Consider the following 72,089-nt stretch of genomic DNA (forward strand, 5'->3'; position numbering starts at 1 on the left):
CACGCGTCTTCATCTGGCCCCTGGCCTCTTCATCTGGGAGTCACATGTAACGCCCTCGATGCGGCTATATCTCCCATGTGTCGAAGCACGACTTAGAGGCATAACCGCATTGAAAGCAATGTCGCAAGTGAGGTAATCTTCACACAACCCATGTAATACATAAGGGAAAAAGGATACATAGTTGGCTTACAATCGCCACTTCACACAATTACATCAATAAAGCCTTACATCATCCAGATACACACAAGGTCCGACTACGGAACCAAAACAAAAGAAGACTACCCCAAATGCTACACAGATCCCCGACCGACCCCAACTGGGCTCCACTACTGATCAACTAGAACAAAACAACACAAAGGACAAGATCTTCATCGAGCTCCTCCTGAGCTTGGTTGCGTCACCTGCTCGGTAACATCGCCACCTGCAAACTGGTTCTGGAAGTATCTATGAGTCACGAGGACTCAGCAATCTCACACCCTCGCGATCAAGACTATTTAAGCTTATGGGTAAGGTAAAGGTATGAGGTGGAGCTGCAGCAAGCGACTAGCATATATGGTGGCTAACGGCAAATGAGAGTGAGAAGAGAAGGCAAAGCACGGACGAGAAACTATGATCAAGAAGTGATCCTAGAACAACCTATGTCAAACATAACTCCAACACCGTTTTCACTTCCCGGACTCCGCCGAGAAGAGACCATCACGGTTACACACGCGGTTGATGCATTTTAATTAAGGTCAACTCAGGTTTTCTACAACCGGACATTAACAAATTCCCATCTGCCCATAACCGCGGGCACGACTTTCGAAAGTTCAAATCCCTGCAGGGGTGTCCCATCTTAGCCCATCACAAGCTCTCACGGTCAACGAAGGATATTCCTTCTAGCGGGAAGACCCGATCAGACTCGGAATCCCGGTTACAAGACATTTCGACAATGGTAAAACAAGACCAGCAAAGCCACCCAGATGTGCCGACAAATCCCGATAGGAGCTGCACATATCTCATTCTCAGGGCACAGCGGATGAGCCAGACATCGGGTAAGCCAGCCCAGAGTTGCCCCTGGTAGCCTCGGACATCGCTCAGTTGGACCAACACTTAGAGAAGCACTGGCCCGGGGGGGGGGTTAAAATAAAGATGACCCTTGAGCCGGCCGACCCAAGGGAAAGAAAAGGCTAGGTGGCAAATGGTAAAACTAATGTTGGGCCTTGCTGGAAGAGTTTTATTCAAGGCAAATTGTCAAGGGGTTCCCATTATAACCCAACCGTGTAAGGAACGCAAAATCCGGGAACATAACACCGATATGACGGAAACTAGGGCGGCAAGAGTGGAACAAAACACCAGGCATAATGCCGAGCCTTCCACCCTTTACCAAGTATATACATGCATTAATTAAATAAGAGATATTGTGATATCCCAACAAAATATCCATGTTCCAACATGGAACAAGCTCCAATCTTCACCTGCAACTAACAATGCTATAAGAGGGGCTGAGCAAAGCAGTAACATATCCAAACAACGGTTTGCTAGGACAAGGTGGATTAGAGGCTTAGTTCAACAATATGGGAGGCATGATAAGCAAGTGGTAGGTATCGCAGCATAGGCATAGCAAAAGAGCGAGCAACTAGCAAGCAAAGATAGAGGTGATTTTGAGGGTATGGTCATCTTGCCTGAAATCCCGCAAGGAAGAAGAATGAGTCCATGAAGAAGACAAACGGACGTAGTCGGACGGGTCCTCACAAACGCGACGTTATTGGAACCAACCCGAAGAAGCAACACCGGAAAGAAGAACACAACATAGTAAACAACCAACACCCGAACATGGTATGATATGCGGGATGTGGTATGCGGTGCATATGCACGATTTGGAAAGGAATGATTGAACCTGGCCTCAACTTGGAAATCCAGGAGTGCCACTCAAGATATGGTGAGGTGATTTCGGCTGAAATCGATATAAAGATCACCAGAATCGGATGCACGGTTTGGAAATGGCAAGCAAAAACAAATATGGCACCGATCTGCGATAATCAGCAAGTAGCCATTTAAATGCATCAAGATAAATATGCTACAACACTCAAACATGGCAACAAAATACATGGCAGGGATCCACTCAAGAAGCTTAACAAAAGATGGACACTGAGCTACGGCTAATTCACTCAAAAACAGGTTCAAACAAGCATGGCAAAAGTGAAAATGATAACAGGTTTCAGACTTAGTGAAATTAACACAAGTCTGGAATTTATCATCACGAAGCACACTTTAGAGCATGAAAACTACATGCTACAGGAACTTAACATGGCAAAGCAAGTCATGGAATGAAGCTACTCAAAGCACTTAACAAAAGTCCCTTAGTGACCTTGAGCCAAAAGGGATGAGAAAATACAATTGCAAGCATGTGAACATGGCAAAAAGATAAACAGATCTCAGACTTAGTGAAAAACTGGAGCATGCAAATCAGTTAACGAGTAGGCATGTTTACGAGCTCGATGCACTCACTACAGAGCATGGCATGACAAACTAAGCATAGACCCATCAAGAATACATGGCATAGAAGCTAGACATGGCAAGAACAACATCATAACATGCACGGATCAATAACAACAAGCCCGGCAAAATCGCTAAACATGTTAACAATCTGCCAGGAACATTTTATAGCAAAAGTAGAGCTTGATTGACTCAAGCTAGGGTGCTCCATAAATGCAAACAAAGACATGGATGGATATATCACCAAAATGTTAACAAAACATCCTTACTGATCATCCTCAAAAGAGGCATGGATCACTAGGAAACAACATGAACATATGGCATAACGACAAAAACAGGACAAGGACTTAGTGAAATTCTAAGTCCCTGAAATCAGCATTACCGATTACGCTACTTTGCAAGCTTATGCCAGTCATCACAAAGATCACAAAAATACATGGCATACACCCCTGTAAAGATGGCATGGCATATAACAAAATACATGTAGATCTCACGATCATATCACACACACATTAATCATGGCAAAAATGACAAAATGCCATTTGCTGAAACAGATCTGACAAATTTCTCACATAGCCCTCTTCCGACAGCATTTCGGGCATCAAGATGAGCTCAACTTAAAATGATGCAATGAGATGAAATGATGTACTCGTTGAGATGAACATTTTGATATGCTACACACATGAATCGGAGCCACGAGGGCAGAGTTATGATGCGATGAATAATGCTAAAAATACTGGGGACTTGGCAGTTACCAGAAAGAAAAAAAACAGAGATGAGTGCAAGATACTAAATAGCGCACGGTGCGAGGGATGGAGGGGCTCGCTCACCATGGGCCTTGGGCCAGTACGAGGGCGAGGAGGCAGATTGGGCCGGCTCTGACTGGGTCGTATGCGGGGCCCACGTGAGGTGGTGCCGGTCGTCGTCCTCCTCGATCCAGAGGGGATCGAGGGAAAGCAGGGGCGACGGCGCATCTCCTGCGAGGTGGGGCAGTGCTCCAGCGGTGGCCTCCGGCGGACGGCAGGAACGGACCGCGGCGGCTCGGATCCGGCGGATCCCGCCCGCGGCGAGGGTTGCAGCGGCTCGGATCCGGCGGCGCAGATGCGGGCTAGCGGCGGAGCTCGGTTTGGGCGGCAGAGCTACGCAGCAACGGGAGGAGATGCGGGTGCGGAGCAGAACGGCGGCGGGCGCGGTCGAACGGGCGTCGGTCGGCGGCGCGAGGCGGCCCAGGGCTGCGGCTGGCGAAGAGCCCCGGCGAAGGAGGCGTGCGAAGTGGAGGGAGGACGAGCGGCGGTGTGCTCCGGTCGCCGGAGTTGGTTGCCGGCGACGGCGTGAAGACGACGCGAAGATCCGGCGAGGTGAGGGCTCTCTCGGGCCCGGCGCGGCCCGGGGCGGGTCCGATCTGGGCTTCCCGGGCCCGGCGGCGAAGTGGGCGCAGGTGGACACATGGCAGCTCTGGATTGCCTACGGGGTTGGCTGGACGTGTCCAGTCACCGGGCGAACATGTCCGGCGGCGTGGGGAAGATGGATCTAGGGTTTGCACCGCGAATTTTGGAGGGGGGTGTTTATATAGGTAGAGGGAGCTAGGAGAGTCCAAATGAGGTACGGTTTTCGGCCACGCGATCGTGATCGAACGACCGAGATGATAGAGGAGGTTTAGGTGGGTTTTGGGCCAAATTGGAAGGGTGTTGGGCTGCAACACACACGAGGCCTTTTCGGTCCCTCGGTCAACCGTTGGAGTATCAAACGAAGTCCAAATGACACGAAACTTGACAGGCGGTCTACCGGTAGTAAACCAAGGCCGCATGACAAGTCTCGGTCCAATCCGGAAACGTTTAACACCCGCACACAAAAAGAGGTAGAAAGGGACACCGGGTGACATAGGAGCGCCGGATTGCAAAACGGACAATGGGGAAAATGCTCGGATGCATGAGACAAACATGTATGCAAATGAAATGCACATGATGACATGATATGCAATGCATGACACGCAAGCAATGACAAGGCAACAACAGCTTATAACTAGAGGACACCTGGCACATCGGTCTCGGGGCGTTACATCACACACTCAAATTATTGAAATATATCGAGTGCAGTGCTTTGATGTGTCGCGTCAACTCGTACATCAACGAGAAGTTTGATTATCCTCTCCCTCGCGGACTTAACTGCACCTGCCTGTGGCTGTATGACAGGTTGGCCACACACCTGTAGGGCCCACCTGTCATACACGCAAAGGCAGGAGCGTCCCTTCCTCGCCCATGAGCGCGGTGGCTGGCAAGACTAGGAGAAGCTTTCGCTACACGCTCTCCCTCCCGCACACGGTGGACTTGCAGCAGTTCAATCGGTGTCAGATGGCCAGAAGCGTACTATAGTACTCCTCCAGTGCATTAGTATTCCATCATTGTTCGACTTCCCGAAGAGGCGAAGAGCCAAGCGCAGCCCGGATTCTCGTGTAGCAGTTTCATGTGTATAGTAGTCTAGGATAGCGTGTACCGTGCCTATAAGCTCAAAATCGTTGGGGTCGGCTCCATGCTATGTGGCCGTCTCGAAGATTTTTTTTTAAAAAAATTAGTCTTCTGGCCCTACCCAAAAACTGCCGTGTGAACTGCACGGGAAAAGTCCCGCCCTCAACTTTTAACTAGGCGAAAATAGTTCGAGCTTGTTCGTTCTATATAAATACAGTACTTACTGTATGTTTATTCACCCGTGGGGTTGTTCAATGAAAGGAGGGGCGGGGAGCACAAGTGAACAATACTGTAGTACTACTAGTAGTAAGTAGGAGTCATATAGTAGTCGCCTTAAATAGAGAGTTTCTTTTCTTTAATGCCACGTACACAAATTGAAACTCTTGTTGTGGAGAGAAAAAAGATAACCACTCCACTATATATGGACGCAGGGGCCTGAGCGCTTGCTTTACTAGGGTTGATCTCTTCATTCTCTCATCCTCTCTAGATATAAACAAGACAGTGGTAGCGACATTTTCTCTCTGATCACCGCTGGTCACAGATCCGGCCGGATCCCTTCGGCCGGTGTGTATAGAGGACTAAAAGGTGTATCGTTCAAGCGGTCATCACCGCCGAGGGAGTAAACCCACAGCTGCCGGAGAGGCCCGATCCTCTGCCCGTGTCATTCTCTCCGACACATGGCCGGCTCGGGAGGTCCTCCGACCCTTCTTCCTCCCTGTCGTATTGTCCGCAGATCCGACCTGCCACCGCCGACATCCCGGCGACCCTCAGGTATAAGTTCTTCGAAAGCGGCCTTGCTCTACTACCCCAGCTCCTCACGTGTCTGCATGTGCATCTTTTTCTACTCCAATCAGCTCTTCCAAAGCCACCTAAATTTTTAGTATTATTAGAGGTAAAGCTACTTCATGCATTCGAATCGAGGGATTTTTTCAAACAATGAAGAAAGGGGGAAAAGGTGTAGCATGAATCTAGGACTTGATTCAAAGAGGAAATAATATGGTGAAAGTAGTAGAGACCGGATACCCAACCGGTCTCTTGGTTCAAAAGGGAAATAATGGGAAAACGCAGTACAAACTGGATAAGGAACATATCTATTATTGGTTCAAAAAAGGATAGAAAGTGGTGGCTGGTGGACAAGTCAACAGAGTATGTCCAGGATTAGATTTGCTGCCATCGCATAGTAAAAGGTCTCCATGATTAGATTTGCTGCCCTCACATAGTAAAAGGTCCCAGGATTAGATTTGCTGGCCTCACATAGTAAAAGGTCTCCAGGATTAGATTTGCTGCCCTCACATAGTAAAAGGTCTCCAGGATTAGATTTGCTGCCCTCACATAGTACGATGGCACTCCTGCTGTTTTCCCCAGTATGATAAGTAAGTTGCTCCTTTACGCTGCTGAGTGTCCTGGTGTCCCCATGGTCCCATGCCCTTAAACCGACTCTTTAGCTGCTGTTGATTTACTGTGTCTGGTAAACAAGCAATGCCACCATTAAAGTAATCCCATATTTTGGGAATCTCATTGTTGATCGTAATGCTTCTGGTAACATGAACATAATTAAGATGCTTCTTTTCATTTTGTATATGTTTCATATATTCTTATTGACCAGCAACTGTTTACTTTCTATCTTTTTGTGCAGATAGGGATATCCATTTCACCTTGGTGCTATTGTGACCTTTTGGTGAACTGCACAAAACACTTTTTTTTGGAATGAGTGTCTCGTGCAGTTCAACTAAAATGTCACGTGGGCAACATCTCTCAATTTTGGTGGAACTACACAAAATGGTGATGGGACTTTCCAAAATCTCCGTCAAGTTCTGCTGGTAATCTCGTGCAACATTTTATTAGCCTTTGCAAGATGGAGCCGTCACTGTCACCACAATGGCACTTTATTTTAGTGGAACTGCACAAAAGGATATGAAAATTATAGTTGCACCTTACATGAGCCAGACAACCAACCTTAATGTTCCTCAATTTTAGTGCAACTACTAAAGAAGAACCTGCCAGCTCACAAGAGAAAGTACTTCTTGGTAGCTGAATGATACAATCTTTGCTTCATTTCAGGTGAACTGCAAAAAAAGCGCATGAATTGAATCATTGAACTCCAGGTAGACCTCATCCAAGTAAAGCTGGAGGTTGAGTTCAAGGAGGCCCCTATTAAAGAGAAATCATGCTCTCCTGTCTCCTTGTTTGTGTTGTGCAAACATGCTGTGCAAACAGGAATACTCAACTACTGATGTTGTGACGGTCAAGAGCATTCGCCAAGTTCTTCGATTGTATGAGATGGCTAGCCAAGATGGATTTAATCCCGATATTCACTTTATCAAAAGGCTCTAATGGGATGGTTCTGAATCTTGCAAGCTGGGAATCAGTGAGATGTGTAGGCATCTTTGTTGTACTTATTATTTGGATCTTATTTGTTGGTTCTGAATCATGCAAGTTGGGAATCAATAAGATGTGTAGGCATCTTTGTTGTACTTATTATTTGGATCTTATTTGTTGGTTCTGAATCTTGCAAGCTTGGAAACACAACATGATGATGCAGAGGACAACAACCACAACAAATAGTTCAAACTTGGTAGTATTATCTTTGTGAAAGTGCGACAAATGTGTTGATCATGTGCGTCCTGAGAATAATAATTCTAATTGTTGTGCATGTTGATCCTGTGGCACTGATAGAACGAGCGAATGCATTGCTTGTTTTAAGTACAAATTTCTATTAAAGCTAATTAAATTCAAGTAAAGTGACCACTAACTCCTGTTATTACAGTACCAATACAGACCCGCTCGTGAACCGACGTGTGGCCGAGGGTGCATGTTTTGCCGGGTGTGCAGCAGACGAGGGAGGGGTAGTAACTATTGTCGCCTGTACACACTCAGCTTACTGTTGAATCCAGTTCCCCAAGAGCTGAAAAACAAACTGCTGCCGCCGCTTACAGACTCGTTCACTTGAAGAGACTCCAATGGCGATCCAAGGGGTGAGCCTGCTGGATATGGACTTCAGCAAGGAGTTCCCCTTTGAGTTCGCCGTTCAGTCCTATGGCTGCACCAAGTTGAATGTGATGTACACCAAAGATACGGACTCAGTGAAGCTCTACCTCGCCTCAATCCGATGGCTGCACCAGGTTCTGGAGCATTCGCCCGTTTCGTCGGCAGCGCCGACTGCACCTTCACTATGGTGGAGAGAAGGAAGAACACGATGATTCGGCCATCTGGTGCAACAAGCTTGTCGACATCCAGAAGCAATACAAGGTCACCAGCAACGGGCAGGAGAAGGACCCTGTGGTTGACCTCGCTCAGACCATCATCGACCTCTGATACGCCAACATGAAAGAAGACGACCTGAACACGTTCGAGGTACCTCTGAATCTAGCCTACATAACCTACGCGGCCAAGGACGCATACGCATGCTACGACATGTACAAGCAGATCTTGGACATGAGGGCGTGTCTGCTTCCCGTAACCGACGAGTACACGGACAGCCACATCGTCATGATCAAGCATGCCAAGAAGGTCTAGATGTTGTACTTTATTTGTTTATAAGAACCTTTATCATCGGAGTGTTTCATGCATTAGCCTATGTGTCGTAATTATCTGTTTTGTACGAAATATTTCTTTTAAGAACCCATTAACCTGATTGCTTTTTAGTGGCTATTTGCGTATGTATGTAAACTAGTTCACTTGTCCATAAAAAAACTAGTTCACTCGACTGCCGTGCTTTGAATCTCCTTCCTCCCAACATATTCCCCTCCTCAGGTGGACCCAGCAGGTCTCTGAATTTTCTCCCACTTTCTTTTTGATGTAAACTGAGTTTTCTCCCAGTACTTTCCCCTAGAACCAACTCCACTGTCCCACGTCTAGCCTAAAAGATAATAATACCCCACGTACTATTAACTCATCAAATTAAAATGATATTTTATTTCATAAGTTGAAATTTCTTAAAAAATTATAATAATAATTGTTTATATATAACTTGGCAAGTTAACATCTAGTGATTGCGTACATAAGCTTGCAAAGATTTTACTGACGTGCAATCTTGTGTTTATGTTTTTATAACATTTCTCCGTCTAGCCCAACATGATATTTTCACCCAGCCCAGCAAGTCTGCGGATTTCGCGAAAAATGCAAATGGGATTTAGACGGGCTGCATAGATGCTACATCGTTGTTTCACGCAGCCCACCAAATGGACTAAAAAACAAATGGACTGATAGCTGGGTCCACGGCCACAACCCAGTTTTTTTGTGATTTGGCAAGTAAGTCGCTTTGTTAGGCCTGTTGGGCTGCAAATCATTCAAGACGAGGAGAGCTTTCATTCGGCTGGCCAAGAAAATGGCCCATCGGTAATGAGAAATGGGTTGTACATTTTTAAAACACATCAAACCAGCAATTAGTTTCAAATATCTTTTTTTTTCATTTTGAGATTTTAAATTACATTAATTTTTATGCGTGGAGAATTTGTTGGACTTTATATTGATATACATTTATTTTTAAAATCAGTTTGAATGTGAGTCGAAATTTCGGGATTAAAAACAGTTCGGACCGCACCGAAATATGCAAATTTTCATATAATTTTTTAACCGTGGCCACAATATGGGCTGTAATGCTAAAAAAAGAATATGGGCTCCAAAAAACCTTAATAATTAGCAAATGGGTTGTAAATTATTAGAAAAAATGGCAGATGGGATGTATGCTGTTTTCCACTGATTTGAGGCTTTCCTAAAAAAAGTTGACGCACAAGCAGTGCGTGTTGGATGGCCATCCAACGACCGTCATGCTTCTTCAATCTCTGCTCTTCCTGCTCCAGCCGCTCAAACAAGCACTGGCGGGACTCCCTGCTCTCTCCTCTCCGTGGCCGACTCTGCTGCCGCGCAGGTCTCACCGCCCCACCGCACTCCCATCGCTGGCCTAGCCATCCCTCTACTCACCCACACCTGCTGTTATTCTCTGGCGACGGCAGACGAACCAGTAAACCCTCGTACAGTCGTACTCCCCTCTGCGTGGGAAATAATTGCCGAGTCTTCCCTGCCTCCGTGTCGTTCCCTTCCTAGGCCTCGCCGTCGTCCACCGCCCTGGTGCTCTCGGCGCAGCCTGGTCAACGTGGTCAACGACTGACATGCATCTGAAGTGGATTGTACGTGGAGAGGCCAACAGCTGGGTCCCCGGCCGCATGCAAGGAAATGCCTCCTTATTACGCGCAAAATAATGATTCCTCCACCTAACATCAGGGACCCACCGAAAGGGCCTCTGTATTTCGTGAAAAAACGTTTCTGCCGCTGACAGCTCGGACCCACCAACTATATCTTCGCACGCAAGGAAGTGCCTCCTTATTATGCACAAAAAAATGAATACTCCCCTTGTTAGCTGGGACCCAGTATAGTGGCAGGCTGACTTGTGGGCCTACTAAGTTGACGGGGACGGAGGGCGTTGTCAACTTAGTCAATATGCACGATTCTAGCTCCAGTGACCGTATGATGTCCATCCAATGGCTGTAGTGCTTCTTCAACCTCTGGTCTTCTTGCTCCAGCCGCCCAAACAAGCGCCGGTCGTTCCTCATGCTCCTGCCTCCCGCGGCCGGCTGCGATGCGGCGGAGGCCTCACCGCCCCCTAGTACTCCCACCGCTGGCCAGGCCATCCCTCTAGTCACCCACACCCCCTGTTATTCTGCAGCGACGGCAGCCTCACACCGCAGCGAAACAGTGAACCCTCGTACTCCTCTACGCATGGGCATCCACTCTCGTGTCTTCCCCAGCTCCACGTCGTCCCCTTCCTAGGCCTCGTCGTCGTCCACCGCCCTAGTGCTCTCGGCGCGGCGTGGTCAACGTGGTCAAGGAACGGCTTCCATCAGACGTGGAATGTACGTGGAGAGGCTGACAGCTGGGTCCACGGCCGCATCAAGGAAGTGTCCTCCTTATTATGTGCAAAATAATTATTCCTCCACCTGACAGCGGGGACCCACTGGACGGGCCACCGTATTTCAGGAAAAAACGTTTGCCCATGACTGCTGGGACCCACCAACTACATCTTCGCACGCAAGGAAGTCCGTCCGGGAAAAAAACGATTTGCCCCCCTGACTGCTGGGACCCACCAGCTACTTCTTCGCAGGCAAGGAAGTGCCTGACAGTCGGGACCCACCTGGTCGAAGCGTACATAGCGTTCTCATTCTGGTCGCGAACGTGTGCGTACATATATACTGGTGGATGTAGAGGCACGCACGTGTCGTAGTAGAGGTGCGTATGTGTCGTAGTAGAGGTGCGCACGTAGCATGTGCACGTACGTACAGCGGCCACGGTGCAAGAAAGAAAATACGGCCATGTATGTGTACATACGGGCGGGGTCTCGAACGCCTACTCGCGCATACGTACGGCCAGGGCTCGTGTACATGGCTGGGTCTGAACAGAGAAACTGCGTCGTCATCGTGTTCATGGGGAGGTAGCGTCATCGTCGTGTTCATGGGGAGGCAACGGAATGCGTCGTGCTCATGGGGAGGCAACATAATGTGTCGTGTTCATCGGGAGGCAATGGAACCCGTGGGAGCCAACCGTGGTCGTGTTCATCGGGAGGGCTTGGACGGAAGAGGCGATGGAAACGAGGCCTGAATGGGGTCCTATTGATCGGGAGGGGTCTGGCGTACCGCAAAATGGAGGAAATTGACCTCCTACGGTCGAAACGGGGGTCATGTTGATCGGGAGGGGTGTGGCGTACCGCAAAACAGACGAAATGGACCTCCTACGGTTGAAACAGGGGTCCTGTTGATCGGGAGGGGTGTGTCGTACCGCAAACCGGACGAAACGGACCTCCTACAGTCGAAACGTGGGTCCTGTTCATCGGGAGGGGTGTGGTGTACCGCAAAACGGGACTCCACGGGATACTGTTCATCTCCACCGTCGACCTCCTCCAGCCTCCACGGTCTCCTGTTCATCCAGCCTCCACCGCGCGCTGCTCCACCGGCTACTATTCAACCACCCCTCCACCATCTATTGTTCATCCAGCCCTCCACACCACGGGGTCCTGTTCATCCACCCCTCCACCATCTACTGTTCATCCAGCCCTCCACCACACCACGGGGTCCTGTTCATCCAGAGGCAACGCCACCGCTCACTGTTCATCCAAACACCCCGCAACGCTCACTGTTCATCCCAGAGGCAGCATCGATCGGCTTCAGTTAGTAGCAGTAGAGAAGGAATCTCTCGATCGGGTTCAGTTAACAGCCATTGATCGATCGCTCGGGTTCAGTAACGTGTAGCCTGCAGTGCAATCGCTCAGGTTCAGTTAGAGCCCACCGCCTCGCTCGGGTTCAGTTAGAGCCAACGACTCGCACACACGCGTGTACGTGTACGAGAGAAGCGCGCATCGCTCGGCCCCCGACATCCCACCGTAACCGGGAACTCCCTGAAATTTTCCTCCCCCTCGCTTCTACCATGGTTTTTTCCGTCATGGACGGCCCAAAGAATCTTATGCAGCTGCGTCTCTGACCCGCCCAGGACGAAAAGCCCATTTTCTGTCATGATTTTTTGTCATAGAAGTAGGATCCCACCACACCTATGATGATACCGGGTTTTCTCACAATTATCGTCATAGAAGTGTCATATGTATGACAGAAAAAAATTCGTTCGGCCCAAAATGTCACGAATGTGTCTTTTTTTTTGTAGTGTCGCCTTGCAGCTCGCCTCGCCCAACTACCAGTCCGCGCACGCCCGTCACCCACTGCCGTGCCTCGCCTAGCCACGCCCCCGCCGTCTGCATGACTGCACCGCGCCGACCGCACCTCACGTCGGCCTCGCCCATTGCTCCCCTATGGCCTGAGCCGCTGCTGCTGGCCCCGCCATGACCGGCCGCACCCGTCTCCGGCCGTCGCTACCGCGCTGCTCTGCTGCGTCGGACCGCCCGCTCGCGCCCCACTCCCCCAGCGCCGCTCCTCTTCTCGTGTGCCCCGCCGTCGCTCCCTGCTTTCCTGCCGCCCACTCGCCCCGCTTTGGCCTTCCCCGCGCATGCCCGCAGGCCCCTCCCCCTGCTACCACTTGAGCACTGCGTTGATTTTCCCCGAAGAGGAAGGGATGATGCAGCAAAGTAGCATAAGTATTTCCCTTAGTTTTTGAGAACCAAGGTATCAATCCAGTAGGAGGCTACGCGCGAGTCCCTCGCACCTGCACAAAACAAATAAATCCTCCCAACCAACGCGATAAGGGTTTGTCAATCCCTACACGGCCACTTACGAGAGTGAGATCTGATAGATATGATAAGATAATTTTTTGGGTATTTTTATGATAAAGATGCAAAGTAAAATAAAAATAAAGTAAAAGCAAATGAAATAACTAAGTATTGGAAGATTAATGTGATGAAGATAGACCCGGGGGCCATAGGTTTTTCTAGTGGCTTCTCTCAAGAGCATAGGTATTTTACGGTGGGAGAACAAATTACTGTTGAGAAATTGACATAATTGATCATAGTTTTGAGAATATCTAGGTATGATCATGTATATAGGCATCATGTCCGAGACAAGTAGACCAGTCATGCCTGCATCTACTACTATTACTCCACTCATCGACCGATATCCAGCATGCATATAGAGTATTAAGTTCAGGAAAACAGAGTAACGCCTTAAGCAAGATGACATGATGTAGAGGGATAAACTCATGCAATATGATGAAAACCCCATCTTGTTATCCTCGATGGCAACAATACAATACGTGCCTTGTTGCCCCTACTGTCACTGGGAAAGGACACCCCAAGATTGAACCCAAAGCTAAGCACCTCTCCCATTGCAAGAAAGATCAATCTAGTAGGCCAAACCAAACTGATAATTTGAAGAGACTTGCAAAGATAACCAATCATACATAAAAGAATTCAGAGAAGATTCAAATATTGTTCATAAATAGACTTGATCATAAACCCACAATTCATCAGTATCAACAAACACACCGCAAAAAGAAGATTACATCAAATAGATCTATACAAGAGAGGGGGAGAACATTGTATTGAGACCCCAAAAGAGAGAAGAAGCCATCTAGCTAATAACTATGGACCCGTAGGTCTGAGGTAAACTACTCACACTTCATCGGAGAGGCTATGGTGTTGATGTAGAAGCCCTCCGTGATAGATGCCCCCTCCAGCGGAGCTCCGGAACTGGCCCCAAGATGGGATCTCGTGGATACAGGAAGTTACGGCGGTGGAATTAGGGTTTTGGCTCCGTATATGATGGTTTGAGGGTACGTAGGTATATATAGGAGGAAGGAGTACGTCGGTGAAGCAACAGGGGGCCCACGAGGGTGGAGGGCGCGCTTTGGGGGGTAGGCGCGCCCCCTACCTCGTGGGGTCCTCCTTTGTTTCTCGACGTAGGGTCCAAGTCTCCTGGATCATGTTCGGTGAGAAAATCACCTTCCCGAAGGTTTCATTCCGTTTCGACTCCGTTTGATATTCCTTTTGTACGAAACCCTAAAATAGGCAAAAACAGCAATTCTAGGTTGGGCGTCCGGTTAATAGGTTAGTCCCAAAAATAATATAAAAGTGTATAATAAAGTCCAATAATGTCCAAAACAGTAGATAATATAGCATGGAGCAATCAAAAATTGTAGATACGTTGGAGACGTATCAAGCATCCCCAAGCTTAATTCCTTCTCGTCCTCGAGTAGGTAAATGATAAAAGCAGAATTTTTGATGCAGAGTGCTACTTGGCATAATTTTAATGTAATTCTTCTTAATTGTGGTTTGAATATTCAGATCCGACAGATTCAAGATAAAAGTTTAATATTGACATAGAAGTAATAATACTTCAAGCATACTAACAAAGCAATCATGTCTTCTCAAAATAACATGGCTAAAGAAAGTTATCCCTACAAAATCATATAGTCTAGCTATGATCTATCTTCATCACACAAAGTATTTAAATCATGCACAACCCCGATGACAAGCCAAGCAATTGTTTCATACTTTTGACATTCTCAAACTTTTTCAATCTACACACAATACATGAGCGTGAGCCATGGATATAGCACTATAAGTGGAATAGAATGGTGGTTGTGGAGAAGACAAAAAGGGAGAAGATAGTCTCACATCAACTAGGCGTATCAACGTGCTATGGAGATGCCCATCAATACATATCAATGTGAGTGAGTAGGGATTGCCATGCAACAGATGCACTAGAGCTATAAGTATATGAAAGCTCAACAAAACAAACTAAGTGGGTGTGCATCCAACTTGCATGCTCATGAAGACCTATTGCATTTTGAGGAAGCCCATCATTGGAATATGCAAGCCAATTTCTATAATGAAAATTCCCACTAGTATATGAAAGTGATAACATAGGATACTCTCTATCATGAATATCATGGTGCTACTTTGAAGCACAAGTGTGGTAAAAGGATAGTAAAATTGTCCCTTCTCTCTTTTTCTCTCTTTTTTTATTTGGGCCTTTTCTCCTTTTTTATGGCCTCTTTTTTTTGTCCGGTGTCTCATCCCGACTTGTGGGGGAATCATAATCTCCATTATCCTTTCCTCACTGGGACAATGCTCTAATAATGACGATCATCACACTTCTATTTTCTTACAACTCAACAATTACAACTCAATACTTAGAACAAAAGATGACTCTACATGAATGCCTCCGGCGGTGTGCCAGGATATGCAATGAATCAAGAGTGACATGTATGAAAGAATTATGAATGTTGGCTTTGCCACAAATACAATGTGAACTACATGATCATGCTAAGCAATATGACAATGATGGAGTGTGTCATAATAAACGGAATGGTGGAAAGTTGCATGGAAATATATCTCGGAATGGCTATGGAAATGCCATAATAGGTACGTATGGTGGCTATTTTGAGGAAGGTATATGGTGGGTGTATGATACCGGCGAAAGGTGTGCGGTATTAGAGAGGCTAGAAATGGTGGAAGGAAGAAAAGTGCATATAATCCATGGACTCAACATTAGTCATAAAGAACTCATATACTTATTGCAAAAATCTACAAGTTATCAAAGCAAAGTATTACGCGCATGCTCCTAGGGGGATAGATTGGTAGGAAAACACCATCGCTCGTCCCCGACCGCCACTCATAAGGAAGACAATCAAAAAATAAATCATGCTCCGACTTCATCACATAATGGTTCACCATACGTGCATGCTACGGGAATCACAAACCTTAACACAAGTATTTCTCAAATTCACAACTACTCAACTAGCATAACTTTAATATCACCATCTTCATATCTCAAAACTATTATCAAGCATCAAACTTCTCATAGCATTCAGCACACTCATAAGAAAGTTTTTACTATTCTTGAATACCAAGCATATTAGGATTATTGAAGAAAATTACCATGCTATTTAAGACTCTCAAAATAATCTAAGTGAAGCATGAGAGATCAATAGTTTCTATAAAACAAATCCACCACCGTGCTCTAAAAGATATAAGTGAAGTACTAGAGCAAAACTATATAACTCAAAAGATATAAGTGAAGCACATAGAGTATTCTAACAAATTCCAAATCATGTATGGCTCTCTCAAAAGGTGTGTACAGCAAGGATGATTGTGGTAAACTAAAAAGCAAAGACTCAAATCATACAAGACGCTCCAAGCAAAACACATATCATGTGGTCAATAAAAATATAGCTCCAAGTAAAGTTACTGGTAAAAGTAGATGAAAAGAGGGGATGCCTTCCGGGGCATCCCCAAGCTTTGGCTTTTAGGTGTCCTTAGATTATCTTGGGGGTGCCATGGGCATCCCCAAGCTTAGGCTCTTGCCAGTCCTTGTTCCATAATCCATCAAATATTTACCCAAAACTTGAAATCTTCACAACACAAAACTTAAAGTAGAAAATCTCGTGAGCTCCGTTAGCGAAAAAAACTAAACACCAGTTCAAGGTACTGTAATGAACTCATTATTTATTTATATTGGTTTTATACCTACTTTATTCCAACTTCTCTATAGTTTATAAACTATTTTACTAGCCATAGATTCATCAAAATAAGCAAACAACACATGAAAAACAGAATCTGTCAAAAACAGAACAGTCTGTAGTAATCTGTAGCTAGCGCAAGATCTGGAACCCAAAAAATTCTAAAATAAATTGATGGACGTGAGGTATTTATCTATTAATCATATTAAAAAATAATTAACTAAATAGAACTTTCCTAATAAAAATGGCAGCAGTTCTCGTGAGTGCTAAAGTTTCTGTTTTTTACAGCAAGATTAACAAGACTTTCCCCAAGTCTTCCCAACGGTTCTACTTGGCACAAACACTAATTAAACACAAAAAACACAACCAAAACAGAGGCTAGATAAATAATTTATTACTAAATAGGAGCAAAAAGAAAGGAATAAAAATAAAATTGGGTTGCCTCCCAACAAGCGCTATCGTTTAACGCCCCTAGCTAGGCATAAAAAGCAAGGATAGATCTAGGTATTGCCATCTTTGGTATGCAATCCATAAGTGGATCTCATAATAGATTCATAAGGTAATTTAATTGTATTTCTAGGAAAGTGGTCCTTGCCTTTCCTTAATAGAAATTGGAATCTAATATTTCCTTCCTTCGTATCAATAATTGCACCAATCATTCTAAGGAAAGTTCTACCAAGAATAATAGGACATGAAGGATTGCAATCTATGTCAAGAACAATAAATCAATGGGTACATAGTTCCTATTTGAAACAATAAGAATATCGTTAATTCTTCCCATAGGTTTCTTAATAGTGGAATCCGCAAGGTGCAAGTTTAGAGAGCAATCATCAAAATCACGGAAACCTAACAAATCACACAAAGTCTTTGGAATCATGGAAACACTAGCACCCAAATCACATAAAGCATAGAACTCTGTTCTTTAATCTAAATTTTAATAGTTGGTTCCCACTCATCATAAAGTTTTCTAGGGATAGAAACTTCCATTTTAGGTTTTTCTTCATAATATTTCATCAAGGCATCAACGATATGTTTAGTGAACGCTTTATTTTGACTATAAGCGTGAGGAGAATTTAGCACGGATTTCAACAAGGAAATACAATCAATCAAAGAGCAATTTTCATAATTAAATTCCTTTAAATCCAAAATAGTGGGTTTAGCAACATCTAGGGTTTTAATTTCTTCGATCCCACTTTCATCAATTTTAGCATCAAGATCTAAAAACACCAAATTCTTGGAACACCTTCTAGGTAAAGGTGGATCATATTCAGTTCCATCATTATTAAGATTCATATTGCCAAACAAAGATTTAATAGGGGACACATCAATAACTTTTAGATCTTCATCTTTATTTTCATAGGAACTAGAAGAACACGCTCTTATAAAGGCATCTTTCTTAGCACGCATTCTAGCGGTTCTTTCTTTGCACTCATCAATGGAAATTCTCATGGCTTTGAGAGACTCATTGATATCATGCTTAGGTGGAATAGATCTAAGTTTCAAAGAATCAACATCAAGAGAAATTCTATCAACGTTCCTTGCCAACTCATCAATCTTAAGCAATTTTTCTTCAATCAAAGCATTGAAATTCTTTTGCGAAGTAATAAATTCTTTAATATTAGATTCAAAATGAGAGGGCATCTTATTATAATTTCCTTCAGAATTGTTGTAGGAATTACCATAATTATTAGAGGGATTACTAGGATAAGGCCTAGGATTAAAATTTCCTCTTTACGCGTTGTTACCAAAATTGTTCCTACCAACAAAATTCACATCCATAGATTCATTATTATTCTCAATCAAAGTAGACAAGGGCATATCAGTAGGATTAGAAGAAACATTCTTACTAGCAAATAATTTCATAAGTTCATCCATCTTTCCACTCAAAACATTAATTTCTTCTATCGCATGCACCTTTTTATTAGTAGATCTTTCAATATGCCATTGAGAATAATTAACCTTATATTATCTAGGAGTTTAGTAGCTTCTCCTAAAGTGATTTCCAAAAAAGTGCCTCCCGCGGCCGAATTTAAAAGATTTCTAGAAGAAAAATTCAATCCGGCATAATTTTTTTATAATCATCCACAAATTCAAACCATGAGTAGGGAAATTACGTATCATTAATTTCATCCTCTCCCAAGCTTGTGCAACATGTTCATGATCAAGTTGCTTAAAATTCATAATATCGTTTCTATGGGAGATGATATTAGCGGGAGGAAAATACTTAGAGATAAAAGCATCTTTGCACTTACTGCATGAATCAATACTATTTTTAGGCAAAGATGAAAACCAAGCTTTAGCACGATCTCTAAGCGAAAAAGGAAATAGCTTAAATTTAACAATATCATTATCCACATCTTTCTTCTTTTTCTTATCACACAAATAAACGAAGCTATTTAGATGGGTAGCGGCATCTTCACTAGGAAGGCCGGAAAACGGATCTTTCATGACAAGATTCAGCAAGGCAACATTAATTTCACAAGATTCAGCATCGGTAAGAGGAGCAATCGGAGTGCTAATAAAATCAATGTTGTTGGTATTGGTAAAGTCACACAATTTAGTGTTATCTTAAGACATCGTGACAAGCAAGCAATCCAACACACAAGCAAACAAAAAACAAGCGGGCAAAAAGAGGCAAATAGAGAAAGAGAGGGAGGATAGAGAGAGAGGGGGCGAATAAAATGGCAAGGGTGAAGTGGGGGAGAGTAAAACGAGAGGCAAATGGCAAATAATGTAATGCGGGAGATAAGGATTGTGATGGGTACTTGGTATATTGACTTTTGCGTAGACTCCCCGGCAACAGCGCCAGAAATCCTTCTTGCTACCTCTTGAGCACTGTGTTGGTTTTCCCAGAAGAGGAAGGGATGATGCAACAAAGTAGCGTAAGTATTTCCCTCAGTTTTTGAGAGCCAAGGTATCAATCCAGTAGGAGGATACGCGCGAGTCCCTCGCACCTGCACAAAACAAATAAATCCTCCCAACCAACGCGATAAGGGGTTGTCATTCCCTACACGGCCACTTACGAGAGTGAGATCTGATAGATATGATAAGATAATAATTTTGGTATTTTTATGATAAGGATGCAAACTAAAATAAAAGAAAAGTAAAATCAAATGAAATAACTAAGTATTGGAAGATTAATATAAGGAAGAGAGACTCGGGGGCCATAGGTTTCACTAGTGGCTTCTCTCAAGAGCATAGGTATTTTACGGTGGGTGAACAAATTACAATTGAGCAATTGACAGAATTGAGCATAGTTATGAGAATATCTAGGTATGATCATGTATATAGGCATCACGTCCGAGACAAGTAGACCGAATCCTTCCTGCATCTACTACTATTACTCCACTCATCGACCGCTATCCAGCATGCATCTAGAGTATTAAATTCATGAAAACAGAGTAACGCCTTAAGCAAGATGACATGATCTAGAGGGATAAACTCATGCAATATGATGAAAACCCCATCTTGTTATCCTCGATGGCAACAATACAATACGTGCTTTGCTACCCCTACTGTCACTGGGAAAGGAGACCACAATATTGGACCCAAAGCTAAGCACTTCTCCCATTGCAAGAAAGATCAATCTAGTAGGCCAAACCAAACTGATAATTCAAAGAGACTTGCAAAGATAACCAATCATACATAAAAGAATTCAGGGAAGATTCAAATATTGTTCATAGATAGACTTGATCATAAACCCACAATTCATCGGTCTCAACAAACACACCGCAAAAAGAAGATTACATCGAATAGATCTCCACAAGAGAGGGGGAGAACATCATATTGAGATCCAAAAAGAGAGAAGAAGCCATCTAGCTAATAACTATGGACCCGTAGGTCTGAGGTAAACTACTCACACTTCATCGGAGAGGCTATGGTGTTGATATAGAAGCCCTCCGTGATAGATACCCCCTCCGGCGGAGCTCCGGAACAGGCCCCAAGATGGGATCTTGTGGATACAGAAAGTTACGGCGGTGGAATTAGGGTTTTGGCTCCGTATGTGGTAGTTTGGGGGTACGTAGGTATATATAGGAGGAAGGAGTACGTCGGTGAAGGAACAGGGGGCCCACGAGGGTGGAGGGCGCGCTTGGGGAGTAGGCGCGCCCCCTACCTCGTGGCCTCCTCCTTTGTTTCTTGACGTAGGTTCCAAGTCTCCTGGATCATGTTCGGTGAGAAAATCACGTTCCTGAAAGTTTCATTCCGTTTGGACTCCGTTTGATATTCCTTTTCTTTGGAACCCTAATATAGGCAAAAAAAATAGCAATTCTGGGTTGTGCCTCTGGTTAATAGGTTGGTCCTAAAAATAATATAAAAGTGGATAATAAATCCCAATAATGTCCAAAACAGTAGATAATATAGCACAGAGCAATCAAAAATTATAGATACATTGGAGACGTATCACCCCCTCTCGCGCATTCCGTTGCTTGTGCCGCCCACTGCAGCCAGCCGCCTCGCCGACCGCCCCCGCCACTGCTGCCCCACGCCGCTCCTCCCCCGCTTGGCCTCACCAGCTGGCCGCCGGCGCCCAACCACCCGCGGCCCCTGCTACCTTTGCCGCGGCCGGCGCCCTCCCCTGTCCGGTGCCGATTGGGTTCGGCCACGCCCAGGCACCCGCACCCATGTGCCCACCCCGATATGCCCCCTGGGCCTATGACACGGGGGGCCCATGCCCCTTCAAAAAAGAGAATTAAAATAATAATAATTAATTAAATTAATTAAATCTGTTAATTTAACCTAATTAATTAATTAAACTAACTAATCTTGTTTAGTTAGCTGAGTCAATGACAAACGGGCCCATATGTCAGTTTGACTGGTCAACGGTCAAAGTTGACCGCTAGTGTCATACTAACGTCATGCTGATACATTAATACTATTTTTGGATTAATTTAAAATTAATAATTTAAAAATTGATTAAATCTTTAAAAAATAATATAAAATAAAGCGTAGCTCGGTTGGAAAAACTTTGTACTTGAAAGTTTTTCAGAACGACGAGACGAATCCGAATACGTAGCCCATTCGTCCACAACACATCCCTAGCATAGTGAACACGCAATTTTCCACCTCCGGTTCGACTGTCTGAAAATGCCTAACACCGGGAATACTTTCCCGGATGTTTTCCCCCTTCGCCGATTTCACCTATCCCTGCGTTAGCTCACCCCTGACACCGTATATTGCCATGTTATGCTTTGTGATGCTTTGATTGCTCTGTTATTTATTGTGTTCCCCCTCCATTACTTCTTTCCGGTAGACCCCGAGACTGTCGGCGATCCCCAGTTTGACTACGGTGTTGACGACCCTTCCTTCTTGCTAGAGCAACCAGGCAAGCCCCCCCTTGATCACCAGTTTTCGGTTAATCCTATTTTGTTGCATAGCCTATCATTGTTGCTACAGTTGTTACCCTTACCTACAATCTAAATGCTTAGTATAGGATGCTAGTATTCCATTAGTGGCTCTACATTCTTGTCCATCTGTCATGCTATACTATCGGGCCGTGATCACTTGGGAGGTGATCACGTGTATACACTTATATACATCATATGTGATACTTGTGGTGACTAAAGTCGGTTCGGCTCTTAGAGTAACTGCAAGTGATTCCGATGTGGGGGCTGAAGGGGCAGGTGGTTCCATCCAGGTAGTGGCGGCCCTGGGTTCCCGACGGCCCCCGATTGTTACTTTGTGGCGGAGCGACAGGGCAGGTTGAGACCGCCTAGGTGAGAAGTGGGCCTGGCCCTGGTCGGCGTCCGCAATTGCTCCAAAATAACACGCAAAACGATATCCTAGTATTTGATCTAAGTCTGGCCACTGGCCTATACGCACTAACCAACTACGCGGGAACAGTTATCGGCACTCGACGTCGTGGTATCAGCCGAAGCCTTCTTGATGTCAGTGACTGAGCGGCGTGCGCCGGATTGGACTGGAACGCCTACCCTTGTATAAGGGAGGGTAGGTCTGCTCACCGGCCGTGTTCGCTACGTGCAGGTGTGCAATGGGTGATGGGCCCATACCCCTGCGCATAGGATTTAGACCGGCGTGCTGACCTCTCTGTTGTGCCTAGGTGGGGCTGCGATGTGTTGATCATCCAAGGCCGGGCATGACCTAGGAAAGTGTGTCCAGCCAAAGGGGATCCAGCATGTTGGGAAATGTGGTGCACCCCTGCAGGGAAGTTTATCTATTCGAATAGTCATGTCCCTCAGTAAAAGGACGACCAGGAGTTGTACCTTGACCTTATGAAAACTAGAACTGGATACTTTATAAAACACACCCTTTCAAGTGCCAGATACAACCCGGTGATTGCTCTCTAACAGGGCGACGAAGAGAGGATCACCGGGTAGGTTTATGCTATAGGATGATACTTGGTTAACTGACCATGTACTCTCTTCTACTGCTCCAAGAAGGAGGCTGCCAAAAGCATAGTCTTCGATAGGACTAGCTATTCCCCTCTTATTCTGGCATTATGCAGTTCAGTCCACAGATAATATCCATTTCATTGATACCAATGCATATGTAGCGTAGATCCTTGCTTGCGAGTACTCTGGATGAGTACTCACGGTTGCTTTATATTTTATTTGTCCCCTTTCCCGGGTTATTGCAATCATATGATGGAGTCTAGGAGATAGAGGATCCCTAGGATGATTTTCTACATGGAGTTCGGCTTCGAGGAGTAGTTAGCAGGTCCCAGGCAGGAGGCCTTGCCTTTTCGATTTGTATCCCTGTTTGTGTTAGCCATCTTATGGCAACTTGTTTTAACTAATGTCTGTACTCAGATATTGTTGCTTCCGCTGACTCTTGTGTATTCGAGCCCTCGAGGCCCCTGGGTTTTAATATAAAGCTTTATTATTTTAATTTGTATCTAGAGTTGTGTTTGATATCTTCCTGTGAGTCCTCGATCTTGATCGTACACATTTGCGTGTATGATTAGTGTACGGTCAAATCGGGGGCATCACAAGTTGGTATCAGAGCCGACTGCCTGTAGGAATCCCCCTTCCAAACAACTTGGCCGAAGTTGAGTCTAGTCATTGCAAAACTTTTACTAACATTGCTCTGTGGCTTATGGGCCCAAGTCGCCATTGGGTGGTATTAGGATCTTTTACTCCTCGTCTATACTCTAGGACTCTAATATCTCTTATATTCGGGTTAAATGATTTTACTAAATCTGACTCTAGGTTCTCGTAACTACTTTCTCCAAGAGAGCCCCTTATCACAGATGATGGCCTGCTTCACCAGAAGATTCTGAAGATACTCTCCGTTATTCTCTCAAGACTTTGTGCCCACCACTTTTGCTATTCCCAACCACCGACAAATCCTTATGGTTAACTGCTTACAGTTGTCGTTCATACCATCGTTCCAGTTGCCCCTGTTATTACTTGATACCCTGAAAAATTCTCTGATATTCCGAGAATACCTTGTCCCCACTACTTTCTAGCTATGTTCCGCATTAATACCCCTACGGATAATTCCTCGCACATAACGAGTATCCGCTCATCACTAGTTGTTCATGTGTTTCACACGGATCTTCAAAAATACTATTCGATCTCCCGAAAGTCCTTAGCAGCTTGTTGCTCTTGAAATTCTTACTTGCTTGCATTATGGTTAATCCCATAAGTATAGTAATCTTATTGACAACCTTTATCATTGACATTGCGGGTCCGTTGATTCAATATGTTGCGAACGCTTGCAATCCTCATCTGAATCCTTATATTCATCCTTCCAGCTCAGACGTCATTTTAAAAATGAGCTGGATCTCGGCCAATCAAATTGCCATCGATTGTACCCCTAAGGCTATTCAACTTATCCATCCCTAATCAGAGCATTGCTTCTGATCCCTTGATTTGGAAATCATAATTCCTTTGCATTTGAGCTTTGAGTTAGTCAGTTGTTTCTATAATATGATCTCCTTGCATTCTTTCTTCCTCTGGTTGAGTACCGATGCTCACATCAGATCCCTTGTGGACCACCACATCCTTTGTTGGATTTTATCCAATAGCGTCCTTAATATTCTATAAGCTTGTGAGCCTTTCCTCGGATACATAATACCTTTGGTAAATTGTATCCTCTGCATTCTCAAGCATGCTCTACTATCGAGCTTGTGTTATTTATTCCTGCAATTTGTGGTATATGCTCCTAAGAAGCCCCGATGGGTTGAACCTATGCCTTCCCCAAACCGTATGAACCCAAAAGTTTTCGCGAGTCCTACTCTTCTGTTAGTTCGCTAGATAAAATTTCTAAACTACAACTTCATCAAAAGCGAGAAGTAAAATGAAAGGTTATGCATTGAAGAAGTGGGAGTCGACCTTGAGCCTTTGCGTTCATGCCCATGGACTCGATGTGGAACTTTTCATCGAAGATTCTTGTAAATGATAATAATCCCCTTGTTATAAGTTCGTCCTGTATCTATTTTTGGTCCTTTGCAATCGTGGTCTCGACCATATTTTCTCCTTAATACCATTTCTTGGACAAGTTGAAGTACTTGTCTTCTACAGATCATTGCACCTGTCCAACCTTTACTTTGATCTACCGTCGAGTATTACACTATGATATATTGAGAATATCATGGAACTGCATAACTTCTTATGGGTTCTTCATCAACTGTTATTTCTCACGGGTTCCAATTCTTCTGGGTTCTGGGTTGTCGTCAACCGAGAACACCGATATGTTAACCGATTCCGCATTCTGATTTGATAACCCTAAGTAATTTTCATTGCTTATGAGTTTAATAATCTTTCAAGTCATTCGTAGTCCGATCAGCTATACCATTTATCATGCTGATTTTAACTGTGCTACCTGGTCCTTATTTTCGGAGCACCTCATTCGGCGATGAGCTAAGCTTACGCCGATCTTCCTTGTCTTATTGTTTCACCTCGAACAACAAGCTTGATTCCATGTTGGTGTCGTATCCGTGGTTCCAATAATCTTTCGCTACATTAGTCCTATTGCTTGATGTAGCCGCTGTTCAATTGCTTCTTCATGGAGCCTCTCGACAAAATTTGTCATGATCATCCGCAGCATTCTGAGCTCTTCCAGGATATCAATTGAATTCATGATGAGAAATAACATCCTTGCCCTAGATGATTTGTGTTATCATCGACCACTTTATTGCCTTTCATTCAACACAAACTTGTTCGTGTTTTGTATTATACCTTGAGATCCTTACTATCCAGCATTGTTTCTTCTTTATCTTGGAGTATTACCATCTTTTATGCCAAGAAGGTCGTGAGAATTTCACCACATCATAAGAATTCTTGATACAAGTGATACTTCTTGCCATATCCGTTCATTCCTTGATCCCCGTGTTGTTTCTAACCAAAAAACAGACAATTGAACTATGATGTGCGATTCAAAACTTCTAGTAACCCTATTACTGTGAAGTTAATGGTCGATATTTCATTCTTAGACTATTGGTTATCGAATCACCATTCTAATATTGATCAAGCTACCTAAGCCCATATTTCAGGTGCGCCTTTCAACCATTGTTTCATTATGTATGCTTTCCTCGAGCATACACCATTATATCATTTGATCTAACAATTGTTATCTCCTTGTTCACAAAATTGTGGAAATCCATCTTTTGGAAATCTTGGTGAGTTGACACTGAGTTCATCTGCTACCTCCTCATCCTCTCCTTGGTTTAATGATGAACTCTTCTTTCGGAACTCGCTTCCATAGTTCTTTTCCCAAGAATCTTACAATGTCATCTCGTCAAATTGTGTTGCACCTTTTCTTCTCACACATCCCGAGTCTAAGGTATCCTTGCACTAATCAGATCTGAATCTCAATCAGATATGATGGTTGGGACATATTTCCAAAAGCTATAACGTTGGTATTTATATGTCACGGCAAGGTGATGTCATGCCTAGCACACCTGGCGGGAGGAACTATTCTTATAGTTCCCTTATTAACAAGGTTAGCGATTCTTCCATGAGGAAATCGTAAGACTTATTCTATAAGTTGTTCCTGATGGATCCTTTCTGTGTCCAAAGTCTGATCTTTACCCAGTGACCATGTCAATGCTATCTCGAAGCATGCCTGTGCTACTCCAATATTCAATGAGATCAATTGAATCACAATGCTATATTTTCTTTATCAATTATCCTAACACCGTTGTTGGGTAATGTCATGAAATTCCTCTCCCTTTACCTAAGTGATTTTCTACTTCTATCCTGTCATGGATGTCATGCTCTGTTTGTCCTTGGGAAGGATATACCCCTAAAATATGTGTTTAAAATCATTTTCCTTTCCATTGTTCTGTTTAATTCCATATTCATCTTATCCTTTCCATTGTTTGGGTTGGCCTTTCTTGAGATCTATATGATCTAAGCAGTAATATTCTCCTGCTTATGTAAACACCTCGGTATACAATTCTGTCAAGCAAGACCTTGTTACTATTGTTGATGACATTCCGGTAGCCACCGATGGACGAGAACTTTGCCTAATGGTCTGTCTGGTTCAACGAGCAGGAAAATGGTTCTCTTCGTCCCTCGCCCTTGGTACCGACATTGTTGCCAACATAACTGATAGGATACCCTCTGACATGTGTTGCTATCATGACCGTGCAAGATGTCAACGCCCTTCCTAGTTTTAACTAGATGGTGGCCCATAACCCATAGTTCCACAGGATCAAAACCTGACTCTCCTGTACAACCATATTGCCAAAGTTATTCCTCGTGCTTGATTTTGTATGTAATTCATGAGTCATCTTCCTAGAAATCTACTTGGTACTAGACGCAATACTTATTCTCGTTGCTCTGGACCCCTCTCCCACTTTGTTCACGCATCGAACGATTTCCTACCCACTTAACCTTCTCATGGTAACTTCTTAATTTGCTCTCGAAATTTTCTTAAATTTTAGTTCGAGAGTTACTTTCCGCCACCTTCCCCGATGTTAGCTACCAGGTAGTCAACCTTGCAGAGGTCCGTTCTTCTGGGAATAACCACCCTTCATTCTTTCGTAACTACGATGGAGTTCCCGAAGAAAGGATGTCGACTTCATCATGATGACCTGAAGCAGAGAAATAAAGACATCAACAAAGAGGATCAACTACTTTAGGAAGAGCAACCAAGACCAACAACACTCGTTAGAATTCATAACCAATTCTATCCCCTTAACTCTACCTCTTAAATCTCGGGACGAGATTTCTTGTAGTGGAGGAGATTTGTGTGCAACACCCCGTATGTAACTTGCCATATTTGTATTCCAAATCTTGCCATTTTCGGCTCTAAGTTATGAGATTCGTGGTTGGGTTCTTTTCTTTGTTTTGCATTTTGCTCATGTCATGCATTTCATATCATGTCATAATGTGCATCGCATGGGCATACGTGTTCGTCTCATGCATCCTAGCATTTTCCCCGTTGTCTATTTTGCAATCCGACAGTCCTACGTCCTCCTGCGCCCCCTTTTGCCTCTTTTCGGGTGCGGGTGTTAAACGTCCTCGGATAGGACCGAGATTTGCCAAGCGGCCTTGGTAGACCACCGGTAGACCACCTACCTTGTTTCGTGCCATTTGAAGTCCGTTTGATACCCCAACAGCTAACCGGGGAACCGTAAAGGCCTCGTATGTGTTGCAGCCCAACACCCCTCCAAAGTGGCCCAATAACCCATCCAAACCTATCCCATGTCCTCCTCCATCGGATCATGATCGCATGGTCGAAAACTGCACTCCATTTGGACACTCCCACCTCCTTCTATGTATAAATAGGTGCCCCTCCTCCAAATTCGCGGTCAAAACCCTAAAAAAACCTTCCCCGGCGCCGCCCGGACCAACCGCCGGCCGCCACGTGTTGCCGTCGCTTCCACCCACCGCGCGGCCCGCCGAGGCCCGGCGCCGGCCCCCGCAGGCTCGAGCTGCCAGCGCGCCGCCTGTCTCTCTGCGGCCACACGCACTGCGCCGCCCGCGCCTCCTCCCGCCTAGCGCCGCCCGCTCCCCACCGGTGCGCCGCCGCGCGCCTCCGACGCCGCGGGTCGCCACCGCCTTCGCACGCGCCGCCCACCGCCTGCGGCTCCCCGTTGTCGCCTGGCCCCGGATCTGGCCCCGCCGGACCGGATCCGGCCGTCCACGTCTACTCCGGCCGCCGTCCCCTCCATCTCCAGCGAGGTTCAGGTGAACCTCAGTTCGTGCACCGCCCAGATCCAGATCTGGAAACCGAGGTTGACCCCAATTTTCGCCTTCATCTGCTATATTTTCAAGAACTATTCAACATGCCATAAGTCCTCATCCGTAGCTCCGTTTTGTGCGTGCCATATATCAAAATGTTCATCATGATGTGCTCTTCACTTTGTTCCATTGTGCCATGCTTGTTTGAGTACATCTTGGTGCCCAGATAGTTGATGCGAGAGTGCTATAAAATGTTAGGTGCTGATTCTTATCAGATTATGAGCATTTGTCATTTTTGCCATAATAGATGTGTGCTGCATATGGACTTGAGCTCTACATGTGTTTTCGGCTATGACATGCCATATTTACAGGGGTGTATGCCATGTATTGTTGTGATCAATGTGGTGACTAGCACAAGCATGCAAAGTAGCTCTTGTAATATTGCTGATTTCAGGGACTTAGAATTTCACTAAGTCATTTCCCTGCTGTTATTTTTATACCATGTATTCATGTTGCTACAGTGAGATCCATGCTTCTTTTGGGTATGTTCAGCAAGGATGATTTGGGCATATGGTTATGCTATATCCATCTATGCCCCTGTGTGCATTTATGGAGTACACTAGCATGTATTAATCTTGCTCTACTTTTGTTATAAAATGTTCCTGACAGATTGTTTACGTGTTAATCAATTTTGCCAAGGTTGTTGTAGTTGATCCATGCATGCTATGAGCTGGTTCTTGCTTTTGTTAGCTTCATTATCATGTCTTCTTGCTGATGCTATGCTTATATTGTCATGCAATGCCTTGTGTTGAGTGAATCGAGCTCGCAAAGAGGCCTTCATAACTCTGTTTATGCCATGCTCATAAGTCTGAATCTGTTAACGAAACTTGCTATGTTTACATGGGTGCCATCATATCTTCTGTGCCTTTTTGTCTTATGGTCAGTAAGGGACTTTTGTTCCATGCTTTGAGTAGATTCATGCCATGCCTTTGTTTGCTATGTTCTGTTCCTATAGCATGTTTTTATCTTGATCCAAACATTGCTTCCTGGTGTTAATTCCTGACATGTTAGTATTTTCACAAAGTCTGTGATGCTGATATCTTTTGCACTTTTGCCATGCTTGATTGAACCTACTCTTGTGTGATTTAGCCGTAGCTCAGTGTTCATCTTTTGTCAAGCATGTTGAGTAGATCACTGCCATTTTCTTTGTTGCTACATTGGGGTGTAGTAACTTAGTTTCTTGTTGCATTCTAGATGGCATCCTGCTGTTAATCACATAATTCTGCCATTATTATTTTGCTTGCCATTTGCAAACCATGCATCCGATTCCGGTGATCTTTATATCGATTTCGACCGAAATCAACTCATCTTTCTAGCGGCACACTTGGTTTGCCAAGTTGAGGACTGGTTCATTCTTTTCCTTCCGAAGCACAGATATGCATTGCATATCACATCCCGCATGTCATGCCATGTTTTGCATCATGTTGCTTGCGCATTGCACCGTGATTGATTGTTGGTCCTTTGCTTGTGTTTTTGATTTGGATAGAGCCGAGAAATGATTACGTGATCGAGGAACCCATTGAGTACGCTTACAAGGATCAAGATTTTGTCAACTCGGAGAACTTTGCAGGCAACATGACCATACCCTTGAAATCACTTCTATCTTTGCTTGCTAGTTGTTCGTTCTTTTGCTATGCCGCGATACCTACCACATGCTATATCATGCCTCCCATATTGCCATGTAAAGACTCTAAACCACCTTTCCTAACAAACCGTTGCTAGTTGCAGGTGAAGATGGAGTTTGTTCCTTGTTGGAACATGATTATTGTTGGGATATCATTCTTATATCTTGTTTACTTTAATGCATCTATATACTTCGTAAAGGGTGGAAGGCTCGGCCTTATGCCTGGTGTTTTGTTCCACTCTTGCTGCCCTAGTTTTCGTCATACCGGTGTTATGTTCCTTGATTTTGCGTTCCTTATGCGGTTGGGTTATAATGGGAACCCCTTGACAGTTCGCCTTGAATAAGACTCCTCCAGCAAGGCCCAACCTTGGTTTTACCATTTGCCACCTAAGACTTTTTCCCTTGGGTTCCGCGGAGTGTTGGTCCAAACTAGAGTCCTTTGCAGCGCCACCTCGGGGAAACTCGAGGTTGGTTTTAGTTGTACGGAGCGCTCATCCGGTGTGCCCTGAGAACGAGATACGTGCGACTCCTATTGGGATTTTTCGGCACATCGGGCGGCTTTGCTGGTCTTGTTTTACCATTGTCAAAATGTCTTGTAACCGGGATTCCGAGTCTGATCGGGTCGTCCTGGGAGAAGGAATATCCTTCGTTGACCGTGAGAGCTTGTGATGGGCTAAGTTGGGACATCCCTGCATGGTTCTGAACTTTCGATTATGGGCAGATGGGAATTTGTTAATATCCGGTTGTAGAAAACCTGAAACTTAACTTAATTAAAATGAATCAACCGCGTGTGTAACCGTGATGGTCTATTTTCGGCGGAGCCCGGGAAGAGAACACGGTCTCGTGTTATGCTTGAAAGTAAGTAGTTTCAAGATCACTTCTTGATCTTTATAGCTTCTCGACCGAGTTTTGCTTCTCTTCTCGCTCTCTTTTGCGTAAGTTAGCCACCATGTATGCTAGTGCTTGCTGCAGATCCACCTCACTACCTTTTTCTACCCATAAGCTTAAATAGTCTTGATCGCGAGGGTGTGACATTGATGAGTCCTGTGACTCACAGATTACTTCCAAAACCAGATGCAGGTGCCAATGATGCCAGTGCAGGGGACGCTACCGAACTCAAGTGGGAGTTCGACGAGGATTCAAGACGTTACTTTGTGTCTTTTCCGGATGATCAGTAGAGGAGCCCAGTTGGGGCGATCGAGGATCTATGCATTTCGGGTTGTCTTTATTTATGTTGCTTCCATAGTCGGACATTGATTGTATTCTGGATGATGTAATGCTATATTTATGTATTGTGTGAAGTGGCGATTGTAAGCCAACTCTTTATCCCTTTCTTATTTAGTACATGGGATGTGTAAAGATTACCCCTCTTGCGACATGCCTACTATGCGGTTATGCCTCTAAGTCGTGCTCCGACACGTGGGGGATATAGCTGCATCGTGGGTGTTACATTGTGACACCCTGATAGTTAAGCTAAAATAAACGCTTGCTAATCATGCCAGTTCATCATAATTAAACTTTTTCTAAACCTCACTTGTTTCAAACTGAGATCAAATTCAAATTCAAATAACAAGTCAAATTATAATTTCATAAAAACAGTGGATTAAATAAAATGTTCGACAGGTTGTAAGTATTCACTAACAAATTAACAAACATCAAACAACATTTCAGTAATGTTCATATGCCTCTAAGATAATTAAAATAGGAACAAAAAACACTTAAATCAACCTTTTAAAAGTAAACAAATATTAATCCTTTTCAAAATGACTTGAAACATTGTGTGCAACTCAATTATATGACCCATTATTTATGTGCCAAGTTTCATGTTCACCAAAATTCATTCTCTACATAAACTAAATGCAAAACAGAGGAAAAATAATTAAAACAAAAAAAGTAAAAGACCTCAACTACTAGTGGACTGGGCTCTAGGTCAGCAGTGGGAGCCCAACCCACCTCGCCACCTCCTCCTTCCAACTGCTCAACAGGAGCGCCGTGGACGCGCGAGCCCCGTCCATGGACGCAGATGGACACATGGCATCCATCCCGTGGCTCGCCGATGCAAATAAGGTCTCCCCCGAGCCCCAAACGAACCCTAGCTGCCCCAGATCTCACCTCCCCTTCCCCATCGCTCTCTCCCTCGCTCTCCCCTCTCTCCTGAGCACCACAATGGGCGATCCCCGCTGAAGCTCATGGCCACTATCATCCCCATGCCCCCCCGTCGTGCCCAGCTGCTCCGCCAGGCGCTCCCTCGTCAACCACGCCTCCGGATCGAGGCGGGGATACCTCATCGTCGTGGCCCTCAACCTCTTCTTCCCGGTGTCGCCCGTCGTTGTCGGCATCGATCCACGGATGTCGCTGCATCGCCGGCCTGTCCCAGCTCATCCTCCGCCTCACTGTGAGCTCCGCCACTCCCCTGGTTATTCCCGAGCTCGGTTTCAAGCTCGCGCGTGCTCACCTCCTTGTCCGAAGCCATCACCGCCCGCGCCTCCGGATCCAGCCGCTGTCGCGCCCCTGGCCGTTACCTCCTCGCCTCGCAGCTCGCCTCGCCCCGCTCCCAATCTGCGCACGTTCGTCGCCCGCTGTCGTGCCTCGCCTTGCCATGCCCCCGCCGTCCGCATGCCTGCACCGCGCCGATCGCACCTCATGTCAGCCTCGCCCGTTGCTCCCCTGTGGCCCGAGTCGTTGTTGCTGGCCTCGAGGCGACAGGCCGCACCCGTCTCTGGCTGTCGCTCCGACGCTGCTCTGTTGCGTCGGACCACCCGCTCGCGCCCCACTCCCCCCGGCACCGTTGCTCCTCTCCTGCGCCCTGCCGTGGCCCCCTGCTCGCCTGCAGCCCGCTCGCCCCACTCCGGCCATCGCCGAGCATGCCCGCAGGTGCCTCCCCCTCTCACGCCTGCCATTGCTGGCACGTCCCGCTGCAGCCAGCCGCACCGACCACCCCCGCCACTGCTGCCCCGCGCCGCTCCTCCCCCGCTTGGCCTCGCTCGCTGGTCGACGGCGCCCAGCTACTCACGGCCCCTGGTACCTTCTCGCGGCCGGCGCCCTCCCCTGTCTGGCGCTGGTTGCGTTCGGCCACGCCCAGGCACCCGCACCCGTGTGCCCGCCCCGATATGCCCCCTGGGCCTATGACACGGGGACCCCATGCTCCTTCAAAAAAAAGAAATTAAAAAAATAATTAAATAATTAGATAATTAATTAACTTAGTTAAATCTGTTAATTTAACCCAATGACTTAATTAAACTAACTAATCTTGTTTAGTTAGCTGAGTCAATGACATACCGGCCCATCTGTCAATTTGACTGGTCAACGTTCAAAGTTGACCGCTGACGTCATACTGATGTCATGCTGATACAATAATACTATTTTTGAATTAATTTAAAATTAATAATTTAAAAATTTATTAAATCTTTAAAAAATAATATAAAATAAACCGTAGCTCGGTTGGGAAAACTTTGTATATGAAAGTTGCTCAGAAGGACGAGACGACGAATACGCAGCCCGTTCGTCCGCCACACATCCCTAGCATAGCGAACACGCAATTTTCGCCCTTCGGATCGACTGTCTGAAAATGCCAAACACTGGGAATACTTTCCCGGATGTTTTCCCCCATCGCCGATATCACCTATCCATGTGTTAGCTCACCCCTGACACCGCGTATTGCCATGTTATGCTTTGTGATTCTTTGATTGCTCTGTTATTTATTGTGTTCCCCCTTCGTTACTTCTTTCCTTTAGACCCCGAGACTTCTGGCGACCCACAGTTCGACTACGGTGTTGACGACCATTCCTTCTTGCTAGAGCAACCAGGCAAGCCCCCCCCCCCTTGATCACCAGATATCGCCTATTCCTTTTCTCTACTTCTTGCATTAGAGTACTGTAGCATGTTACTGTTTTCGGTTAATCCTATTCTGTTGCATAGCATGTCTTTGTTGCTAAAGCTGTCACCCTTACCAACTATCCTAAATGCTCAGTATAGGATGCTAGTATTCCATTAGTGGCCCTACATTCTTGTCCATCTGCCATGCTATACTATCGGGCCGTGACCACTTGGGAGGTGATCAAGGGTATACACTTATATACATCATATATGATACTTGTGGTGACTAAAGTCGGGTTGGCTCGTAGAGTACCCGCAAGTGATTCCGATGTGGGAGCTGAAGGGGCAGGTGGTTCCATCCAGGTAGTGGTGGGCCTGGGTTCCCGATGGCCCCCGACTGTTACTTTGTGGCGGAGCGACATGGCAGGTTGAGACCACCTAGGTGAGAGGTGGGCCTGGCCCTGGTCGGTGTACGCAATTGCTTCAAAATAACACGCATAACGAGATCTTGGTATTTGATCTGAGTCTCGCCACTGGCCTATAAGCACTAGCCTTCTTGACGTCAGAGACTGAGTGGCACGCGCCGGGTTGGACTAGAACACCTGCTCTTGTATGAGGGAGGCTAGGTCTGCTTACCGGCCGCGTTCGCAACATGCAGGTGTGCAATGGGTGATGGGCACAGACCCCTGCGCATAGGATTTAGACCGGTGTGCTGACCTCTCTGTTGTGCCTAGGTGGGGCTGTGACGTGTTGATCTTCTGAGGCCGGGCATGATCCAGGAAAGTGTGTCCGGACAAAGGGGATCAAGCGTGTTGGGAAATGTGGTGCACCCCTGCAGGGAAGTTTATCTATTCGAATAGCCGTGTCCCGCGGTAAAAGGACGACCTGGAGTTGTACCTTATCCTTATGACGACTAGAACCGGATACTTAATAATACACACCCTTTCAAGTGCCAGATACAACCCGGTGATCGCTCTCTAATAGGGCGACGAGGAGAGGATCGCCGGATAGGTTTATGCTATACGATGATACTTGGTTAACTTACCATCTACTCTCTTCTGCTGCTTCAAGATGGAGGCTGCCAGAAGCATAGTGTTTGATAGGACTAGATATCCCCCTCTTATTCTGGCATTCTGTAGTTCAGTCCACAGATAGTATCCATTTCATTGATACCAATGCATATGTAGTGTAGATCCTTGCTTGCGTGTACTTTGGATGAGTACTCACGGTTGCTTTGTATTTTCTTTTTCCCCTTTCCCAGTTATTGCGATCATATGGTGCAGTCCAGGAGCTAGTGAATCCCGAGGATGATTTTCTACATGGAGTTCGGCTTCGAGGAGTAGTTAGGAGGTCCCAGGCAGGAGGCCTTACCTTTTCGATCTATATCCCTATTTTTGCTAGCCATCTTATGGCAACTTGTTTTATCTTATGTCCGTACTTAGATATTGTTGCTTCCCCTGACTCTTGTCTACTCGAGCTTATGTATTCGAGCCCTCGAGGCCCCTGTCTTGTAATATAAAGCTTGTACTATTTTAATCTATGTCTATAGTTGTGTTGTGATATCTTCTCATGAGTCCTTGATCTTGATCGAACACATTTGCGTGTATGGTTAGTGTATGGTCAAACCGGGGGCGTCACAAAGGTATAGTTGGTATTCCCGAATATCCGAGTTTTTTTGGTACTCCATCTTTAAAAGCATAATTAGCAAGCATAGTGGAGATTTTAGCTTCCGATATTTTTCTCTTATTTGTGATAATGTCTTTCATATACTTTGCATTGGGAGGCATTTTAAGGATATCAGTCAAGCGAGTACACAAAAGACTGGCCTGAGCATTTCAGCAAACGTTAAAATTCTTCAACATCATTCTTTTTAGTTAACTTGGGTGGAAAAGGCATAGGTTTTTGAACCATGGTTCCCTTTCTTTACCCTGTTTCCTAGCCACAAAGTCTCTTTTATCATATCATTTATTTTTAGGATGTGGGTTATCAAGATCAACAGGTGGTTCTATCTCAACATCATTATCTGATTCTTTATCATTTGTTGGTTGAGAGTCTTCACGAACCTCATTATTATCTTTTTCATTATTACTAGGTGAGTGTCCATTAGCAGATTGGGTTTCAACATCAGAGATAGAAGCTTCATTTTCATTATCAGGAGGTTTCTCTATTTCAGGTTCACTAGAAGTGTGCAAAGTCATATCATTTTTCCTTTTATTTTTCTTTCTAGAAGGACTAGGTGCACTAGTGTTATTTCTTTGTGAATCTTGTTCAATTCTTTTAGTGTGTCTGTCGGTGTCAAAACCGGCGGATCTCGGGTAGGGGGTCCCGAACTGTGCGTCTAAGGTGGATGGTAACAGGAGGCAGGGGACACGATGTTTTACCCAGGTTCGGGCCCTCTTGATGGAGGTAAACCCCTACGTCCTTCTTGATTTATTCTTGATGATATGAGTATTACAAGAGTTGATCTACCACGAGATCGGAGAGGCTAAACCCTAGAAGCTAGACTATGGTATGATTGTCTGTTGTCCTACGGACTAAAACCCTCCGGTTTATATAGACACCGGAAAGAGCTAGGGTTACACAAGGTCGGTTACAAAGGAGGAGATATACATATCCGTATTGCCTGGCTTGCCATCCACACCAAGTAGAGTCCCATCCGGAAATGAGACGAAGTCTTCAATCTTGTATCTTCATAGTCCAACAGTCCAGCCAAAGGATATAATCCGGCTGTCCGGATACCCCCTAATCCAGGAGTCCCTCAGTAGCCCCCGAACCAGCCTTCAATGACGATGAGTCCGGCGCGCAGTATTGTCTTCGGCATTGCAAGGCGGGTTTTTCTCCATCTTTCGAACGTTTGTAAAGCAGTGTCCGGTCCCATAAATGTTTGGACCTCTTGGCTTCAGTGCCCAATAAGGGCTTTCTCCCACGCGTCGAATGAATACGAGGCGCCAGGGCATTTTTTACATTCGCCCCCCTAGCCAGATAAATAAATTGTCTATTAATGGGATGGGGATCCTTAGATCTGATCCATACCATCCTCCCTAGCGGGAGTCCATCAGAGCACGTTCTGGAAAGATCCATTCCAGCATGGCCGAACTCCGCAGCTCCTCCTCCCGCCCCCGAAGCCCTAAGCCCGATGATTGGGAGAGGTGTTCAGTCCCACACAGTCGTTTAGTCGAACTGCAGACTAAGGGATTTCTCCCTCCGGCGTACATGGTGCCCGTTCGAGCCGGGCTTGCCACCTATAATGGCGGGGAGCAAGCGGAGAGCTTTCTCTGTCCCTCTATGGGGGAACGGGTCTGCCTTGTTCCCTATCTATTAAGGGGACTCGGATTTCCAATTCATCTGTTCCTCCACGGGCTCCTGGAGATCTATGGCCTCCAATTACACAATTTCACCCCCGCCTCCATCCTACATATCGCCGGCTATGTGGCTCTCTGCGAGTTGTTCCTAGGCTGCGAGGCTCACTTCGAGATGTGGAAAAGGCTATTTTGCCTCGTCCCTCACACACAGAGGGGGTCACTTTATCAAGTGGGCGGAGCCGAAATGTGGCGCATCACCGATACCGGATACTTGTCCGGTACTCCGAAGAAGTCACCCGAAGACTGGCCTTCGGAATGGTTTTATATGGAGGATGTTCCCCTTCCGGACCCTATTCGGCAGGGTCTTCCCGAGTTCAACAATGCTCCTCTGAAGAAACACCGAAGTTGGCACCCACGGAGCCCCCAAGTGGAAGACAATGGAGAAGTCCTCTATCTGATGAACCGAATTAAAGCACTGGCTCAATCAGGATTGACAGTAATCGAAGTTCTGTCGATTTGCATAATGCGGGGAGTGCAACCACTTCAATACCGTGGGCACCCCTTGTGGTGTTATAATAGGGCGGATGACGCCACCCGCTGCGGGCGTAAGGGTCCGGACAATGTTGCCTCTTTAGCAAAAATTATGTCCGAATTGTTCAAGGGTGAGGAAGAGGAGTTCACCCGCATCAAGCCACGGGATGGATTCTCCATGTACAATCCTCCAAGCTGGGTAAGTTATATCTCCCTCCTCCCATTTTCCCGCATTCTTTGTCGTAAGTATTCACCTTGCCACTTTGTGGCAAGAACTGCGAAAAGCCATAAAGGAGGTCAGCAGCCCCTCTCCACAACCAGAGGACCCTGACCAGGCCCTCGACTCCGTACTTGAAGAAGATTCGGTTATATTTGGGGAGCTGATAGACCGGCAGTTCTATCAGTTAAGCTGCGACGATGCCATGGTGGCCATTACGGCCGACTATCCCGGACTGCTCCCTGCATCGCACGTAAGAAAAACCAAAAATCCCAACTCCAAAATTAGGATCCCCTTTTAGACACTTCACCCACCATATACACATGACATTTTTACAGGGAAGGCATCCGGGACGCCCTGCCGAACCCGCAGCAACGTGCCAACAGGAGGCACCGAGGCCGGGTAGGCCAAAAAGGAAGGCGGTAGGGACGGAGATGCCGGGGCAAAGGTATAACAGACCCCGCTCCGTGGTTGTCGTCTTTTTTCGAAATATAATGATGCCCGTGTTTCTTTAACAGAAAAAACGCTCGCCGGAATATGTCCGGCAACGTTACTAATCACGCTTCCACCAGCCGGGCGCTAGGACCGGACATAGAGGCGGAAGACGATATGGGGCGGGCGCTGGATAATCCCCCTACAGAGGATGCAGATAGATTATCCGCTACAAACTCAGAGGTGGAAAGCGCCATGAATCATATGCGCCGCCGGGCCATACTCTGTGACGCTTGTTTCTCACCAAAGGCATTTGATGCCTTCAATTATGGAGAGGCGTACCTCCGAGCCGCTCAAGATGGTCTAGCCAGAGCCACATATCAGTATGTAAAGGATGTACGGGTAAGTAAATTTGACGATTTATATGTATCAGTAGCCCCTGAGACTAGAAACAGTTACCAGAACTGATTTAAGGATCATCTTTATTGTGCAGGTTCTTACAGAGAAGAATACTAGGCTGTCACAGGAGCTAGACGAATGCAAGACCCAACTGCGGGCTGTTGTGGCCGCATTACAGGAACCGAAAAAGTCACCTGCTGGTAACATTTACTTTAAAGAATGATGGTTACCATATAATGTGTGGCATGGCTGCAGATCTAACAACAGAACTTGCAGATGAGTCCGGAGAAAATCTGGAGGACCAGCATGCTATGCGACAGCTAGAGGCTGGCAAACGCGTGCTGACTGAGGTTAGGCGGGAGAAAAACAATCTCCAAGACGCAAATATTAAGCTGAGCGTGGAACTAAAAGACGTTCGAGGCCAGCTTGCAGACTCCGAGAAGGAGAATAAGAGGCTTCGGCGCGGCATTTTCAGTAAGTGCTTGAACGAATCCTTTTAAAGGAGTTCGGCAAAGAAGACGACTAATAGCGTTATGTCTGTAGGTATGCTGACGGGTCGTCCCGCAGAGGAAATGACCGGGTCTGCGGGTGATCTTCTATCCGAGCTGTCACATCTGCACGGACAAGTTCGGCAGGTGATGCAGGGTGTAGCCCGGGCCTTGTGGCCGTCCGTCTCCCTACTAGAGGGCGTTGCCGAGCTCACGGAGAAGCTCAAGGGAGCACGGCGGCGCTTCCAATTACGGAAGATATCAGCCTGCCGACAGGGTGCTAGAGAAGCCTGGGCCATGGTGAAGACGCGGTATACCAAGGCAGACCCAAATCACATGGCCGAGGTCAGACCTTTGGGGCCCGACGGAAAAGAGATCCCCGTTAGCTTAGTTTATGGGCAAGTAGAATTAGCCGCAAAGTATTCCCAATAGGATTGTAAGCTAGACCGCCTGTTGGATGGTATAGAAGAGGAATTTAGTCAGTCTGCATGACTATGTAATTAAAGTGACATGTATAATGCCTTCTAGCCGGATTGTAGATCATTTGTCTTGGCGGACCTTTTCGCTTCAACCTCGGGACCCGATAGTCTGGAGTGTATCCGAATACCCTCTCAGTTATATAAGAACCGGGGTATGCGTGGACACCAGGCGTAGGGGTCATTAGTGCTTGAACAGACAAGTTCCCAACTAGTTATGTTATATTACATGGGTAGTAAGAAACATCTTCCAGGGAGAATAGTTCCGTTAAGGGTTCCTTTCCCTGGGTAAGCATGCCCTAAAGTGCATGTCCGGACTGCGATAGGAAACACAGGAAAAACATCTGGGTGCAGATATGGACAAGAAATAAAAATCATCTTTTGTTCATCGACCGAATATTCCCTTAAGAACGCTAGCTTTCAGCTTCACCCAGTCTGAGGTACACATCCGGCTGACCCGGCAGTAACAATCGCAGAGGTGCTCCCCTTATGCCCTAGCCGAATTAACAGGAATGTAGGGCATAAATACAAGAGCCAGGCAACCCAGCTAGACCAAAACTTAAGTCATATCGATGCATATAATGGTAAAAAAAGGTACATGCAGAAGCATGACACATGTGCGGGCCTGAGGCCCAAATAAATAATTAAGCTTCTGTGAAAGAAGCCCCCAGGTATGATGAGCGCAGATAGTGCATCTATAATGTGCAAGCGAGGCACAAGATGGCCCCTGAAGGCCTAGAGAAAGAATAAAAGAAAGGAAGAAAGAAAAACAAGACAGATAATGTATATGCAAATGGACAAAGGGAGGGGACGAACATAGAGTCCGGTGCTAGGCGTAGAATCTTCGGAGCCTGGCCGCGTTCCATGGGTTCAGCTCGAGTCGACTAGTCGATGCATCCCGCAGTTGGTACGCTCCACCGGTTAGAACTTGGTCAATAATGAAGGGACCTTCCCATTTGGGCTCGAGCTTGTTCTTTTTCTTATCCAGTAGGCGTAGAACTAGTTCGACAACATTATAAGTTTTGGCCCGTACTTCTCTGCTTTGGTATCTGCGAGCCTGTTGCTGATAAAATGTGGAACGGGCTTTGGCTACGTCACGCTCCTCCTCCAGGGTGTCCATACTGTCCTACCGATCGAGCTCGGCTTCTCTTTCTTCGTACATGCGCACTCGAGGTGAGTCATGAATTATGTCACAGGGCAAGACTGCCTCTGCGCCGTACACCATAAAGAAGGATGTATATCCGGTACTACGATTTGGCGTGGTCCGCAGCCCCCAGAGTACGAAGTCGAGCTCCTCTACCCAGTGCGTGTTGGACTCCGTTAAGGAACGCACTAATCTGGGTTTAATGCCGCTCATTATAAGACCGTTTGCTCGGTCGACTTGAATGTTGGTTTGTGGGTGATAGACTGAAGCATAATCGAGCTTGATGCCCATTTTGCTGCACCAAAGTTTTACCACAGCTGTGAAGTTTGTGTCCTTGTCAGTGATGATGCTGTGGGGGACGCCATAACGGTGTACGACCCCAGATATGAAGTCTATCACTGGTCCAGATTTGACTGTTTTAACAGGTTTGGCCTCTATCCACTTGGTGAATTTATCCACCATGACCAGTAAGTATTTTTTCTTGTGGGTTCTCCCTTTAAGGGGTCCAACCATGTCAAGCCCCCAGACCGCGAAGTGCCATGTAATGGGGATTGTTTGGAGGGCGGTGGGTGGCATGTGGCTTTGATTTGCAAAGAGCTGGCAACCGGCGCAACGTTGGACCAAGTCATGTGCATCTGCTCAGGCCATTGGCCAATAGAATCCTGTATGGAAGGCCTTGCTTACAAGATCCCGGGATGCGGCGCGATGACCGCCGAGTCCGGCGTGGATTTCTACCAAAAGGTTCCGCCCTTCCTCTTCGGAGATGCACCTTTGAAGGACTCCGGTAGTGCTTTTTTTATAAAATTCTCCCTCGTGGACCCTGTAGGCCTTAGATCGCCGCACTATGCAGCGTGCCTCATTTTGGTCCTCCGGAAGTTCCTTCCTAGTTAGGTAGGCCAGGAATGGTTCTGTCCACGGGGCGATAATGGCCATTATTACGTGGACTGAAGGTGTTATTTCGGTGGCGAAGCCTCCGATTGTGTCAGAGTATTCGGTATCGGGCATTTTGGCCGGGTCCGGACTATTGTTAACGGTGTCCCCTTCCCATACTACGGATGGCTTGAATAGCCTTTCCAGGAATATGTTGGGGGGGTCCGCGTCGCGTTTTGCGCCGATGCGGGCGAGGATATCCGCCGCTTGATTGTTTTCCCGAGCCACATGGTGAAATTCGAGTCCCTCGAACCGAGCTAACATTTTAGGAAGGCGTTTCGGTAGGCCGGCATTTTTGGATCCTTGGCGTCAAAGTCTCCATTTATTTGGGATATTGCAAGGTTTGAATCCCCACGCACCTCCAGGCGTTGAATGCCCATGGAGACTGCCATCCGAAGACCATGCAACAGAGCTTCGTATTCGGCTACGTTGTTGGAGTCTGTATACAATATTTGTAGTATGTACTGAACGGTATCTCCGGTTGGGGATGTCAGGATGACGCCAACCCCTAGACCAGCCAGCATTTTAGAACCGTCGAAGTGCATGATCCAATTGGAGTATGCGCCGTACTCTTTAGGGAGTTCGGCCTCCGTCCATTCGGCGACAAAGTCGGCCAATACTTGCGACTTAATGGCCCGTCGAGGTTTGTATGTTATGTCGAATGGGAGGAGTTCAATGGCCCATTTGGCAATCCGGCCCGTAGCGTCGCGGTTGTTTATAATATCATTAAGTGGCACTTCCAAGGCTACTGTAATCGAACACTCTTGAAAGTAGTGTCGCAGCTTCCAGGATGCCATGAATACCGCATAGGCTATCTTTTGATAATGTGGGTACCGTGACTTGCGTGGAGTGAGGACAGTGGATACATAGTATACCGGCTTTTGAAGAGGGAAATTTTGTCCGACAGCTTCTCGTTCGACGACGAGCACTGCACTTACAACTTGATGAGTTGCCGCAATGTGCAACAACATTGCTTCGCCAATGTTTGCTGTGGCCAGGATTGGGTTGGTTGCCAAAATGGCCTTTATTTCCTCCAATCCGGCTGTGGCAGCGTCCGTCCACTCAAAGTGTTCGGTGCACCGAAGAAGGCGATAAAGCGGTAAAGCCTATTCTCCTAAGCGGGAGATAAAGCGGCTTAGAGCCGCCACGCATCCTGTTAACTTTTGGATTTGTTTGAGGTCTGTTGGGGTAGCCAACTATGACAAAGCTCGGATTTTGGCCGGGTTAGCTTCAATACCTCTACTGGAGACAATGAAACCCAGGAGCTTTCCGGCTGGTACGCCGAAAACGCATTTTTCCGGATTGAGCTTAATGTCATATGTTCGGAGGTTGTCGAATGTGAGGTTCAAGTCGTCTATCAAAGAGTCGACGTGTTTGGTTTTGACGACCACATTGTCTACGTATGCCTCTACTGTTTTGCGATTTGTTTTTCCAGACATGTCTGATTCATGCGCTGATATGTTGCGCCGGCGTTTTTGAGCCCAAAAGGCATTGTGATGAAACAGAAGGGACCGTATGGTGTGATGAATGTCGTTGCAACTTGGTCGGACTCCGCCATCTTGATTTGGTGGTAACTGGAGTATGCATCGACGAAACACAATGACTCGTGTCCTGCGGTAGCATCAATAATTTGATCGATGCGGGGGAGGGGGAAGGGATCCTTTGGGCAAGCTTTATTGAGGTCCTTGAAATCGACACAAAGGCGCTAGAATTTATCCTTCTTTGGTACCATCACCAGGTTTGCTAGCCAGTTCGGGTGTTTTATCTGTCTGATGAATCCGGCCTCCAATAACTTGGCTAGTTCCTCTCCCATGGCATGTCTCTTAGGTTTGGAGAAACGCCGAAGAGCTTGCTTGACCGTCTTGAATCCCTTTAGGATATTGAGGCTATGCTCGGCCAGCCTGCGTGGGATTCCTGGCATGTCTGAGGGGTGTCAGGCGAATATGTCCCAATTCTCGCGCAGGAACTCTCGTACTGCGGCGTCCACGGGGGGGTTTAACTGTGCCCCGATGGAGGCTATTTTTGTAGGGTCCGTTGGGTGGACTTGGAATTTGACTATTTCATCCGCTGATTTAAAAGAGGTGGACTTGGATCTCTTATCAAGTATCACGTCGTCCCTGTCCACTGTGGAGCATAGCGTGGTTAATTCCTCGGCCGAGAGGGCTTCGGATAATGCCTCGAGGGCCAGTGCAGCTATTTTGTTTTCGGCGGAGTGCTGTGTCTAGATCACTAGTGAGAGTGATGATTCCGTTGGGCCCGGGCATTTTGAGCTTCATGTAACCATAATGGGGTACAGCTTGGAAGATCGTGAACGCCTCAAGTCCTAAAAGGGCGTGGTATCCACTGCCGAACTAGGCCACTTGAATTGTAATTTCTTCAGACCTATAATTCTCTGGCGTACCGAATACCACATCTAGTGTGATTTTCCCAGTGCATCATGCCTCCTGACTGGGTATGATTCCTCTGAAGGTTGTGCTAGTTTGCTCAATGCGGTTCCAGTCTATTTCCATTTTTTGAAGAGTTTCCTCGTAGATGAGGTTTAATCCGCTGCCGCCGTCCATGAGTAATTTGGTGAGTCGAAAGCCGTCCACAATTGGACTGAGGACCAGTGCGGCTGGTGCTTGGGCTGTTCGGATTTTAGGTTCATCACTGGCATTGAAGGTAATAGCCATGTCACTCCATGGATTTATTGCTGCTATGTGGCAGATTTCGGCCATGCTGCGAAGTGTTCGCTTGCGCCTATTATTTGACGCAAATGTCTCAAAGACTGTTAACACCGTATTGTTATCCACGGGATGGTACTCTGTGGCATTTGGGATAAGAAGATCCTCACCGCTTTTGGCCACCTGCCGGAGTATCCAACATGCTCTAAGGCTGAGCGTTGGTATTGTATCCGCTGTACTATGAATTTTGCAGGGTCCGTTAAGCCATCCCTCCAGTACGGTTGCATGCCCTGTAGAGGATTTTTGTTCTTTGCAACTAGGTCGGGCGTCTTATCATAGAGCACCCTTTTGCTTCGGACTGGGTGTATATTCAGAGCCGGATTATCCCAAAAGTTTGCTTCGGTTTTCCAGGCACTTTCCATCGCACAGTAGTTTTGTACTATTGACGCCAAGTCAGCGAAGCATGATATGTCACAGCAACTTAAGACGTTAAGGATTCCCTTGTCCGTGCAATTATTGTAGAAAAGTGAGACTGCGTCTTCCTCGCGACAGTCCTTAACCTTGTTCATCACAAGGAGGAATCTGGCCCAATAGTGACGTATTGTTTCATGGGGCTCTTGCCTGATGTGGGAAAGATCATTTATGTCTGGGTGGGTGGGTGGATTTGAGTCCGAATCCCTACCCGATCTAAGACCCAGGGGCTGAGGAGTTTCCAATCTTGGAAGTTCGGGTTCCGGAGTGTTACCCGATAAATTTGGCCCGCTGCCCGATTCTAGTTTCAAGGGTTGGGTGATGTCCTCCCGTAAGCGGGTATCTGGCTCGGAGAGCTCAGCAATCCAGACATAGTTAGTCCTCAAGATAGAGGAAGAGTTGCCGCATTGTTCCTCCACCACCGCAACGTGATGGGTGACTGGTGGAGAGTTAATCTCCCTTTGATCGGGTTTAAGCCCAATCCGATCATAGTCCATAGCGACTCCCAAGGCGGCGACGCGATCCAAGAGCTCGTTTAAGGAAGCGAGCTCCATTGGATCCATCTGTTCGGCGAGTGCCGATTTGACGTGGAGGCTGTTTTCGATGACCCAAGAAGTCATCGTCGGCTTCGCGGCCGAACAGGCGGTCATGATGAAACCGCCTAGCCGGAGAGTTTGGCCGACAGCCAAAGCTCCCCCAACAGTAGTACCGTCTTTAAAGACGAGACGAGACATCCTTCCTTCTGGCGACGGCACAGAGGAACTCTCAATGAAAGCATCAATGTCGGTGTAAAAACCGGCGGATCTCGGGTAGGGGGTCCCGAACTGTGCGTCTAAGGCGGATGGTAATAGGAGGCAGGGGACACGATGATTTACCCAGGTTCGGGCCCTCTTGATGGAGGTAAACCCCTACGTCCTGCTTGATTTATTCTTGATGATATGAGTATTACAAGAGTTGATCTACCACGAGATCGGAGAGGCCAAACCCTAGAAGCTAGACTATGGTATGATTGTCTGTTGTCCTACGGACTAAAACCCTCCGGTTTATATAGACACCGGAAAGGGCTAGGGTTACACAAGGTCGGTTACAAAGGAGGAGACATACATATCCGTATTGCCTAGCTTGCCTTCCACGCCAAGTAGAGTCCCGTCCGGACACGAGATGAAGTCTTCAACCTTGTATCTTCATAGTCCAACAGTCCAGCCAAAGGATATAATCCGGCTGTCCGGGTACCCCCTAATCCAGGACTCCCTCAGTGTCCCTCAGGATAAAGTGGTTCCTGAGTCAGTTTACCTCCTCTAGTTGCAACTCTAACAGCAAATTCATGCATATTATGATACATTTCATCAAGCATGAGAAAAAGTAGATATGTTGGAGACGTATCAATACCCAAATTGCACAACTTTGTTGTGGCACATGCCTCAAAAACCGTAAAGTCACCACACAGAGCGAGGTTCATGAAGCGTAGTATATGCTAGTCCCCTTCCCCCTCTTCAACGTGTACTATATGCTCCTACCATAATACAAACCAAAAAGAATCCTCCTTGATGGTCAAATTAATGAACCTCTCCCGATGTAGGTGAAAGTGATGCATGCATGGACAATGACCTCGCAGGCCACAGATGAAAGCGTCACACGTGAGTGTCCTAGGATAACCACTGCTTGCATGCATGTGGCCGAAAGAGGTGTTGTGTGATGTTTGAATAGATGATGCACAACTTTGATGTGCACATCCCTTGGAAACCGAAAAGTCCCCACACTGAGTGAGGTGTGTTCCTGGAGGCGTATGTAGTATATATGCTGGTCCCCTCCCACGTCTTCGACTGGTACTATGTACTCCTACCATAACACAAACAAAAAATAATCAACCTTGCTGGTCAAATTAACCTCTCTGTCGATTGTAGGTCAAAGAGATGGACGACGACCTCATGGGCCCATAAAAAGCGTCACATGTGAGTGAATGTCATGTAGGACAACCACCGACTGCATGCGGCCCAAACATGTATGTATGAAAGGGTTGTGTAATGTTTTAAATACGAATTCATGACTTTGATGTGGCACCTGCCTCACAAAACGGTCAATCCTAGACGATGGCTCACGACTCATAGTGTACTGCCAGACCCTCCTCCCCCAGATGCGCGCACACACACACTGGACATCCATCACAACTACGACGCATGCTAAAAAATTTCCGTGGTGAACATATGTGACCAAAGGAGGGACATGCTAAATTTTGAAAAAAAAACAGAGATCATTAAGACGTTTTAGTACATTGATTGATTTTCTAGGGGTATAATGTGCAAAAATCAAATTTGAGCTACATGCACACGTGATAGTGCACCAAAATGGATTGGAAAAACATATGTATGTCACTAGGTGCATGCTTAGTCCCCGTGCAAGAAATTTCAAACATTGAGAATCTGGATTTTTAAAATCTAGTTAATCCAAAACTTAGTTGAAATTCATGAAACTTATCGTGTTGTCATATGGACACCAATAGACAGTGGTATTATACTTTTTTGTCAAATTTGAGACAAGTTTTGATGTAATTTTTATCTTCTTACAAACGGGATATTATTAATAATTGGGAACCAATATCGCAAACGGATTATTTATTCGAATCGTGGGCATTTGATACGTCCATTTTGCATCATGTTTTCCTACTATTATTTATAATGTTTTTATCATAATAATGCTTTATGGAGTATTTCTAATGAATTTTTTTCTCATAATAGGCAAGGTTTACACAAAGAGGGGGAATGCCGGCAAATTCTGGGCATAAAAAAGCTACGTCAATGCACCTATTCTGCACATATCCAAATGAGCTGAAAATTTACGGAGAATTATTTTGGAATATATGAATATACTGGATCAAATAACTACCAGAGGAGGTCCACCTGGTGACCACAAGACACCAGGGCACTGTAGGCCCCCCAGGCGCGCCCTAGTGGGTTGTGGCTAACCCGGCCCACCTCCAGTGCCCATCTTTAGGTATATAGGTCATTTAGACCTAGAGAAAATAATTGGAGGACTTTTGGGATGGAGCGCCGCCGTCTTGAGGCGGAACTTGGGCAGGAGCACTTTTGCCCTCTGGCGGAGCAATTCCGCGGGGGGAACTTCCCTCCCGGAGGAGGAAATCAAAGCCATCGTCATCACCGACTACCCTCTCATCTTTGGGAGGCCAATCTTCATCAACATCTTCAACATCACCATCTCCTCTCAAACCCTGGTTCATCTCTTGTGTTCAATCTTTGTACCAGAACCTTAGGTACCTGTGAGTGACTAGTAGTATTGATTACATCCTGTAGTTGGTTTATTTGGTGGAAGATTATATGTTTAGATCCATTATACTATTTAATACCCCTCTTATCTTGATCATGATTATCATTTCTGAGTAGTTACTTTTATTCTTGAGGTCACGGGAGAAGTCATGTTGCAAGTAATCATGTGAACTTGATACGTGTTCGATATTTTGATGATATGTATGTTGTGATTCCCTTAGTGGTGTCCTATGAACGTCAACTACATGGCACTTCACCATCTTTGGGCCTAAGGGAATGCATTGTTGAGTAGTTATTAGATGATGGGTTGCTAGAGTGACAGAAGCTTAAACCCTAGTTTATGCGATACTACGTAAGGGACCGATTTGGGTCCAAATGTTTAATGCTATGGTTAGATTTTATCTTAATACCTTTCTCTTAGTTGCAGATGCTTGCGAGGGGGTTAATCATATGTGGGAGGTTTGTTCAAGTAAGAATATCACCCAAGCATTAGTCCACCCACATATCAAATTATCAAAGTAGCGAACACGAATCAAACCAACATGATGAAAGTGACTAGATGAAATTCCCGTGTTCCCTCAAGAATTTCTTATCATAAGAGATTGTTTTGGCCTATCCTTTGCCACAAAAGGATTGGGCTACCTTGCTGCAGTTTATTTACCGTTACCATTACCTGACCGTTACAAATTATCTTGCTATTAAACTACCTATTACCGACTATTTCAGTGCTTGCATAAAATACCTTGCTGGAAACCACTTTTCATTTCCTTCTTCTCCTCGTTGGGTTCGACACTCTTACTTATTGAAAGGACTACAATTGATCCTCTATACTTGTGGGTCATCAAGACTCTTTTCTGCGTTGTTGCCGGGGAGAGAAGCACACTTAGTAAGGAAAAATTATTACTATGTGCTAACATTTATTATCAGTTGTTATTATGGAAAGCAGCTAATCCTTATGCAGGAGATGGAATTGAACATCCTGATATACACTTGATCTATGTGGATGAAATTTGTGGATTATTCAAGCTTGCAGGTTTACCCGGAGATGAAACTAAGAAGAAGGTTTTCCCTTTATCTTTGAAGGGAATGGTATTGACATGGTATAGGCTATGCGATGATATTGGATCTTGGAACTAGAACCGATTGAAATTAGAATTTCACCAAAAAATTATCCTATGCATCTAGTTCATCGTGATAGTAATTACATATATATGTTTTGGCCTCACGAAGGATAAAGTATAGCTCTAGCTTGGGGGAGGCTTAGGTCAATGTTATATCCATGCCCCAATAATGAGCTCTCACGAGAAATTATTATTCAGAACTTTTATGCTCGGCTTTCTCGTGATGACCAATCCATGCTTGATACTTCTTGTAGTGGTTCCATTATGAAAAAGTCTATTGAATTAAGGTGGAATATTTTAGAAAGAATTAAACGCAACTCTAAAGATTGGGAACTCAATGAACCTAAGAGTCGGTTATTAAGCTTGAGTTCAATTGTGTTAAATCTTTTATGAATATCGATGCTTTGCACAAGTTTAGCACTAAATATGGACTTGACTCTGAGATAGTGGCCTCGTTTTGTTAATCATTTGCTACCCATGTTGATATCCCTAAATATAAGTGGTTTAATATCATCCACCAATTAAAGAACCGGTTAAAGCTTAGATGAAACTATTATTTATAATGTTGATCCAGTTGTGCCTACCACTTATATTGAAAAACCACCTTTCCCTATTAGGATAAAGGACCATGCTAAGGTATCAACCGTGGTTCGCAAAAGTAATATTAAAGAACCTAACCATGTAAGCAAATCAAAGTAGAACCTAGTGTTGCTATGGTTAAAGATCTCCTGGTAGAAAATATTGATGGGCATGTTATTTATTTCTGTGATGAAGCTGCTAGAATTGCCAAACTCGATGAAAAAGATAAACATAGACCTGTTGTTGGCATGCCTATTGTCTCAGTTAAAATAGGATATCATCGTTATCATGGTTTATGTGACTTAGGTGCTAGCGTGAGTGCTATTCCTTTTACCTTATACCACGAAATTATGAATGACATAGCACCTGCCAAAATAGAAGACATAGATGTTACTATTAAACTTGCAAATAGAGACACCATTACACCACTTGGGATTGTTAGAGATGTTGAAGTCTCGTGTGGGAAAATAAAATACCCTACTGATTTTCTAGTTTTTGGTTCCCCACAAGATATCTTTGGTAGACCTTTCTTGAACACTGTCAATGGTACTATAGATTGTGATAAACAAACTGTCAGTGTTAGTTTTGGTGATGAGTCTCATGAGATTAATTTCTCTAAGTTTAATAGACAACCTCATTATAAAGAATTGCCTAGTAAGGATGATATAATTGGTCTTGCTTCTATTGTTATGCCTCCTACCGATCACTAGAAGAATATTTGCCAGACCATGAAAATGATATGCACATGCATGAAAGAAATGAAATAGATAAAATATTCTTTGAACAACAACCTCTTCTTAAACACAATTTGCCTATTGAAACTCTAGGTGGTCCTCCTCCACCTAAAGGTGATCATGTGTTTGAATTAAAGCAATTGCCTGACACTTTGAAATGTGCTTATCTTGATGAGTACAAGATATATCCTGTTATTATTAGTGCTAACTTTTCAGAACATGAAGAAGAAAGATTATTAAAAATTATGAAGAAGCACCGTGCTGCTATTGGATATACTCTTGATGATTTTAAGGGCATTAGTCCCACTCTATGTCATCACAAGATTAATATGGAACCTGATGCTAAACCCGTTGTTGATCACCAATGAAGTTTGAATCCTAAGCTGAAGGAAGTGGTAAGAACAGAAATACTAAAAACTTCTGGAAGTAGGTATAATCTATCCCATAGATGAAAGTAGATGGGTAAGTCCTGTTCATTGTGTCCCTAAGAAGGGAGGTATTACCATTGTTCCTAATAATAAAAATGAACTTATTCCACAAAGAATTGTTACTGGCTGTAAAATGGTAATTGATTTCAGAAAATTAAATAAAGCCACTAGAAAAGATCATTACACTCTGCCTTTTATTGATGAAACACTAGAAAGATTGTCTAAGCACACACACTTTTGTTTTCTTGATGGATATTCTATTTTTTCTTAAATACCTGTTTCACAACCTGATTAAGAAAAAACCACATTTACTTGTCCCTTTGGAACTTATGCTTATAGACATATGCCTTTTGGTTTATGCAATGCACCTGCTACCTTTCAATGATGTATGACTGCTATATTCTCTGATTTTTGTGAAAAGATTGTTGAGGTTTTCATGGAAGATTTTTCCATTTACGGAACCTATTTAGATGATTGCTTAAGCAACCTTGATCGAGTTTTGCAGAGATGTGAACAAATTAATCTTGTCTTCAATTGGGAGAAGTGCCACTTTATGGTTAATGAAGGTATTGTCTTGGGGCATAAAATTTTTGAACGAGGTATTGAGGTGGATAAAGCTAAAGTTGATGCAATTGAGAAAATTCCATGTCCTAAAGATATTAAAGGTATTCATAGTTTCCTTGGTCATGCTAGTTTCTATAAGAGGTTTATTAAAGACTCCTCTAAAATTTCAAGGCCTCTTACAAATCTTTTACAAAAGGATGTTCCATCTGTTTTTGATGATGATTGTGTAGAAGCCTTTGAATACCTTAAGAAAGCCTTAACTTTTGCACCTATATTTCAACCACCTGATTGGAGCTTGCCTTCTGAAATTATGTGTGTGATGCTAGTTATTATGTTGTTGGTGCTGTTCTAGGACAAAGAGTTGATAAGAAATTAAATGTTATCCATTATGCTAGAAAAACTCTAGACAGTGCTCGAAGATATAATGCTACTACTGAAAAAGAATTTTTTAGCAATTGTGTTTGCTTGTGATAAATTCAGAGCTTAAATTGTTGAATCCAAAGTGATTGTTCACACTGACCATGCTGCTATAAAATATCTCATGGAAAAGAAAGATGCTAAACCTAGACTCATTATGTGGGTTCTCTTGTTACAAGAATTTGATTTACATATCACTGATAGGAAAGAAGTTGTGAACCCCGTAGCAGATAACTTGTCTAGGTTATAAAATATACTTGATGACCCACCACCTATTGATGATAGCTTTCCTGATGAACAACTTGTTGCAATAAATGTTTCTCATAATACTCCTTGGTATGCTAATTACGCTAATTATATTGTTGGTAAATTTATACCACCTAGTTTCACATACCAACAAAAGCAAAAAATCTTCTATGATTGAAGACATTACTTTTGGAATGACCCACATCTTTATAAAGAAGGATGTAGGATTGAAAGTATGTCTAGAGGGGGGGTGATTAGACTACTTGACCAAATAAAAATCTAGCCTTTTCCCAATTTTAGTCTTGGCAGATTTTAGCAACTTAGCACTAGTCAAGCAATCAACCTACACATGCAAGTCTAAGAGTATAGCAGCGGAATGTAAAACATTGCACATGAAGGTAAAGGGAGGAGTTTGGAGGGAGCAAACGCAATGTTGACACGAAGATTTTTGGCATGGTTCCGATAGGTGGTGCTATCGTACATCCACGTTGGTGGAGACTTCAACCCACAAAGGGTAACGGTTGCGCGAGTCCACCGAGGGCTCCACCCAGGAAGGGTCCATGAAGAAGCAACCTTGTCTATCCCACCATGGCCATCGCCCACGAAGGACTTGCCTCACTAGGGTAGATCTTCACGAAGTAGGCGATCTCCTTGCCCGTACAAACTCCTTGGTTCAACTCCAAAATCTTGTTGGAGGCTCCCAAGTGACACCTAACCAATCTAGGAGACACCACTCTCCAAAAGGTAATAGACGGTGTGTTCATGATGAACTCCTTGCTCTTGTGCTTCAAATGATAGTTTCCCAACACTTAACTCTCTCTCACTAATTTGGATTTGGTCGAAAGATGATTTGAGAGGAAAGCAACTTGGAGAAGTCTACAGATCAAGATTCATATGGTTGGAATGGAATATCTTGTTCTCAGCACATGAGTAGGTGGTTCTCTCTCAGAAAATGAATGTTGGAAGTGTAGGCATGTTCTAGTGGCTCTCTCCACGAATGAAGAGTGGGTGGAGGGGGATATATAGCCTTCACACAAAATCTAACTGTTACACACAAATCACCAGACTCGGTGGGACCGAATAATGAAAATCGGTCAGGACGATTTAGTTCAAAATGTGAACATTAGGATTTTCGATGGGACCGACATGTCAACTTGGTGTGACCGATTTCATTAGGGTTAGGGCATAACGTAATATCGGTGAGACCGATTACACAAACTCGGTGGGACCGATTTTGGTAATAAGCTAACCAGAGAGTTGGTCAGGCAAAGTCGGTGGGACCGATTCGCTCATCTCGGTGAGACGTACACGTTAAGAAGGGGAAACAGAGAGTTTGCATTGCGAACTTGATGGGACCGATCGCTCATCTTGGTTGGACCGAAACGCTCCGAAGGGAAACAGAGAGTTTGCAATCCCATCTCGGTGAGACCGAGATACCTATACGTAAGACTGAAGTGTCTAGGGTTTGTGGTAGTGGCTATATCAAATGAATTCGGTGGCGCCGGATAGAAAATTTCGGTGGGTCCGAGTTTGACTTTTGGTTTGGGACATATGTGGATGTGAGAAAGTGGTTGAGGGTTTTTGGAGCATATCACTAAGCATTTTGAGCAAGTAAGCCATTAAGCAACACCTCACCCCCTTTTAATAGTATTGGCTTTTCCTATGGACTCAATGTGATCTTGGATCACTAAAAGTAAAATGTAGAGTCTTGAGCTTTAGAGCTTGAGCCAATCTTTTGTCCTTAGCATTTTGAGGGGTCCACATTTCTAATCCATGCCATGCCAAACATTGAGCTTTCCTGAAATATTTATGTTGAAATAGCATTAGCTCAATGAGCTATACGTTGTTAATAATTTCCAAAACCACCCAGGGATAGTTGCACTTTCAATCTCCCTTTTTGGTAACTGATGACAACATATAGATCAAAGCTTCGACAAATGATCATCAGATTGAAATACATCATTGCTTTGAGAAGTATGTGATAAGCAAGAGCTCCCCCTAAATTTGTGCATTATTTAAAATTAGCTTTTGAATGCAAATTCACAACCGATTAGGATCATGGGTTACTCTTCCATGTCACATACATCTTGGTGGAGCGCTCAAAATGATAGAAATTAAAAGCATGCACTCATCACCAAGAAAAGTGAATGATCATATATGGGATATAAGAGATAATATCATCTAGACAAGCATTAAAGTAGCATATGATCAAACACATGATCAAAAAAGTATCTCACACAAACATAAAGTATCAACTAAGCGCACAATAAAGTTCAACCAAAAGCAAGAGAGACAAACAAGGAAAACACTCTCTCTCGAAGCCTATGATCTATACATTTCTCCCCCTTTGGCAACGAGTTACCAAAAAGATTGAAAATGCATAGTGCTATGTGTTGGGGATATTACTACCAGTATGACCCGCCCAGGAGGGGTCGGGTCAGCCCTAATGGCGGGTTACATAGAAAGCCCAATAAACATTCAAGATGATAGTTTACTAAACGTATAGAAGGCCCAAAGGCCTGGGGCCGGCTTAAGGCCTGATATTGTAAACTGCCGTATGTAAGGAAAGACTTGTAAAGAAAGGCATGTAAAGGAAGTCATCGAGCCGGACACGATTATGAGCCAGCCGGGACTCTGTAGGCCACCAGGCGTCAATCTGTGTATATAAGGGGATGACCCAGTGGCGGTTTAGGGCAAGAAACAATGGATCGATAACCAAGCCGGCGAGTTCAGCCTCTTGGAGATCGAAACCTCAGCAATACCGATCCAAACTAGACTTAGGCTTTTACCTTCATCGTAAGGGGCCGAACTAGTATAAAAACTCTATCGTGTCCCTTGTCCCGATTAACCCCTTTAAGCTTCCTAGTGCGATGGCCCTACGACTAAATCCACGACAGTTGGTGCGCACTGTGGGGCCAGCGCACGGTGGATTTGAGTTCTTGAAGGGCAACTTCGAAGGGCTCAAGGGATACGCCATGGGCCGGATGACCAAGAGTTTTCGCGGCAAACTCTACATCGACGACGAAGGCTGGGGCCCCGAGGCCGGCTCGATCCAGTACGGGTACCGGGTCCCCTTCGGTTGAATTCACGTCTTCATCAGCCGGATCGGCGAGTCGGGGCCTGAGCCGGACGTCCACCCCAACCTCATCGAAACGGCTCAGCGCGCCGGGTCCGCCCGTGTTCAATCTGTCGTGAAACATGCCTTCGTAGGCTGCATCCATGGCGGTGAATACTCTGAAGGATCAATGGAAGGCGGGGAGACGGCCATCTGCTCTGATACTGCATCATCAACAGGTGAGACGGACTCATTGTACCAGCTGCAAGACGGCATGCTCGGGGGCTGTTCCAATGGCAACAGTATTCCGGACCCCCTTAAGCCACCGAATTGGGCCGGAGTCTTCATGGCGGGGATGCAGCCCGGGCAGAACTCCACCGCAGCGGCAGCAGCAGCTACCGGGTCGGCATCAGCCGGTTCAGGAGACCCCGCGCGCCCCCCGACTCAGGTTCTAATGGACCTCCTGGATAGGCTAATGACTCTATTAACCGCTGTGGTAGAACCGGCGGATAAAGCCCATCACGACGCAGAAGTGGCACGCATGCGGGAGGAGATGGTGCAAGCTAAGGAAAATCTAGCCGCGGAGGAAACCCGGATGGCAGCAGAACGAGCAGCTCTAGATGCTCAGGGTCAGCAGCTTCAAGCAGAACCTTTCAGGCTCTCAGTGGATCTTAATGCATCAAACGAGGTCATGAGGAGGAGGCATCCGAAAACTCAGTCGAGTCTGCCTCTAACGCTGGATCCGAGAAACCTGTTGCATACACCCAGGGCTGGGGGAGCAACCCGCCGGAGGCAAACCGGGTCACGACACCTAGTGCACCAGTTCATCCACGCGCCATGGAACCACCTCGCATGAATAAAGCTCCTCCTCGTTATCTGTCAACACCTCCAGGTCACTTCTCCAACCCTATGGAAAATCTCATTGCAGCGTCGGCTCATTTGGCAGCTCTCCTAATGGAAGGTGACTCGCCAGCAGCAATTGAAACTCAGAGGGTAAGAGAACTACTTCAGATAGCTTTGGCCCAACAGGATGCATACTCTTACAGTCGAGACGAGATTCATTCAACTCCTCACCCAAACCGGAGCCCGAGTTACAATAGGCACATGGAGTCCGCAGAGATGTCAAGTAATGCTCAACGCCACAATCGGCCATACAGGCATGAGCCGGTGCGGGCTGGAGCCCTTAACTTGGCGGATCAGGAGAGGATTCGTCAAGAGGCGGAGCGAGCGGCTCAAATAGCGGCACAGCAGGCGGCCCAACAAACCTTTCCGGCTTATCCAGCAACCTCGGTTGAGGCAGGAGTGGCCACGAGAACCGGAGGTGTGCCTTGCCTGGTCCCAGCCATACGCAATGAGCGGTTGCCCAAGGATTTCAAGGGGCCTCGTAAGGTGCCTAATTACACGGCTGACCTACAGCCGAGGGCTTCGATTGAGGGTTATGAGATGGCTATGGAGCTGTTGGAGGTTAGCGATGCTGCAATGGCCAAGTATTTTACCATGATGTTGGATGGAACGGCTCGGACCTGGTTGAAGGGATTGCCACCCAATTCTATCGGCTCATGGGCAGAGTTGAAAGCACGGTTCATCCAGAACTTTAAGGACACGTGTAAGCAGCCAATGTCGATTGTGGACTTGACCAATTGCAAGCAAGAGGAAGGTGAATCTACAACCCATTGGGTGCGCCGGGTCAAGGAGATAATACATTCATCTGATAAGATGGATGCCGGCTCAGCAGTTTTGATGTTGGAGAAAAATTGCCGTTTTGAATCTCTGAAGCAGAAGTTGGGGCGGCTTAAACGTGACTGTAATGACATGGGAACATTGATGGAAGCTCTTGTCAAGTATGCCGATTCTGATACCACCAAGGACCCGGTGTCTGACGAAGAAAAGGCAACGAAGGGAAAGAAGAACGGCAATGGCAAGGGTTACCAGCATAACCCGGCGAATCAGGGAGGTACTAAACGTAAGGCTGATGAGTTTGTTGCTAATACTAATGTGCAGGGTGGTAATCAGCGGCACAAGGGCAGATAACCCCCTCGATCAGGTGGGTCAGGCCCTACCCTTGAGCAGTTGTTCAATGAACCTTGTCCAAAACACAACACCCAGGAGAAACCAGCCACCCACTTGTGGAAGGATTGCATGATCATGAAGGCATTTAAAAATTCAAATGCATTTGATGGGGTTCACGGCCCAGGTGGCGGCTCAGGTGGAGGCGGCTTTCAGGGCCCGGGCGCCGGTTCAAGCGGAGGAGGTTTTCACGGTCAGGGTTATCCTGGTCACCAAGGAGGATATAATCAGCAACACGGCCAAGGGAATCAACAGCAGCAGTAATCCGGCTATCAGAGCAACCTGAAGCAGTTGAGTAGCGGACAGTACCATGTCTTTACTACCAGTTTATGTAAGAGGGTCGTCAATGCCGTTCAACCGGCAATTCCATGTTATCTACGTTGGTCAGAGCAGCCTAGTGTGTGGAGCAGAGAGGATCACCCGCCCCGGGATGATAATCCGGGTCACTTGGCTTTGGTAGTGGCACCTCAGGTTGGTGGGTACAAGTTTACTAAGGTGCTCATGGATGGAGGCAGCAACATCAACATTCTCTACTATGAGACGTTCCACCGGATGGGATTGACGGATAAAAATCTTAAACAATCCAACACTGTTTTTCACGGTGTGGTGCCTGGTAAATCGGCATACCCAGTTGGTAAGATTGAGCTGGAAGTAGCCTTTGGGGATGAGTATGGCTCCAGGGCAGAAAAATTAACATTTGAAGTGGTTAAGATCAAAAGCCCATATCATGCTCTGTTTGGGCGGCCGGCTTATGCCAAGTTCATTGCTCGGCCGTGTTACGTATATTTGCAGCTCAAGATGCCGGGTCATAAGGGCACCATTACAGTACATGGGAGTCGGAAGATAGCTTTGGAATGTGAAGAAGGTGATGCTGCCTATGCTGAATCTGTTTGTGCAACAGAGGAGTTAAAATTCTACAAGGATCATGTTGACCCGGCGGACATGAGATCATTAAAGAAACCAACAACAAAGCATGAGCCAGAGTTGAAAAATCAAATTAGCTGATGACACTAAGATGGTTGACTTTGTACTTGGCGACTCATCCAAATAGTTCATCATCAGCGCAAACTTGGATCCGAAATAGGAAAGCGCACTCATCGAGTTCATCCATGAGAACCGGGACATCTTTGCATGGAAACCTTCAGACATGCCGGGTGTCCCGAGGGAACTCGCTGAGCACACTCTTAATATCGATCCAAAGTTCAAACCTGTGAGACAGTTTCTCCGAAGGTTCAATGAAGAAAGGTGCAAGGCCATTGGAGAATAGGTGGCCCGGCTCTTGGCAGCCGGGTTCATTGTGGAGGTCTTTCACCCCGAATGGTTAGCTAACCAGGTGCTGGTACTAAAAAATAATGGCACATGGCGTATGTGTGTGGATTACACAGATTTGAACAAGGCTTGTCCGGCTGATCCTTTTGCTCTCCCCCGTATTGATCAGATCATTGCTGCTATGGCGGGTTGCGCACGGTTGAGTTTCTTAGATGCTTATTCCGGTTATCCTCAGACTAAGATGGCAGTCAAGGATCAAGAGAAGACAGCTTTTATAACTCCTTTTGGAGCTTTCTACTATATGTCTACCCCTTTTGGGCTTAAGAGTGCCCAGGCGACTTACCAGCGGTGTGTGCAGAATTTTCTTCACGATCAAATTGGGCGCAATGTTCATGCTTATGTGGATGATATAGTGGTGAAATCCAGGGAAGAGGAAACCTTGGTCACAGACCTGAAAGAGACTTTTGATAATCTCCAGGTTTACAAAATGATGCTTAACCCAGCCAAGTGTGTTTTTGGAGTGCCAGCCGGCAAGCTCTTGGGTTTTTTGGTGTCTAACCGAGGTATTGAAGCTAACCCAGAGAAAATTAAGGCAATTACATCTCTAGCCAAACCAACCTGCGTCAATGATGTTCAGCGACTGGCGGGTCATGTGGCTGCTTTGAGACGGTTCATAAGCCGGTTATGGGAAAAGGCTATGCCTCTGTATCAGTTAATGAAGAAAATGGATGTTTTTGTTTGGAGCGATGCTGCGAACGCTCCTTTTGAGGATCTGAAGGCACAACTGGTTGAGCCGCCGGTCCTGGCTGCTCCAATTGAGAAAGAGCCGCTATTGTTATACGTAGCTGCCAATTCACGGGCTATTAGTGTGGATATTGTGGTAGAGCGCCAGGAGGCTAGCAAAGAGCATCCGGTTCAGCGGCCGGTTTATTATGTCAGTGAAATGCTAATTGAGTCTAAGCAACGATATCCACATTGGCAGAAGCTTGTTTATGGGGTGTTCATGGCGAGCCGGAAGCTTAAGCATTACTTTCAGGGACATCCAATCACTATGGTTAGCTCTGCTCCTTTGGGAGACATTATTCAAAACAGAGAAGCCATGAGGCGAGTCACCAAGTGGGCAATTGAGCTTGGGTCTCATGGGTTGAAGTACGTTCCACGTACTGCAATTAAGTCTCAGGCCCTGGTTGACTTCATCAATGACTGGATAGAGATGCAGATGCCAGAAGAAAAGCTGGACAATACATATTGGACTATTCATTTTCATGGATCCAGGCAATTGGAAGGCTCGGGCGCTGGAGTCGTGTTAACTTCCCCCCGAGGTGATAAATTTTGTTTTGTGTTATGGTTGATGTTTCCATGCACTAACAATGCAGCAGAGTATGAAGCCTTGCTCCATGGTCTTTGAGTGGCAAAGGAGATGAGCTTGAGCCGGGTCAGATGTCTTGGTGACTCAAATCTAGTAGCTCAACAGGTATATGGCAAGTGGGATTCCAACGACCCTCTCATGGCGGCTTATCACCGAGAGGTCGATGCTTTTGCAGGATATTTTAAAGGTTATTAGGTGGAACACATTGATCGTCGAAAGAACGAAGCAGCTGATGCTTTAAGCCGGCTGGGGTCTTAGCATAAGCCAGTGCCACCCAACACCTTTTTGGATGTTTTGCATAACCCCTCTGTCAAGATGCTCACAGAAGAATATTTAGCTGTTCCTGACCCAGAGGCGCAGTTGGTAGCGGCTCTTCATGTCATCCCAGATTGGACGGTGCCGTTCTTGGCTTACATGACCTGGGGAGAGTTGCCAGCGGATGAGACCCTAGCTCGACAGATAACCAGGCGGTCTAAATCCATGACGATTTTAGATGGAGAGTTATTTCATCGCAGTGTTTCCGGAGCTTTTCAACGGTGTGTTTCTGCCACATCCCTAGCTTCTGGCAATGCACAAGGCTAGCCTCATGAGTGTCATCATATTTAAGTTTCAAATGAACTTGAAATGGGTATTGTTTAAACCCTAGCATCAAAGGAATTCACTAGGTTCACCTAAAATAATTTTCAGTAAATCCAAATGGCTTTCAAAAATGTTCATCATTTATGGAAAATGCTGTAAACAGTAACCAGAGGTGATGCACATTTTTCCATGACCTATTTGTGCTCTAAACTAAATCATACTCTATTTGCATTTGGACATTTAAATGCTATAAAATATTTTAAATGTCCAAATAATCATCAACTTAAATGTTTATTGTTGGATATATTCCAAACAGTGGGCTTGAGCAAGTTTCATGATTTTTGAGTGTGCCTAAGTATTTTAAATAAAGTCCTGACACTACAGAAGAAATAGAAAAAAAAAGAAAAGAATTAGAAAAAAGAGAGAGAGAGAGAGAGAGAGAGAGAGAGAGAGAGAGAAAACCCACCTGAGGTTACCTGCGCAGCCCACCTGGTGGCCCACTTACCTAGCCCAGCCCACCCCGAGCCGCCACCGTCTCCCACCTCGCCCCAGAAGGATGCGAGGCGTGTGGCCACCGCGCACCGGCACGCGCGCGGCCACCTCCTCCCTCCCTGCCTTCCTGGCTCCACCTCGACGCATCCGGATGACGCCACGCGACCCCCAGAGCCGTCTGGCTCTCCCTCTCTCTCCCCTGAACGCTCTCCCCCTCCTCTGTTCTCCTCACCGAATGCGCCCATCGCCGTCGACGAGAACCACCGTGGCCACCGCGCTCCCCTCGCCCCTCCTCTTGGCCCATGAGCTGCGCTACAACATGAAGCTCCTCCACGCCGAAGCACACGAGCCCGGAAGCACCATAATGTCACCATCAATCGTTCTTCTCCGAGCACGGCCGCCGGACTCCATCGACGGATTCGTCGCCGTCACGACTTCCTCGAGCCCGCCGAGCTTCCCGTCTGATGCACCGTGAGCTCCTCTCCTTTTTCCCCCTGTCCCCTTCCTCTAGCGCGTCCTCTAGCACCGATTCCGCCATGGCCGAAGCTCGCCGTCCGCCATGGCCGCTGGACCTGCTGCTGCGGAGCCTTCCTCAAAGGCGCTGCTGTCTTCGTGCTCCTGGAACACCATAGTTGCTACTCCACTGCTCGCTTCGATCGCCCACTTGCTCCGACACCGCGCCCGTGCACCACCAAACTCCGGTCGCCGCCCAACTCACCGCAGCTGCCGCTACAGCTTGCACTAGCGCCGGCCACCACAACCACTGGATGCGCACGAGTCCCAGCTCGCCGTAGAACCCAATCGCGCCCTAAACTGTGCCATGTAGCGCGAATCCGACGCGTCTCCGCCGCTCCATTGGTCGCCGCCGGCCCGACTCCGGCGATGATGATGTGGCATCATCATTAGCCACTAATGAGGCAGTTATTTAGCGCATGTTTCACTGACAGCTCAGCCCCACCTTTTATTTAACCACAGATTTAACCCCTGGTTAAATTAAGCTAACCAGAGAAGGCCCACGCGTCGGTTTGACTGTGGCCGAGTCAGTGTTGACCGGTCCCACGTGTCATCCACCCAAACCAGCCCCCAGACACTAACATGTAGGCCCCAGCCGTCAGGTTTGACCTGGGCTGACGCTGTTGACTAGCGGATGTCAGCATGACGCATTGTTGACGTAGTAATCATTTTCTTGGATTATTTCTAATTCTAAATGATTTGGAAATTCCAGAAAATGCCCAAAACTTCTAAAAATCATAGAAAATTATCTGTAACTCCAAACGAAATAATTTATATATGAAAAATTATCAGAAAAATTAAAGGAATCCATATCTACCATTTTCATGCATGTTTGAGCAAGTTAACCTCACTGTTTAGGATGAAACATGATTAGGGCAAATTTCATAATAGGTTTGGAGTTGGAATTTGATGTAGTTTTGAATTTCACTTCAATTGAAATGACTTTCTGTTGCATTAGCCCAAATCACAGCATATTGCCATGTCATGATCATGCATCATATTGTTGCATCGCATTGATTGTGTTCCCTCTTGTTTGCCGGTGTTTGTTCCCCCTCGGTAGACGTATATTCCCGCGACGAGAACGATTACACCGATGAAGTGCGTTCCTCTTCAGAAGTGTCAGGCAAGCAAAACTCCTCTGTTCATTCTGATACAATCCCACTCTCTCGGTCCTGCTCTCTTTTATTGCATTAGGACAACAACCATTCAACTGTTACATGCTGCGGTAGTTGAACCCCTTTCCTCTGCATGACCTGTCATTGCCACAGTAAATAGATGAAACCCACTAGCATGAGTAGGAGTTGTTTGATCCATGATGTGCCTCCTCATTCATGCTTGTTTGTCATGCCTGATATTGCCTAGAGTTGTGTCAGGTCTGTTTCATCGGGGATGAATTGGAATGTTGTGAACATGTCCTACTGTTGAGAGCTAAGTGTGTGAACACGATTTGGTAAAGGTAGCAGTGAGAGGCCATGTGGGAGTACATGGTGGGTTGTCTCATTGCAGCCGTCCTCAGGAACTGAGTCCTGTGTTTGTGATCCATGAACAGTTACTACCACACATTGGGCTCCGGGAGCTCAAAGCTCTCTCGACTTATTAATCAACCTGATCTCTGTCGAGGAGTTGCAACTAGTTTCTGGTGTTTGTAGGCAGTGTTACTAGTCTACCAAGTGGCACCCGGTACAGGTGGGCTTGGGACAGACTAGGCACAGTGGCCCGGTGTACCAAGTGGCACCCGGATGGTGTGCTTGGGAACCTTGTACACATCGTTTGGGGCCGTGAGCGACACCCCGGCCGCATCTCCTTGCGGATGGAACCCGAATAGGCGATAAACCTGGACGAGAGACTTGTGTGATTAGTCAGGTCGTGGCCGACTCCCTCACCAGGCTTCCGCTTGAAGGTTGCTGAGATACACGACATGTACATGGTGGTAAGTGGCGAAAGCGTGTGTGAAGAAGTACACCCCTGCAGGGTTATCATTACCTATTCGAATAGCCGGATTCCTTGGATATGGAAACTTGGACCCCTTGCATAGTTCATAGACAAGTGAAAGTGGATACTCTAAAATGCGCAAGATAAGCGTGAGTGCTATGGATGGCGGTCTCGTAGGGAGACGGGAGCGGATCCATAGTGGTGTATTGATATGGTGAATATGCGGACTCGTGTGCGCCACCTCAAAAGAGTTACTTGCAGTCGTAGTTCAGGATAGCCACCGAGTCAAAGCTGGCTTGCTGCAGTTAAACTCCACCACCCTTTTCTTGATACTGATGCATACGTAGCTAGTTCTGATGTAAGTCTTGCTGGGTACATTTGTACTTACATTTGCTTAATTTATGTTTTTGCTGAGAGACTTCAGTCTCGCTAGTAGTTCCACGTGGACTTTGACGTTTAGCTTGTTACCTCAGCTACGATCTTGTACCCTTGGGAGGGTCTTGTAGATAGTCAGGCTTCTGAGCCTTCTACATTTATAGCTGTCTCTACTCAGACAAGTTAAGCTTCCGCATGTGCTTGTTGCTTGTATGCTCTCTATGTTGGGTCATGAGACCCATGTTTGTAATACTTGGCTCCTCGGAGCCTAATGAATAAATACTTTGAGTCGCAGAGTCTTGTTGTGATGCCATGTTGTATTGCACATATTGAGCATATCGTGTGTATGATTGAAATGCTTGGTATGTGTGGGGTCCGACAACCTAGTTGTTTATCCTTGGTAGCCTCTCTTATGGGGAAATGTAGTCTTGTGCTTCCATGAGCCATAGTAGTCCACTACAGCCCGGTTCACCGGAGTCCTGCTAGCCCAGCACTACTACTCCGGAACACTTGACTGGCCGGCATGTGATTCACTTCGTTCCTGTGTCTGTCCCTTCGGGGAAATGTCACGCGATGACATCCGGAGTCCTGCCTAGCCTTCTATAGCCCGGTTCATCGGAGTCCTGTTAGCCCAGTGCTACAGCCCGGATTCGCACACTGCCGACCGACATGCTCTATGTTGATTCATGTATGCCTGTCCCCGTAAGTTAGTGCCACTTTGGGTTCATGACTAGTCATGTCAGCCCGGGTTCTCTGTCATATGGATGCTAGCGACACTATCATATACATGAGCCAAAAGGCGCAAACGGTCCTTACCATGGTAAGGCGACACCCGTGGGAATACCATGCGTGAGGCCGCAAAGTGATATGAGGTGTTACCGGCTAGATCGATGTGATTTGAAATCGGGGTCCTGACAGCTTCTCCCGAAGAAGGTCAAGAAATCCTTCGTGAGATCCATGAAGGCGATTGTGGTCATCACGCCGGGTTAAAATCTTTAGTGGCCAAGGCGTTTCGTCATGGTTTTTACTGGTTGACGGCTCACGCTGATGCAGAAGATCTGGTCAGTAGATGTGACAAATGTTAGAAGTTTTCACGACGAGCGCATGTGCCGGCTCAACAACTCCGGATGATTCCAATTACTTGGCTGTTTGTGGTATGGGGGCTTGACATGGTGAGACCTTTCAAAAGGTCTAAGGATAAAAAACACATCTCCTGGTGGCAGTTAATAAGTTCACCAAGTGGGTTGAGGCAGAGCCTATAAGTAAGTGTGACGCGGCCACGGCGGTTCAATTCATGAAAAAGGTGATTTTCTGCTTTGGGTTTCCACACAGTATTATCACTTACAATGGCACTAATCTGTCCCAAGGGGCTATGGAGGAGTTCTGTCAACGCGAGCACATCTGGCTTGATGTTTCCTCTGTAGCTCATCCGCAATCCAATGGTCAAGCTGAGAGAGCCAATCGGGAAATTCTGAAAGGGCAAAATCCCTAGCTTATGGTTCCTTTACAGTGAACACCTGGTTGGTGGGTAGAGGAGTTACCCTTAGTGTTATGGAGTATCAATACTATGCCCAATAGGTCTACGGGTTACACACCTTTCTTCATGGTTTATGGAGCAGAAGCAGTGTTGCCTAGTGACATCCATCATGACTCCCCCCGTGTGGCGGCTTATGTTAAAGCTAACAATGAAAAAGCCAGGCAGGATGCGCTTGACTTGTTGGATGAAGAAAGAGACTTAGCAGCGGCGCGGTCAGCAATTTATCAATAGGACCTGCATCTTATCACCGCCGCCGGGTTAAGTCCAGGACTTTTCAGGAAGGTTACTTGGTGCTCCGGCTCATCCAGGATCTTTTAGATGCACACAAGTTATCCCCACCTTGGGAAGGACCCTTTGTGGTCAGGAAAAATTTAAACAATGGGTCATACTACCTCATTGACATTCGACAGCATGCAGACTCACGTAAGTCGGAAGAGGAGACCCGCCGGCCATGGAACATTGCTCAACTTCGGCCATATTACACCTAAGCCACCGGCTCTCAACATGTACATACGTTCACGTTGTATATACTATCATAAGTAATAAGGTAAGACCATCGGTCTCTTTTCTTTCCACAGACTATACATCTTTATTATTTCTTACTTACAAATGACTATTAAGGAGCTTATCATATTTGAATCAAGTTTAACCTTTTTGGTCCAGCTTATGATCGTATCCGAATCTAGCTGCAAATCTCAAGGTCACTTGGGGGCTTCAAGTTCAAACATAGGTCGTATTCGAACACAAAGAGAACATAGCTGTCGTAACCCTCTTGATCGGCTCAAGGCCAAACTCACTTGGGGGCTTCTTGATCATATCCGAATCATAGCTTAATCCCTTTTGAGTCCGATTTGGATCGTATTCGAATCAGGGTCATTAAAAACCTCTCAAGGTCATTTGGGGGCTTCCTATTCAAACATAGGTCGTATTCGAACCAAAGAGAACATAGCTATTGGTACCCTCTTGATCGGCGCAATGCCAAAGCCACTGGGGGCTATATGGTTGTATTCGAACCTTAGCTTAACCCCTTTGGTCCGGTTTACTGATCATATTCGAATCAGAAACCCCCAGCCTTTTGAATACAGAGTTTAAATTATGTTTATTATCTATTGCCTACCTTTTAGCTTTTGTTGGTTCAATATTACAAATAAGATAGCCTGGTTTTCTTCACCAGCTCAATTATTGGACAACACAGCCGCCCGTGTTATTCAAGCCGGTGGCTCAAGGATCCAAAGGTACGAGCTACTACGATATGATGAGCATTGAGTATTCAAGAAGTATTAACTTTTCATACATATTGAATTATCAAGTTCACCACCCGGATTATTAAAACTGGTGATCTAAGGATCAACAAGGACAAGATATGGTTCTTACTTATACGCGCTTACCCGCTGCGTTACCTCAAGAGTTAGTATTAACCCTTATCCTTTCTTTATATTTGTCTCTACTTTTTATTGAGGTAAATATATTGGCTGTAAATTAGGTGTTTAAGCCCGTTTGTTTCTAAACTGCCTTGCCAGTCTTTTCCTTGTATCCACAGGAACAGAGTTCAAACATTGCAGAGACAAACATTAAACAATGCATACATTGACATCTGGAAGTACATTCACATAGAAGTATTTTATGCGCGATGGCATAAGCAAACATGTGGTGTTTTAGCAACTAAGTTATTACAAGGCTTTATAAGCCCATGAAGATGATCATCATCCCTCCCTCGCTAGTTCACCACCTTCTGTTTGCTGGAAGTTGTATTTTGACCAATCAAAGCCGTTCATGGCGACAAATTCGGCTTCGTCGTCAATCAGGCCGACTGGGTCAATTTCCGGGGCAAAGGAATCTTCTCTCACTGGTGGGATCAGATCTGCTACTTTGTCTGAAGGAGTGGCCATCTTCTTATTTTCAATATCAAAACCCGGCTGGTACTTGTCAACATTGGTGTCATCTCCGAGACTAGTCGCTTGAGGCTGGACTTCGCGTACGCACGCTATGAAATCATCCTGATCAAACGGAGACCTGTCCTCCTTCATAGTAGGATAACCTCTTGCTACGTCCGCCGGGTCTAGGTCTGGCACCCAAGCCTTGGAGCGGCTTAGGGCAGTCAAAGCTCCGGCTCGTGCTCAGGACATTGCTGAGCCGGTTGGGTCCTTGATTTGCAGGAGAGATAGCGGCCAGAGCCCATTGTGCACCAATGTACAATTGTTCGACCAAGGTGTATACTACCTTCAATTTAATCAACGGGTCTTGGCTCAGATTTTTACTTCGCGGACCTGCATATATTTTTAACAGAGTAAGTTGGCAGATTATACTCCAGTTTGGCAAAAATTATACGGAAGGTTAAATCAGGCAGCTTACCAAAGATAGCAGCGACCATCTAAGACACCCGGCCCTTTAAACCGTTTAGCTCTGTTGAAAATTCTTTCAGAGCTGTTTCGGCTGTCTCAGCTCATCGAGTCAGAAGTGTTTTCTCATTTTCCCAAGCCTTCTCCTTGGTAGCAAAGCTTGTCTTCAAATTTTCCATTGCAGAAAGGCTCATTTGCAGTTTGGAAGTGGAAGATTTGATTTCGAACTCCTGACTTGCTAGCCGGGTCTTTGCGTCCGACAATTGAGAGTTTAATTCAGACAAGGCATTCTGTGAAACTTTAGATAAGTCAATACTTGGTTTCAACTTCAAATATCCAAATTCAAGATTCAACTCTCAAAGTACTTTATGAGTAAACCACTTGACACTTGGGGGCTAATGTATGCCAAATCAAATTTTTACGACTCTACAAACATATTTAAATTCCCAAGTCCCTTACAATGTTAAAGCACTTGGCACTTGGGGGCTAATGTACGCAGTTCAGCAAGATTATCAAGGTTAAACCGGAGTGTTAAGTACTTTGAAGACGGTTTTAAATTCTAAAGTACCGATTCATTAATGATCAAAATAAACCGGTCTTTGGGGACTATAGGTGAAGTTTTTTCTATCAATATCAGGCAAAGATTCAGAGATAAAAGTCTCGGCCTGTACTTTAAGTCTACAAGTTATTCTGTTTCTCTCATAATCTGAAGACTTGGGGGCTGAAGGAATATTAGTAAACCGGAAACAACGTAGGAAGAACTCTTTTAAACGCTCCTCAATTATGGTTGAGAGGACCCAATTGCATATGGTGGTTGTCTTTGATGGCATGACGTGCAAGGGACTGAAAAAGGAAAAACAACATGCCGGTTCAATTTACGGCAAAATTAATAGTTAAAGGTTAAAGTTGTAAAACAAGTAACGGCGGCTTAAACTAAGGGCTAATGACATATAAGGAAAAGAAAGCCGGAGTGGTAAGCCGCCATGACTACAGACATTCTCAGAAAGCAGATTCAGCTAAGTGTTGGCCTAAACAAGATTCACCAAGCTATCATTATTATTTTGGATCAAATGGCTGTCCCAAAAAGAAAATATTCTAGACCTAAAAGTCCAGTACAGATGAGTTTATCAGCTAACACAGCATCTATACAGGAAAAAGGGATCTACTGCTATCAAAAATGAATGCAAAACAGCTACCGCAGCAGTTCTACACTATCTGACGAGGGCATCGGAGGTGAAATCTATCAAGAGTCTATAACGGGCGGCGAAGAACACCGACGATCTCGAGAAGTCGTAATGCAGATCCAAGGCAGAGAAAGAAAGTGACTTACAGATGCAGGGCTACTGTGGAGGTTCGACGCGTTTCTCTAGTCAAATCAGGTCGATGCAGCGGCCTAAGGTGGAGAAGACGAGGAGATCTGCGGTAGCGGCGGCAGAGCTCGAGCGGCAGCAAAACAGTGAGAGGAGGAAGACGACTAAAGGGGGAGAATGAAAAAGACCTAGGTCGTGCCTATTTATAAGGGAGTACGCGAACAGGCGGGCGCGAAAATCAAGGAGACCTGAATAATGATTATCCAACTAAACGGACGCCTCGATTCTCGGAAGGCATTAAAAAATAAAAGATCTATTGGAAGATGACATCATGAAAGTTGTTTGTGTTTTCAGAAGATGACGTCACGGTGGGTTACAGAAGTTTTCAGATAGATGATGGATTCCATCTAAGTATTGAAGATTGACAAAGAACAAAGTTCAAAGTCAACTTGTGGCCTAATGTTGGGGATATAACTACCAATATGACCCGCCCAGGAGGGGCCGGGTCAGCCCTAATGGCGGGTTACATAAGAATCCCAATAAACATTCAAGATGAGAGTTTACTAAACGTATAGAAGGCCCAAAGGCCTGGGGCCAGCTTAAGGCCTGATATTGTAAACTGCCATATGTAAGGAAAGACTTGTAAAGAAAGGCATGTAAAGGAAGTCACCGAGCCGGACACGATTATGAGCCGACCGAGACTCTATAGGCCACCAGGCATCAACCTGTGTATATAAGGGGACAACCCGGTGGTGGTTTAGGGAAAGAAACAACAGATCGATAACCAAGCTGGCGAGTTGAGCCTCTTAGAGATCGAAACCTCAGCAATACCAATCCGAACTAGACGTAGGCTTTTACCTTCATCGTAAGGGGCCGAACTAGTATAAAAACTCTCTCGTGTCCCTTGTCCCAATTAACCCCTTTAAGCTTCCTAGTGCGATGGCCCTACGACTAAGTCTTGGCTCTAGGACATCTGCCGTGTTAAATCCACGACACTATGCGTCTCTCAAGCTTGGTCTTCGAGGGTGGTGTAGAAAGAACTCCAAGGACGAAGGCATCTGTTGATGTAGTTGCAGTTGGTGGAGTGGGTGCTGGAGGTGGCACTGAAGCTGTAGCTGCTGGTGCTGACAATGTAGCTCTAGAATCTGGTACTGGCACAGCAGCAGACCTCTGACCTCGTGGCACTCGCTATAAGGCATCCGTAGTTGCCTTCCCTCTCCTCTCCTTAGCTTCCTCCTAGAGGTGCTCAACTGCAGTCTGTATCTCAGTTACCTTGAGGTAAAGATCATACAATTTTGTCTCAACAATCCTTTCCAAGCTCTCTTGATTCTGAGTCAGGGTGGCCAATCCCATCTCAATCCTCAAAGTATATTGCATCGATATGCTAGCTGATCTTGCTTGCTCTTCAGGAACACCAGAGATGCTTCCTCTACACTTGGCATCCTTACAGCTTTCTCTTCCTTTGCTTTAGTTCTCCTCTCTTGTGCTTGTGCTGATGAAGGTTCATCCTCATTCATCACAACTGTCTTGTCTCCAAATTCGGGGTACAGAGGTAGACGCTCCTTGTCCAACAAGTAGGTGCATATGCCCATCTTGGAGTTGATGATCACCTGAATATGTGGAGCATACCCACAAGATCTTTTCTGATCTGCTGCTGTCCTCTTGATTGTGTCTACAATCAGACTCATGGCCTTGAATTTTTGAGGCACATCAAATATTTGCAGCAAGTTAATGGAATGTCCTCTAATCATCTTGTGATCTCCAGACTTGGGTAGCAAAGTATGCCTTAAGATGGTGTTGATAGTGGGTAGACCAAACAACATATAGTGCACAGATCCAAGCTTGTGTGTCTCCAAAGCTTTATTAGGGATCTCTTTGTACATGATTTCCATAGAGTTGTGGACTTTCTTCTTCTAGGCATACACATCCAGGTCATCCTCATGCTCTTCTGGACATTAATCAGCTTGGCCCACTCTTCAAAAGTTGTTTGGTACCTCATACCTTCAAACATCCATACTATCCTTACATCTGGATAGAAATGAGTACTTGAGTAAAATTGCATAAATAGCTCATCATTCCATTTGGTCAACTTTTGACCCACAAACTCGTCAACTCCACAAGCTTTGAAGTTGCCTTGTACACCTGGGAAGTGGTCTTCATTTTCTTTGATGTATTCCCAATCAAACCATCTCATGTGACAGACACTTGGCTTCTTGTCATGCAGAATAGTCTCATAGAAGCCTTGTTGTTCTTTTGTGTGGAACCTATAGTCAACAGCGGTTCTCCTCCTCACAACATAGGGGCCAGACTATCTCCACAATCTCAGTCATGAATCCTTCCTGATATGCTTGTCCTCAGCCACAGGATGAGCATCATTATGGTCTGGAATCTTGGGTTTC

This window comes from Triticum urartu, chromosome 4, assembly GCF_003073215.2.
Source record: "Triticum urartu cultivar G1812 chromosome 4, Tu2.1, whole genome shotgun sequence".
Lineage (NCBI taxonomy): Eukaryota > Viridiplantae > Streptophyta > Magnoliopsida > Poales > Poaceae > Triticum > Triticum urartu.